The sequence below is a fragment of the Salvelinus alpinus genome, chromosome 7 (assembly GCF_045679555.1).
Source record: "Salvelinus alpinus chromosome 7, SLU_Salpinus.1, whole genome shotgun sequence".
NCBI classification, from domain to species: Eukaryota; Metazoa; Chordata; class Actinopteri; order Salmoniformes; family Salmonidae; genus Salvelinus; species Salvelinus alpinus.
In genome coordinates, this window is record NC_092092.1 from 22,593,670 (window position 1) to 22,654,617 (window position 60,948).

Consider the following 60,948-nt stretch of genomic DNA (forward strand, 5'->3'; position numbering starts at 1 on the left):
GAAATGCTTACTTTCAACCCCTGAACCAACAATGCAGTTTTAAGAAAATACCAACAAAAAAACAGTAAGCGACCAGAATAACAAATAAGAGAGCACCAGTAAATAACAATAGCGGGGCTATATACAGTGGGTACCGGTACAGAGTCAATGTGCGGGGGCACCGGTGTCAAGGTAATTAAGGTAATATGTACATGTAGGTAGAGTTATTAAAGTGACTATGCTTAGAAAATAACAGAGAGTAGTAGCAGCGTTCCAGAGGGTGGGGGGGGGGGGGTTATTAGCTGTTCATGATTCTTACGGCTTGGGGGTAGAAGCTATTTAGGAGCCTCTTGGACCTATACTTGGCGCTCGGGTACTGCTTGCAGTGCGGCAGCAGAGAGAACAGTCTATGACTAGGGTGGCTGGAGTCTTTGACAATTTTTAGGGCCTTCCTCTCACACCGCCTGGTATAGAGGTCCTGGATGGCAGGAAGCTTGGCCCCAGTGATGTACTGGACTGTACGCACTACCCTCTATAGAGCCTTGCGGTCGGAGGCCGAGCAGTTGCCTTACCAGGCAGTGATACAACCCGTCAGGATGCTCTCGATGGTGCAACTGTAAAATCTTTTGAGGATCTGAGGACCAATTCCAAATCTTTTCAGTCTCCTGAGGGGGAATAGGTTTTGCCGTGCCCTCTTCACGACTGTCTTGGTGTTCTTGGACCATGTTAGTTTATTGGTGATGTGGACGCCAAGGAACTTGAAGCTCTCAACTTGCTCCACTACAGCCCCGTCGATGATAATGGGGCGTGCTTGGTCCTCCTTTTCCTGTAGTCCACAATCATCTCCTTTGTCTTGATCACATTGAGGGAGAGGTTGTTGTCCTTGCACCACACGGTCAGGTCTCTGACCTCCTCCCTATAGGCTGTCTCATCGTTGTCGGTGATCAGGCCTACCACTGTTGTGTCATCAGCAAACTTAATGATGGTGTTGGAGTCGTGCCTGGCCGTGCAGTCATGAGTGAACAGGGAGAACAGGAGGGGGCTGAGCACGCACCCCTGAGGGGCCACCGTGTTGAGGATCAGCGTGGTGGATGTGTTGTTACCTGCCCTTACCACCTGGGGGCGGCCCGTCAGGAAGTCCAGGATCCAGTTGCAGAGGGAGGTGTTTAGTCGCAGGATCCTTAGCTTTGTGATCAGCTTTGAGGGCACTATGGTGTTGAACGCTGAGCTGTAGTCAATGAATAGCATTCTCACATAGGTGTTCCTTTTGTCCAGGTGGGAAAGGGCAGTGTAGAGTGCAATAGAGATTGCATCATCTGTGGATCTGTTGGTGCGGTATGCAAATTGGAGTGGGTCTAGGGTTTCTAGGATAATGGTGTTGATGTGAGCCATGACCAGCCTTTCAAAGCATTTCATGGCTACAGATGCGAGTGCTTCTGATAACCAGGTGGCGAATCGCATCTCTGCATGTCTGGCAGACATATCAGTGTGGATGACGGATCACCACCTCAAGCTGAACCTCGGCAAGGCGGAGCTGCTCTTCCTCCCGGGAAAGGACTGCCCGTTCCATGATCTCGCCATCACGGTTGACAACTCCATTGTGTCCTCCTCCCAGAGTGCTAAGAACCTTGGCGTGATCCTGGACAACACCCTGTCGTTCTCAACTAACATCAAGGCGGTGACCCGTTCCTGTAGGTTCATGCTCTACAACATTCGCAGAGTACGACCCTGCCTCACACAGGAAGCGGCGCAGGTCCTAATCCAGGCACTTGTCATCTCCCGTCTGGATTACTGCAACTCGCTGTTGGCTGGGCTCCCTGCCTGTGCCATTAAACCCCTACAACTCATCCAGAACGCCGCAGCCCGTCTGGTGTTCAACCTTCCCAAGTTCTCTCACGTCACCCCGCTCCTCCGCTCTCTCCACTGGCTTCCAGTTGAAGCTCGCATCCGCTACAAGACCATGGTGCTTGCCTACGGAGCTGTGAGGGGAACGGCACCTCCGTACCTTCAGGCTCTGATCAGGCCCTACACCCAAACAAGGGCACTGCGTTCATCCACCTCTGGCCTGCTCGCCTCCCTACCTCTGAGGAAGTACAGTTCCCGCTCAGCCCAGTCAAAACTGTTCGCTGCTCTGGCACCCCAATGGTGGAACAAACTCCCTCACGACGCCAGGTCAGCGGAGTCAATCACCACCTTCCGGAGACACCTGAAACCCCACCTCTTTAAGGAATACCTAGGATAGGATAAAGTAATCCTTCTAACCCCCCCCCCCCTTAAAAGAGTTAGATGCACTATTGTAAAGTGGTTGTTCCACTGGATATCATAAGGTGAATGCACCAATTTGTAAGTCGCTCTGGATAAGAGCGTCTGCTAAATGACTTAAATGTAAAATGTAAATGCTACGGGTCGGTAGTCATTTAGGCAGGTTATTTTAGTGTTCTTGGGCACAGGGACTATGGTGGTCTGCTTGAAACATGTTGGTATTACAGACTCAGACAGGGAGAGGTTGAAAATGTCAGTGAAGATACTTGCCAGTTGGTCAGCGCGTGCTTGGAATACACGTCCTGATGCTCTCATGCATATTTCAGTGTTACTTGCCTCGAAGCGAGCATGTAAGTTATTTAGCTCGTCTGGTAGGCTCGTGTCACTCGGCAGCTCTCGACTATGCTTCCCTTTGTAGTCTATAATAGTTTGCAAGCCCTGCCACATCTGACGAGCGTCGGAGCCGGTGTAGTATGATTCGATCTTAGTCCTGTATTTACGCTTTGCCTGTTTGATGGTTCATCAGAGGGCATAGCGGGATTTCTTATAAGCATCCGGGTTAGAGTCCCGCTCCTTGAAAGCGGCAGCTCTACCCTTTAGCACAGTGAGAATGTTGCCTGTAATCCATGGCTTCTGGTTGTGGTATGTACGTACCAAATGTTTTATTGTGTATTGCTTAGTGAAAATGTTATATTAACTCTATTGATTAAAATTGATTAACTGTACTCTCTCACTGATGTTCTCCCCAGGCCGGCCTATCCAATTGGTAGTAGTTACAGTCTTGTCTCATCGCTGCAACTCCCGTACGGACTCGGGAGAGGCAAAGGTTGAGAGCCATGCGTCCTCCGTAACACAACCCAAACTAGTCGCACTGCTTCTTGACACAACGCACCAATGTGTCGGAGGAAACACCGTACACCTGGCGACCTGGTCAGCGTGCACTGCGCCCGGCCCGCCACAGGAGTCGCTAGTGCGTGATGAGACAAGGATATCCCTGCCAGCCAAACCCTCCCTAACCCGGACAACTGTGCATCACCCCATGGACCTGGGCTCGATAGAGCCTGGGCTCGAACCCAGAATATCTGGTGGCACAGCTAGCACTGCGATGCAGTGCCTTAGACCACTGCGCCACCCGGGAGGCCACCAGGCCAGCCTATTACGCAGACTGACGACCAGGTCCGACAGGGCAGAGGGAGAAGAGGAGGACACAGAAACATGGATACTACCGGTAGCTTCAACCTGAGGGGGAAGAGAGAATACTAACGCCACAGTGGAATGTGATTGCTTATTAATCTAGCAAATGAGATCATGTGTCATCATTGTTTACCACATGGTAAATGTAAAGTTGTTTTCCTGTCTTTCAGAGGCATCTCCCCTGAGGAGAAGAGAGGAGGCCATGGGCCCTCAAGCTTTAGCTCTGTTTAAGACCCTATGGACATGGGGTGAGGTTAGCACCATATGGAGATAAGTTACGAAAGTAAACATAACAGTTTCATGATTTTTCATTATAAATGCTAGTGCTGTGATAAATGGTTTAGCATGGTTGCTGTCCCCTCGGTAGTGATGTAGGGATGGGCGTGATGCCTGATGCAGTAGGCATCCCACCTAAGGGCGCCCAACAGCCTGTGGAGATGGAGGTGGAGAATCAGTGAGTCACACACACACACACAGGAAATATATGTGGGGGAACCAGTGAGTACAGCACACACCACAACTGAACAACTTTTGGGGGTAATAACATTGATTGATACTGGGAAGATGCACAGTGCAACAGGTGTATAATTCACATTTTAGTGATGGTAATTTTGTATATCATATATCCCTCCCATTCATCGCAGAGCAGAGCAGTTTTATTTTTAAGTGAACATGGCTGGCAATGGTAAAAAAATAAAATAATAATAAAACAAAGTGTTATTGAACGAAATACAGACAAGACAATAACAACAATTACAAGACAACGATAAATGTACAATTTAGTGAGGTGAAGAAACCTCTCTTTCTAGAAGCATGAAATAAATCTGTATTAGAATCCTATCCTATCCTCTAACACCACTTATGTACATACAGTTGAAGTCATTAAAACTCGTTTTTCAACGACTCCACAAATGTATTGTTAACCAACTATAGTTTTGGCAAGTCGGTTAGGACATCTACTTTGTGCACGACACAAGTCATTTTTCCAACAATTGTTTACAGACAGATTATTTCACTTATAATTCACTGTATCACAGAAGTTTACATACACTAAGTTGACTTTGCCTTTAAACAGCTTGGACAATTCCAGAAAATTATGTCATGTCTTTAGAAGCTTCTGATAGGCTAATTGACATAATTTGAGTCAATTGGAGGTGTACCTGTGGATGTATTTCAAGGCTTACCTTCAAACGCAGTGCCTCTTTGCTTGACATCATGAGGAAATCAAAAGAAATCAGCCAAAACCTGAGAAAAATTATTGTAGACCTCCACAAGTCTGGTTCATCCTTGGGAGCAATTTCCAAATGCCTGAAGGTACCATGTTCATCTGTACAAACAATAGTATGAAAGTATAAACACCATGGGACCATGCAGCTGTCATACCACTCAAGAAGGAGACGCCTTCTGTCTCCTAGAGATGAACGTACTTTGGTGCGAAAAGTGCAAATCAATCCCAGAACAACAGTAAAGGTCCTTGTGAAGATGCTGGAGGAAACGGGTACAAAAGTATCTATATCCACAGTAAAACGAGTCCTATATCGACATAACCTGAAAGGCCGCTCAGCAAGGAAGAAGCCACTGCTCCAAAACCGACATAAAACAGGCAGACTACGGTTTGCAACTGCACATAGGGACAAGGATTGTACTTTTTGGAGAGATGTCCTCTAGTCTGATGAAACAAAAATAGAACTGTTTGGCCATAATGACCATCATTATATTTGGAGGATAAAGAGGGATGCTTGCAAGCCGAAAAACACCATCCCAACCGTGAAGCACAGGGGTGGCAGCATCATGTTGTTAGTGTGCTTTGCTGCAGGAGGGACTGGTGTACTTCACAAAATAGATGGCATTATGAGGTAGGAAAATTTTGTGGATATATTGAAGCAACATCTCAAGACATCAGTCCGGAAGTTAAAGCTTGGTCGCAAATGGGGCTTCCAAATGGACAATGACCCCAAGCATGCTTCCAAAATTGTGGCAAAATGGCTTAAGGACAACAAAGTAGGTATTGGAGTGGTATTGGAGTGGACATCACAAAGCCCTGACCTCAATCCTATAGAAAATTTGTGGGCAGAACTGAAAAAGCGTGTGCGAGCAAGGAGGCCTACAAACCTGACTCAGTTACACCAGCTCTGTCAGGAGGAATTGGCAAAAATTCACTCAACTTATTGTGGGAAGCTTGTAGAAGGCTACCCAAAATGTTTGACCGAAGTTAAACAATTTAAAGGCAATGCTACCAAATACTAATTGAGTGTATGTAAACTTCTGACCCACTGGGAATGTGATAAAATAAATAAAAGCTGAAATAAATAATTCTCTCTACTATTATTCTGACATTTCACATTCTTAAAATAAAGTGGTGATCCTAACTGACCTAAGAGGGAATTTTTACTAGGATTAATGTCAGGAATGGTGAAAAACTGAGTTTAAATGTATTTGGCTAAGGTGTATGCAAACTTCCGACTTCAACTGTATGTCCTGTTGTGCTTCTCTCCAGGCTTGCGTCCTAGCCCCAAACTCAGACCACCCTGAGGACTTCCCTGCCTTACCTGTGGGGACATATGCATGAGTACTCTTACCGAGACTGCAACAAGGATACCAACAAGGTTTCCCCCTTGGGTTTACATTTGCCTCCTGGTGAAATCGTTTGCACTGTAACTATTATTTAATTCATTATTTAAGCACTGTTTTGTTTTTTTGCTATTATATTCCAACACATTGGTTCTTGTGTACATTTTGGTGGTATTAATCCTCCCAGCTTGTGTTCTGATAGAAGCACTGTGGAGTCAATGTTCAATTAGACCTGTGACAATAAATGCACTGTTGAAGATGATGGCTTGTCTCGTCTTACTTTGCTTCCTGTTAAGGACCCGACAGACCAACATTAACGTCGGCCTTGCACAGCGGTTGCGCAGCCTCAGACCACAGAATATTAGCAGTAATTTTCTGATCATTTCCCAATGACTATACATGTTAAATGGCCACTGTTCGTCGACACCCAGCAGGTGATCTACTGCGCATGACTGACATTTGTGTTGGTCTGTCTTGTCCTTTACACAATTGAGTCTTACCCGTTATAGTTAGCGATGTTGTACATTATGCCACTCAATGGTGACTTCATAGATGTACAGCTACAGACTGAACATTCAGATCACTCACCACAGCAAACACGTCATGATTATTAGTCTTTTGACCAATCAAATCAGATCTTCTGCCAATAATTGGGCAAAGAATCAGTTGGACTGCCCAAGAACATGACAAATTGACTCTCCTGTTATCTGAAACCACTATCCAGCTCCTGTTCTCAGTTGCTCTAATCTAGCACAATGAACTGTACAAGATTAAAAGAACAAAGTTTGGAAAATAATGGGAAGTGAATGGTGCTAGGGAGGGGTGTCCATTAACAGAAAACTATGTTTGTTTTTGTGTAGCACATGCGCAGGATGTCGCCATGTTTTTATTAATGACAATTGTCCGAATCTGGTCCCAAAGACAATGGTGAGTTTTATTTAAAAGGGCTGGTATATTCCATGTGCTCCAAGCAGATATTTAGTGCATGATAATCATGAATGAGATGAGGGTCTCTTTAGGTCAATCTTGTGTGTAAGACTGATTTACTATCTGATGGTATGGTTCATCAAAACAAGTACAAAAATACTTACAAAGTACAAATTCATTGTTTTCCATATATCAAATAACTTGTTTACAGTTTAAGTACAGGAGAATGAAAGAAAGCTGGAGAATATTAAGTAGTTAAGTGGTATTATTAAACGCTGAAACAGTTAGACACCCTAGCTTCACTTCGACACTTCGACACTAATTGTCTTTCTGTAGGTTGTCCTTCACAGCATTTTCCCCAAAATCCTCCATGTTAACTTGAAAAGATGAGAAGAGATTCAGCATCAGTAATTTTGATAGCATACCTTTTTATAAATATTATATCCATTCATCAAAATGTAATATCAATATTCATATATCTATCAATATTGTAAAAAAGAAAGAAAAAATAATTACTTAATATATTATGCATCAGCCTATAAGGCACACCTAATTAGCATGGGGTGGCAGGTAGCATAGTAGTTAGAGCGTTGGACTCGTAACCAAAAGGTTACAAGATCAAATCCCCGAGCTGACAAGGTAAAAATAAGTTGTTCTGCCCCTGAACAAGGCAGTTAACCCACTGTTCCTAGGCTGTCATTGAAAATAAGAATTTGTTCTTAACTGACTTGCCCCCCCCAAAAAAACATTTACATGGCAGCCTCTGAGGCTGCTATTGAATCTGATCAAGCTGTGAGGCTTAAAGCGAATTTGATCATTCTGTCAGAAATTAATCTCACTGACTGTAAATGTATAGTCCACAAAAGCTAACAACCAGCATAGATACCTAGCTCGTTAAGAACACTAACTAGCCCAATACTGGACTAAAGGAGCATAATGTTACTCCTTAGTCCAATGACCTTATATTTTCTGTTTAAAGGGCAAGTTGCCTCTCGAAGTCAACACAGAAGACAAATACTCCATCTAAACGTATATTGATTCTCAATTGCAGTTCGGTTCTGGAAACATAAATCCCACACGTCAAAATAATTTCACAAATATATACTTATTGTACACTATTTTAACCGGTTGTAACAGTTGTAGCCAACAGTATTTTTCAGTGACAATATGTTACATTTACATACAGGTCTTAGAAGACGCAGATAACTAATTAGCACAGGTAGTCCACTGTCTTCCATAACAAGCGCTGTAACGTGGAAATCTGGTTGTGTGATCCCTAACCCTAGAAAGGTGTGTATCAATTTAACCTTTAGTTTTTATATAAGAAATTCTCGCCGATATGAAAGATAAGGTCCTTATACTCCAAAAACCACACCACAAGCGATGCATGTTAATGTTCAGATGGAGTGTTGCAACTCTTAATAAAACATCCCCCCCCCCACAGAAGACGCCTTCGTCCAATGACTCTTACGTGTAAATTAACGGTAGTAATAGTCATAATCAAGGGCTACCTAGTTAACTAGCTCACAAGACTAGATAGCCAAGTTAGCTTGCTAGCCCGACTAGCAAGCTTTCTAACAAACACAAAAATATTGCTAATCTACAACAAATCAGTATGATATAATATCAGTGTTATACCAGTATAAAGTTACCTTAATTAAGATGCTAGCTATAAATACAAAAAACAGTTATACTATTGAAAATCTGCCAGTCAAATGAAGCCCAAAAATATGTGAAAATGTGCCTCGTTCAATGGGTTGATTGGGGTGAAATCTGCACAGCGTTCACAATTGGCTCAGAGCAGAAGAGGGTGTGCCACAATTAGCTGCCTTCAAGGTACTGCTGAGAACAAAGTCCCTCGGTGAGATTTATGTGACATAAATGCACAATTTGAGCTACTCCAGGAAATGGACTATGCAGGTTAGCTAAGTGCTGCCCCCTCTATTAAACATCTCAAGTTGAAGACCGAGCAAGATGCTGCAGGCTGTCATTAGCTTCAAAATTAACAACGACTCAGACTCAGTAGGGGTTTCAACTGTTAGAATAGTAGAATACACAAAGTTCCATTTCGAAATTTGGTTGTGCATAAGCAGTTTTCCTCCTGTTATTTCAGTCACTGATAGTCACTCAATTAGCCATGCCAGCTAACAATTGCAGGAAATTTGTTTCAAAACTGCAAACATTTTCTTTCCACCCCATGGCAAAATGGGTGGAATTGCAGAAAATGTGCTGTCAAATGGCAAAATGTTTTCTCTTCCCCATGGCAAAATGTGTAGAATTGTAGAAAACGTGCTTTTTAAAATGTTATTAGGGCCCCCAAAAGGCTCAGGCCATCCCTGACTGTGTGCAATTTTAAAATAATCGGTTCAGAGACATACATCTGGTGTAATATAAGTAATTATTGGTACCAAGATTGTATTCGAAATGTGTAAGTATTTACACAAAGATTGACCACGAAGATCGACATTTTCACGTTTGATCTTCGATGCGTAGCTATCTGAAACTTAATCACGACGCACTGCAGCAGCATATCGCCGCACGTGACTTTTCCTATTCCTGTAAAAATGTGTAGTACGCGGGTCTGGTATTTGCGACTGGAACATTTCATTGGAATTTGTTAACTGTGTAGCCTGCCGGTTTGAGCAATATCCTGGGGGTTGGCTGCGCTGGAAATGCATTTTGTCTGTATTTTTAGTTAGACAGACAAAAGGCTCTCAAATAGGTATAGCCTATTCATATGGACATTCAGATACATTTCATATAGTTTTACATAGACTCGACAAAATGTTAAAATGGCCGGGGTAAGGATATTCCGCATTTCCCTGATCTTGGTTTTAAGCCAACAGGTCGTCTCTTACGGTAAGTCATTTTTGCCCTAAAATAGTTTGTTTTAAATGACGCTTTGATTAATCAATTGGAGCTGATGTTATTGTAAGTATTTAGTACAGTATTCCTGCTTAATTCTTTCAACAACATAATGCAGGCTGAAGGCCACCGTACAATATGCTAATGTTCTTGGAAATGATATAGATATTCCAAAAGTATACTCATATATAAATATATTGTAGGATCTCTTGGCCAAACACAGTTGTGGCTGCTTCGCGTGATGTATTGTTATCTCTACCTTCTTGCCCTTTGTGCTGTTGTCTGTGCCCAATAATGTTTGTAACGTTACCATGTTTTGAGCTGCTAACGTTACCATGTTGTGCTGCTGTCATAATGTTGTCATGTTGTGTTGCTACCATGCTGTGATTTCATGTGTCACTGCCATATGTTGTTGTCTTTAGGTCTCTCTTTATGTTGTGGTGTCGGTCTTGTCGTGATGTGTGTTTTGTCCTATATTTTTATTTTATTATTTATTTTTTAATCCTAGCCCCCGTACCCGCAGGAGGCATTTTGCCTTCTGAAAGGCTGTCATTGTAAATATGAATTTGTTCTTAACTGACTTGCTTGCCTAACAAAAACAGGTGTGTCGAAAATCCCCCCTCCCCCCGCCAGAATCCCCCCTTCTAATTTCCTTAATTTTGTGGCTGGAGCGAAATACTTTCTGTGGCACACATCAGAGTCAAATACTTTCTATAGAACAAACTTCACGTCAGGATAGGCAACCGAAATTAAAAATGAATGTATGTGTGTTATTTTTGGGATAGGGGGCGCTGTTTTCACTTTGGGAAAAAATCGTGCCCAATTTAAACGGCCTCGTACTCTATTCTAGATCGTACAATATGCATATTATTATTACTATTGGATAGAAAACACTCTCACGTTTCTAAAACCGTTTGAATTATATCTGTGAGTAAAACAGAACTAATTTTGCAGCAAACTTCCTGTCAGGAAGTGAAAAATCTGAAATCGAGGCTCTGTTCCAGGGCTTTCCTATTCATTTGCTTGAAATCTATGGATATACATGCACTTCATACGCCTTCCACTAGATGTCAATAGGCAGTGAGAGGTGGAATGGGGTGTCTAGCTTGATCTGAAATAAAAAACTAGCAAGCAAGTCGTAGCAATGAAGAACACGAATTGGGGAGAATTCTGGCAGGGGGGAGATTTTGGGCACAACACCGGAACCTCTCAGTTTTGTAATGTTTTCTTTCCCGAACCTATTTGTTCAGAGATCCTGGCGTAAAACAATTTCTTCAGTTTTTGCAATATAGAAGCGGTCAAAAACTTAAACTTGAAATCGGCCCTAATTAATCGGCCATGCAAATTAATCGGTCGACCTCTATTCTAGTGTGTTGTGCTTCACAGAACGGAGGACTTACAGTACATTGCCTTTCCCCCACTCTAAAGTAACATTAATGTTGTGGAACTAAATCCGGAAGTATATTTCCCCAAAACAGCACAGTGATGTGTGATGAAATGTTTAGTGGTGTAAAGTACTTAAGTCAAAATTCTTTAAAGTATTTTACTATTTCTACTATTGACAACTTTTACTTTACTACGTTACTAAAGAAAATTATGTACTTTTTACTCCATACATTTTCCCTGACACCCAAAAGTACTTTGAATACTTAGCAGGACAGAAATGGTACAATTCATGCACATCCCTGTCATCTCTACTGCCTCTGATTTGGCGGACTCACTAAACACAAATGCTTTGTTTCTAAGTGTTGGAGTGTGTCCCTGGCTATCCGTAGATTTTAAAAATATGAACAATTGTACCATCTGGTTAGCTTAAAATAATATTATTTACTTTTGATACTTAACTTCTTTGATATAGGGGGCAGCATTTTCACTTTTGGATGAATTGCGTGCCCATAGTGAACTGCCTCTTACTCTGTCCCAGATGCTAATATATGCATATTATTATTACTATTGGATAGAAAACACTCTGAAGTTTCTAAAACTGTTTGAATGATGTCTGTGAGTATAACAGAACTCATATGGCAGGCAAAAACCTGAGAAAAAATCCAAACAGGAAGTGAGAATTCTGAGAAGGGTCGATGTTAAAGTCATCGCCTATTCAATTCCCTGTAATATATGGATCTGTTTGCACTTCCTACGCCTTCCACTAGATGTCAACAGTCTGTAGAACGCTGAATGAAGCCTCTAGTGTGATGTGGGGACGGATGGGAGGTGTTTCAGTCACTGGTCTGGCAGTTTGCCAGTTCTTGCTCACGCGCTTTCCTCATGATATCGCCTTGCGTTCCATTATTTATACAGACACGAAGAAATGCTCCGGTTGGAACGTTATTGGATATATATGATAACAACATCCTGAAGATTGATTCTCTACTAAGTTTACGTGTACTACACATGCTAGCAAAAGTAGCTAATTGGACAAAAGTAATGGACATTATCGAACAAAACAACGATTTATTGTGGAACTAGGATTCCTGGCAGTGCATTCTGATGAACATAATCAAAGGTAAGGGAATATTTATGATGTAATTTTGTATTTCTGTTGACTCCAACATAGCGCTCAGATTTAACAGCATTAAGAACAAGTGTATCTTTAATTCTGTGTAAAACATGTATCTTTCATCAAAGTTTATGATGAGTATTTCTGTTATTTGACGTGGCTCTCTGCAATTACTCCGGATATTTTAGAGGCATTTCTGAACATGGCGCCAATGTAAACCAAGATTTGTGGATATAAATATGCACATTATCGAACAAAACATAAATGTATTGTGTAACATGATGTCCTATGAGTATCATCTGATGAAGATCATCAAAGGTTAGTGATTAATTTTATCTCTATACTTTTTGATACTACTATCTTTTGCTAGGAAAATGGCTGTGTTTTTCTGTGGCTATGTACTGAGCTAACATAATTGTTTGGTGTGCTTTCCCCATAAATCCTTTTTTAAATCAGACATGTTGGCTGGATTCACAACACGTGTAGCTTTAATTTGGTGTCTTTCATGTGTGATTTCATGAAAGATTGATTTTCATAGTAATATATTTGAATTTGGTACGCTACATTTTTTTCTGGATTTTGGCCAAGTGGGACGCTACCGTCCCACCTATCCCAGAGAAGTTAAGTACATTTTTGCAAGTACATTTACTTTTAATACTTTAGTATATTTAAAACCAAATACTTTTACTGAAGTAGTGTTTTACTGGGTGACTTTCACTTTTACTTGAGTCATTTCCTATTAAAACTTCTTTGGGATAGGGGGCAGTATTTTCACGTTCGGATGAAAAGGGTGTCCAAAGTAAACTGCCTGCTACTCAGGCCCAGAAGCTAAGATATGCATATCATTAGTAGATTTGCATAGAAAACACTCTGAAGTTTCTAAAACTGTTTGAATCATGTCTGTGAGTATAACAGAACTTATTTGGCAGGCGGAACCCCGAGGACAAACCATTCAGATTTTTTTTTTGGAGGTTACTCTCTTTTCAATGGGTTTTCATTGGGAATCCAGATTTCTAAGGGACCTTCTTGCAGTTCCTATCGCTTCCACTGGATGTCAAGTCTTTAGCAATTGGTTGAGGTTTTTCCTTTGAGAAATGAAGAAGTAGCACTGTTCAGAACGAGGGTAGAGGGAAGTGTACTCTTTGATAGAGGCGCGTGACCTGAAAAGCATGCTACACTTTGTTTTCCTCCGGTATTAAACACAGTATATCCCGTCTTAAATTTGATCGATTATTTACTTTAAAAAAATACCTAAAGTTGTATTAGGAAAGTATTTTGAAATGTTTGGACAAAGCTTACAGGTAACTTATGAGATATTTTGTAGTCATGTTGCGCGAGTTGGAACTGGTGTTTTTCTCGATCAATGGACATGGAGGATATATATTGACGGAATTAATCGAACAAAAGGACCATTTGTGATGTTTATGGGACATATTGGAGTGCCAACAGAAGAAGCTCGTCAAAGGTAAGGCATGAATTATATCTTTATTTCTGCGTTTTGTGTCGCGCCTGGAGGGTTGAAATATGATTGTCTGTGTTTGTTTGCTGGGGTGCTACCCTCAGATAATAGCATTGTTTGCTTTCGCCGTAAAGCCTTTTTGAAATCTGACACGTTGGCTGGATTCATAACAAGTGTAGCTTTAATTTGCTGTATTGCATGTGTGATTTCATGAAAATTGTATTTTTATAGTAATATATTTGAATTTGGCGTTCTGCATTTTCACTGGATTTTGGCCAGGTGGGACGCTAATGTCCCACCAGAGAGGTTTTAAGGTATCTTCACTTGTACTCCAGTATGACAATTGGGTACTTTTTCCACCACTGGAAATGTCCAATTGTTTGTAGTACCACCTCTGTATGTGCACTACATACCATACACAATGGCCCACTGGAACATGAGTAATTATTCTGTAATTATAATTTTTTTAATCCAGGCTTTGTTATGTCCAATTCCAATTATTTCCCTTGACAGTAAGGTAATTTCCTTTCTGACTTCACAGGCTGATATTTTCCCCTTCTTTAGCTAATAGTGCCAGGCTTCTACTGCAAGTGAGATGTTTTTATTTAAATTTAATTGAACCTTTATTTAACTAGGCAAGTCAGTTAAGAACAACTTATTTACAATGATGGCCTAGGAACATTGGGTTAACTGCTTTGTTCAGGGGCAGAATTACAGATATTTACATTGTCAGCTCAGGGATTTGATCTTGCAAACTTTTGTTTACTGGCCCAACGCTCTAACCACTAGGCTACCTGCTGCCCCAACATTTTAGCTTCCCTGCAATCACTTACAATAACGTCTTATGTTGTGCTGGAAGATTTATAGGTTTATTTAACTTGCACACAATGCAGCCCATATCGTGAATATTTCCCAGCAAACTTAAAGTTGCAATATGTACCAAATTCGCATAGAAATGTGAGTTATAGATTGGTCATTCTCATTGAAAACATATCTAAGAAGTGGTGTCTGTTCTATGTGCTCTATTTCTATGCTTCCAGTTAAGTTTCCTTTTTGCGTCTTTTACTTTCGGTTTTGTACACTAGCTTCAAACAGCTGAAAATACAATATTTTGGGTTGTTGAAAATATACACTGCTCAAAAAAATAAAGGGAACACTAAAATAACACATCCTAGATCTGAATGAATTAAAAATTCTTATTAAATACTTTTTTCTTTACATAGTTGAATGTGCTGACAACAAAATCACACAAAAATTATCAATGGAAATCAAATTTATCAACCCATGGAGGTCTGGATTTGGAGTCACACTCAAAATTAAAGTGGAAAACCACACTACAGGCTGATCCAACTTTGATGTAATGTCCTTAAAACAAGTCAAAATGAGGCTCAGTAGTGTGTATGGCCTCTACGTGCCTGTATGACTTCCCTACAACGCCTGGGCATGCTCCTGATGAGGTGGCAGATGGTCTCCTGAGGGATATCCTCCCAGACCTGGACTAAAGCATCCGCCAACTCCTGGACAGTCTGTGGTGCAACACAGACTGGTGGATGGAGTGAGACATGATGTCCCAGATGTGCTCAATTGGATTCAGGTCTGCGGAACGGGCGGGCCAGTCCATAGCATCAATGCCTTCCTCTTGCAGGAACTGCTGACACACTCCAGCCACATGAGGTCTAGCATTGTCTTGCATTAGGAGGAACCCAGGGCCAACCGCACCAGCATATGGTCTCACAAGGGGTCTGAGGATCTCATCTCGGTACCTAATGGCAGTCAGGCTACCTCTGGCCAGCACATAGAGGGCTGTGCGGCCCCCCCAAAGAAATGCCACCCCACACCATGACTGACCCACCGCCAAACCGGTCATGCTGGAGGATGTTGCAGGCAGCAGAACGTTCTCCACGGCGTCTCCAGACTCTGTCACGTCTGTCACATGTGCGTGTGAACCTGCTTTCATCTGTGAAGAGCACAGGGTGTAACGGATGTGAAATGGCTAGCTAGTTAGCGGGTACGCGCTACTAGCGTTTCAATCAGTTACGTCACTTGCTCTGAAACCTAGAAGTAGCGATGGGTAACGACGCTTCGTGGGCGACTGTTGTTGACGTGTGCAGAGGGTCCCTGGTTCGCGCCCATGTCGGGGCAAGGGGACGGTTTAAAGTTATACTGTTACAAGGGCGCCAGTGGCGAATTTGCCAATCTTGGTGTTCTCTGGCAAATTCCAAACGTCCTGCACGGTGTTGGGCTGTAAGCACAACCCCCACCTGTGGACGTCGGGCCCTCATACCACCCTCATGGGGTCTGTTTCTGACTGTTTGAGCAGACACATGCACATTTGTGGCCTGCTGGAGGTCATTTTGCAGGGCTCTGGCAGTGCTCCTCCTTGCACAAAGGCGGAGGTAGCGGTCCTGCTGCTGGGTTGTTGCCCTCCTACGGCCTCCTCCACGTCTCCTGATGTACTGGCCTGTCTCCTGGTAGCGCCTCCATGCTCTGGACACTAAGCTGACAGACACAGCAAACCTTCTTGCCACAGCTCGCATTGATGTGCCATCCTGGATGAGATGCACTACCTGAGCCACTTGTGTGGGTTGTAGACTCCGTCTCATGCTACCACTAGAGTGAAAGCACCGCCAGCATTCAAAAGTGACCAAAACATCAGCCAGGAAGCATAGGAACTGAGAATTGGTCTGTGGTCACCACCTGCAGAACCACTCCTTTATTGGGGGTGTCTTGCTAATTGCCTATAATTTCCACCTGTTGTCTATTCCATTTGCACAACAGCATGTGAAATTTATTGTCAATCAGTGTTGCTTCCTAAGTGGACAGTTTGATTTCACAGAAGTGTGATTGACTTGGAGTTACATTGTGTTGTTTAAGTGTTCCCTTTATTTTTTTGAGCAGTGTATTTCACAGTGGTTTAGATGGTGCAATGATTCTCTACACTATGCATTGCTTGTTTTGTCACAAACTGAAATAAGACAAACTTTTAGAATTTTAGCAACCAGCTATCATAAACCATAATTTATTGGCATGGGAATTTTTTTGATTGACATTTTTAAAAATATATTCTATAGTATACCTGCATAGAAAAGTCGACATACTGTGCATGCAGTATATTTTTATTAATTTTTTAAATGGAGTTGTGGGACTTAAAAGACAGTACCTGCTCTTGTGAAGTGCTGCTTTGTTCTGTTTAAACTTTTCAGACATAGTGTTCAACATCAGACATAATGATCCCCAGAGTCGTTCGGGGAAGTAAAAAACATTGTTTTGTGGATCTCCCTGTTACAATTTTGATCTGAATCAGTTATCTTTTTTCTTTTAATTGATAGAGACGAGCATGCTTTACCTGTGGATTGAGTTTAGCAAAATCTTTTACAAATAAATAAGAAGGTAGACCGATCATCAATCTGTATCTGCAGTTGGTCTGAAAAATAGTAAAGGCTGAACCGAGAGGACAATGTAGAACGGGCACTATTACAGTTATATTAGGTGCCAATAGATAACGTTCAGCCACCACAGGTCTGTCCGGCAAGAAGTCCAAGATATCTTCAGACAAGGTTTATTCAGATAATGGTTCGCTACACCACGCTCCTCTGTATTGATGGCTCACAGTAAAAGTGAGAGTGTATAAGTGGTTCTATGGAAAAGAATAGAAAGGAATAACCATCATTATAGGTTTACATACAATATACAGGCCCAGTAAACTGTGGAGGTATAAACTAAATATACAAAACAGACAGACTGACCAGGTGAATCCAGATGAAAGCTATGATCCCTTATTGATGTCAATTGCTAAATCCACTTCAGTCAGTGTAGATGAAGGGTAGGAGACAGGTTAAAGAAGGATTTTTAAGCCTTGAAACAATTGTGCCATTCAGAGGGTGAATGGGCAAGACAAAATATTTAAGTGCCTTTGAATGGCGTATTGACACAAACCAGGTTCACCGGTTTGTGTCAAGAACTGCAACGTTGCTGAGTTTTTACTCTCAAGTGTCCTGTGTGTATCAAGAATGGTCCACCACCCAAAGGACATCCAGCCAACTTGTCTCAACTGTGAAGCATTGGCGTCAACATGGGCTTGCATCCCCGAGGAACCTTGTAGAGTCCATGCCCTGATGAAATAAGGCTGTTCTGAAGACAAAAGGTGGGGTGCAACACAATTTGTCTGCTGCAGAGGGACAAGAGAGAGCCATTTGAAAACAAGTTTTTATTAGTCATGGAAATAAAGTTATGAAAACAAATTGGCTCCCCATTTTTAAAAAGATGGAGAACAACCTTTTAAAGGAAAAATACTGGCGTTTTGGTGCAGGTACAGCCAACTAGCACAAAAATGATGTCGTCAATACGATATATTATCAAACATAATATCCCAATATGTAACTGTATTGATTCCCCACCCTCCCTTCACTACAGTACACGGTAGCATGAGGCTACAAAAGGTTGCAAATGCACATAAACACGGCTATTAAAGCTATGTTTATAATATACAGTATATTCATTTTATTTTTAAGAACTCAGTTTTTGCCATAGCCCTCATTGGCTTCCATGCTTTTGAAACGAGATCTTGTCCAAAGACGTCAGACACGAGCTTGGTTAAAGATGGTTGCTAAGCAACGGAGTACTGCGATTGGTTGCCCAATATTCTGGGGTGAGGCTTGGTAAATTGGAATGACTGGCAGTAGAGGCTTAATCCTAATTTTACTTATGCAGGAAAATAAAATGATGGTATGATATATCAAATGTTGTCATTATTATAAATACAGTTTATACATGTTTTATACACATTTTCTGTATAAATATATTTTAGAGGCTATGTAAACAGACCATAAATGTAGTTTTTGTTTCCTTGGAAAGATGTGTGCTATTATATGATACAGTATCAGTACTTGTTGCATTTACAATTTGTCTAATCGTCAACTGATTTCAGCCAGTGTATGGCTGTGGATTGATTACATTGTTTGAATGGAATGTTGGCAAATTGTCAGTTCATCTAAATTATTAATGGAATAAAACTAAAACTGGCTGGCTAATTAGCAAACAAGCATAAAGTGCAGATAAGATATTTTACACTAAGGAATTTGAATCATTTATCACAGCACTGGCAAACCATGTTTGACCAACTCCCTGACCAAAATGGCTGACCTTTATCCCATCATAAGAAGGTTCATATCCATTCTAGTATTTTAATGCCTAATTCTATGGGCCAAACTCTCAAAATACATTGCTTCGGGACAAAACAATCAGGAAAACACCAGAAAACATGGCATCTGGGTCATTCCATGTCATTTCAGCAAGCTATGACACTCACCATCTCAAATTGTTCTGAAATTGTTTCTGCTATTAGAAACCAATAAGATTAGCATCCCAGAAACATTATTTTGTTGCTATTTAATTTGGTCTCTGAGAAATTAAGCTAATTGATTGCACGCAAATTGTCAACTTTAAATGATAGGATTCACATAATATTCATCAAACTATAGTACCCAACATCCGATTTGGACCAAACTTATTCCTGCAATTGAGTGAGACACAAGGAATCAAACAAAATTGTCAAAACCCATTCACGGACCCTCCACACCTCACTCCAATCCCAACCCAACAACCAGTATACAGTATCAGTTCTCTATGTTTGACAAGTAGTATGGTGCTGCAGCTTGGAGTATTGCTTCTTCACCATTTGTAATGTATTCCCTGTGAATCTGATGTCCCCTCCCCACCTGTTTTAGAGAAATTAGCCATCTAAGTACTTCGGAATTAAATTAGTGTGAAAGTACCAGGTTTTGCCCACTAGATGTTTCTGTTCCTGGTTCTGCCACAACATGCTTTTATCCATTCAGCTGGTTTATTAAATGTATCACAACATTTTCTTTGCAACTGGGTAGAAAACCAATAGCTTTTGCTCATGATGAAAATGAATTGTGTGTTCATGCCAGTCCTCCATGAAAGCAATTCAGTTTGTCCTGTTCTTCGCGACCTAATGCTTCAACCCAACTGACTTTGAATAGTCCAACAAATGGCAGCTCTCTGAGGGCTGTGTGGTGCAATTCTCATATGAAGATTTTGCCCAAAACTATGATGGAGAAATGGACTAGTGACTAAAATGTTGTGAAAACCCTAATAAAATAATACAATTGTAAACCATTGCATGACAGTCATATATGTTTTTCAATACAATTATTAGAAAATGTATTTATATGTGATTAGTGACATTTACCATAAAACCCAACCCAATACCATTATTACCATTGCAAAACACTATACAGTGTGTGTTTGGGACTTTTACCATTGAAGAACATTAGTGACCATAAAATTGAACCATTAGATCTGCTGTAGCCAAATGGTTTGCTTGTTCACCAGAAATGGTCTAACTAATCCATACCTTTTAGGAGAGATTAAAGCACACACAAAAGTCTGTGTCCTGGACACAAAAAAAGCCTAACAAAATGACAAACTAAATTGTTTTCATGGAGGACTGGCTTCAATTTTGAGGAGGACCATACAATCTATTTCCATCATGAGCAAAAACTATTGGTTTTCTACCCAAATTTGCAAAGAAAAGGTTGTGATTTAATTTAATAAACACAAGAGACCAGCCACATGAAGAAATGTAGTAGCAAGAACAGCAGCATCTAGTGGGCAAAACTTGGTACTTTCACACTAATTTATAGTAAATAATATGAGCGACTTCAATGGCTAATTTCTCTGAACAGGGGGGGAAAAAACATCACCAGATGAAGAAGCAATACTCCAAGCAGCAGCTCCATACTACTTGTCAAACATAGAGAACCGATACTGTATACTGGCTGTTTGGGTGGGGTGTGGAGGGTACGTGGGTGGCTTTTGATCAGTGTATTGGATTGTTGGTATAATGTATGGTTATATGAATCCTATAAATTAAAATGGCCAATTTGGGTGCAATCAATAAGCTTAATTTCTCAGAGATCAAATTATATTTCAACAAAATGTTATTTGCCCCGCACCCCAAGTTTTCTGAGCTAAAATAATGTATAATAATACAAAAATAATAATTAATAATGTTTTGTTGTTGGACAAGACTGTAAAATCTCCAATTTAGGAAATCTGTTCCCAGGTATTCCCACACATAAATAGAGAGGCATATATGATTGTATCCCAATGTAATCCAGGTTTGAATCATGGTTCTGTTTTTTTTGGATTCTTGCGGTAATTTTGAAGTGCACAAATGATTTATAACTATGTTCTGGTCCCCTTAACATCCGCTCAAGAAAACATTGGCCCACAGCTGACTAATTGGGAACCGCTTCTATACAGGTCGTTGCAACATCACTTGGATAGATTTAATTGCTAGTATGTTATGCTGTTATAGATATAGCACAGTTTTAGAAACGTAGTCATTATATGGTAAGTATAAATCTCTGCCTGGACTGAGCTTGTTGATTCGGACTGACTTTCTATTATTTTGTCCTACAGTTCCTCCTCCCGTCAACGTGAGCCTCATCTGCCACAATTTTCACAATGTGATCTATTGGAACTACAGTGAACCATCTCTGCAGCCACAGTTCAATGTGGAAATGACAAGAAAATATTCTGGGTAGGTGCTGCAGCATATTGGTTGCTTAATCTCTCACCAAATAGGGCCTATGTTATCCAATGTAGGTTATATAGCTAGTGAATATTAAGTCTTTCTTGCCACAATTTCAAGTAGAAAATGACCCATACAAATGTAAAGTCCTGTCAACAGTTCTTTGTCAGCTTCTCCATTGTAATTGTGAACTAACATTTCAGTCCAAATCAGAGGTTGCCATTAACCCACAACAATTGTTTTCCTCTATCTTTCAGTGCTGCCTTGGTTTGTTCAAACACTTCCCTCTACCACTGCGATGTCTCCTCATTTACCAAAGTAATACTAGAGGGCTACCGTTTCATATTGACTGCTGTTGTTGGACAGAATACCAATTCCTCCGAAATTTCATTCACCTACGATGATACAGTGGATCCAGACCTGTTGGATGTACAGTGTAAGTTCTCACACTGAGCTAACCAATAGGCAAATTATGGGAACAATGTTATACAGTATGTAGTCATTGACAACTAGAATTGAGGTAGTATCTTGAAAGGGTTTGTAAGTACACTGTATGCACTGCAGCACATGTAGCATTTCTTTGTTGATCTGACCACACAATGTTCAGAGCCGGGAGATTTTGAACATATTTACTGACCTCAGATTTTTTCACAAAGTAATAGTCTTTTGTGTTTTTTAGGCTCATTGGATTTCCCACCTGTCAACATCTCTGCTGTATCCGATCAAATTATCAAAGTTCAATTCATTCACCCGTTTCACATCTACAAACATGCCATCATCAAAGATGAAAGACCGGATCATAAGGAATTTAATTACATGGTTATCACAGAATATCACTTGGTAAGAACTGACAGAAAATGATGACTTCAAAATGACTGGGGAACACTTGTAGAAGCTGAGATTTTTTACATGTACAGTTGAAGTCGAAGTTTACATACATTTACGTTGGAGTCATAAAATTTGTTTTTCAACCACTCCACAAATTTCTTGTTAACAAACTATAGTTTTGGCAACACCATGGGACCACGCAGCCGTCATACCGCTCAGGAAGGAGACACGTTCTGTCTCCTAGAGATTAACATACTTTGGTGCGAAAAGTGCAAATCAATCCCAGAACAACAGTAAAGGACCTTGTGAAGATGCAGGAGGAAACAGGTACAAAAGTATCTATATCCACAGTAAAACGAGTCCTATATCGACATAACCTGAAAGGCCGCTCAGCAAGGAAGAAGCCACTGCTCCAAAACCGACATATAAAAGCCAGACTACGGTTTTCAACTGCACATGGGGACAAAGATTGTACTTTTTGGAGAAATTATGAAACAAAAATAGAACTGTTTGGCCATCATTATGTTTGGAGGAAAAAGGGGGATGCTTGCAAGCCGAAGAACACCATCCCAACCGTGAAGCACGGGGGTGGAAGCATAATGTTGTGGGGGTGCTTTGCTGCAGGAGGGACTGGTGCACTTCACAAAATAGATGGCATCATGAGGTAGGAAAATTATGTGGATATATTGAAGCAACAGCTCAAGACATCAGTCAGGAAGTTAAAGCTTGGTCGCAAATGGGTCTTCCAAATGGACAATGATCCCAAGCATACTTCCAAAATTGTGGAAAAAATGGCTTAAGGACAACAAAGTCAAGGTATTGGAGTGGCCATCACAAAGCCCTGACCTCAATCCTATAGAAAATTTGTGGGCAGAACTGAAAAAGCGTGTGCGAGCAAGGAGGCCTACAAACCTGACTCAGTTACACCAGCTCTGTCAGGTGAATTTTGGCCCATTCCTCCTAACTTATTGTGGGAAGCTTGTGGAAGGCTACCCAAAACATTTGACCCAAGTTAAACAATTTAAAGGCAATACTATGTGTATGTGTATGTAAACTTCTGACCCACTGGGAATGTGATGAAAGAAATAAAACCTGAAAGAAATCATTCTCTCTGCTATTATTTTGACATTTCACATTCTTAAAATAGGTGGTGATCCTAACTGACCTTAGACAGGGAATTTTTACTAGGATTAAATGTCAGGAATTGTGAAAAACTGAATTTAAATGTATTTGGTTAAGGTGTATGTAAACTTCCAACTTCAACTGTATCTACCTGCTGTGAATTGTTTTCACTTGCAAGCAAAGCAAGTTTTTCAAAAGGAAAAACATTTATAACCTTCAAATATAAACGTTTGCATATTTCTTTTTTATGAACATTGTTGTAATATAGCCTAAATATATTCCTTTTTTTATTTCCCCAGAAACAACACAGCTTTGACTGCTCCTACAAGCAACACCATGTGTGTGAGGCTGAAATACTAGTCGATGGAGAGATGGATAGGCACTGCATCAAGATCAAAGGAAAAATGAACAATGTTCATGTCTCAGCTCACCAGAACATATGCATTGAGGGGAAGCATGGGGATTCCGGTAAGACTCTTAATTTCTCACATGATTGATACGTCAAAGTCATATTAGCTCTCAGTACGTCTGTTATCGTTTAGTATACATTGTAATCTTTTTATTTATTTCACCTTTATTTAACCAGGTAGGCAAGTTGAGAACAAGTTCTCATTTACAATTGCGACCTGGCCAAGATAAAGCAAAGCAGTTCGACACATACAACAACAGAGTTACACATGGAATAAACAAACATACAGTCAATAATACAGTAGAAAAATAAGTCTATATACAAAGTGAGCAAATGAGGTGAGATAAGGGAGGTCAAGGCAAAAAAAAAGGCCATGGTGATGAAGTAAATACAATATAGCAAGTAAAACACTGGAATGGTAGATAAACCACATCTGCTAATATCTGATACGTGCTTTGAAAGTTATACGTGTCTGTATTGTCATATTATGGCAGATTTGATCAGCAAATGCTCAATTAGGACGCTGTACAGTTTTGAATGTGAAATCAGTTTGACTGTCAGTCTAACTGCTGGACTTGTTCCCTGTAGGTCCTAACTACACTGCCATCTACATTGTGATCCCTATCGTTGCCATGGTGGTGATTGCGTTCATCGTGTGGCTTATATACAGTAAACTGAGAAGTGGCTCATTCCCTCAACCAAAGATTTTGGTGTGTTCAGCCTTTCAACTATTTAGCCTGCACTGCAGTGGATTTAGTCATAAAGCTACTACATATACAGTCCTGGCCAAACGTTTTGAGAATGACACAAATATTAATTTCCACAAAGTTTGCTGCTTCAGTGTCTTTAGATATTTTTTGTCTGATGTTACTATGGAATACTGAAGTATAATTACAAGCATTTCATAAGTGTCAAAGGCTTTTATTGACAATTACATGAAGTTGTTGCAAAGAGTCAATATTTGCAGTGTTGACCCTTCTTTTTCAAGACCTCTGCAATCCGCCCTGGCATGCTGTCAATTAACTTCTGGGCCACATCCTGACTGATGGCAGCCCATTCTTGCATAATCAATGCTTGGAGTTTGTCAGAATTTGTGGGTTTTTGTTTGTCCACCCACCTCTTGAGGATTGACCACAAGTTCTCAATGGGATTAAGGTCTGGGGAGTGTCCTGGCCATGGACCCAAAATATCGATGTTTTGTTCCCCGAGCCACTTCGTCACCAAACTGTTCCTGGATGGTTGGGAGAAGTTGCTCTCAGAGGATGTGTTGGTACCATTCTTTATTCATGGCTGTGTTCTTGGGGGAAATTGTGGGTGAGCCCACTCCCTTGGCTGAGAAGCAACCCCACACATGAATGGTCTCGGGATGCTTTACTGTTGGCATGACACAGGACTGATGGCAGCGCTCACCTTGTCTTCTCCGGACAAGCTTTTTTCTTGATGCCCCAAACAATCGGAAAGGGGATTCATCAGAGAAAATGACTTTACCCCAGTCCTCAGCAGTCCAATCCCTGTACCTTTTGCAGAATATCAGTCTGTCCCTGATGTTTTTCTTGGAGAGAAGGGGCTTCTTTGCTGCCCTTCTTGACACTAGGCCATCCTCCAAAAGTCTTCATCTCACTGTGCGTGCAGATGCACTCACACCTGCCTGCTGCCATTCCTGAGCAAGTTCTGTACTGGTGGTGCCCCGATCCCGCAGCTGAATCAAATTTGGGAGACGGTCCTGGCGCTTGCTGGACTTTCTTGGGCGCCCTGAAGCCTTCTTCACAACAATTTAACCGCTCTCCTTGAAGTTGTTGATGATCCAATAAATTGTTGATTTAGGTGCAATGCTACTGGCATCAATATCCTTGCCAGTGAAGCCCTTTTTGTGCAAAGCAATGATGACGGCACGTGTTTCCTTGCAGGTAACCATGTTTGACAGACTATGAACAATAATTTCGAGCACCACCCTCCTTTTGAAGCTTCCAGTCTGTTATTCGAACTCAATCAGCATGACAGAGTGATCTCCAGCCTTGTCCTCGTCAACACTCACACCTGTGTTAACGAGAGAATCACTCACATGTCAGCCGGTACTTTTGTGGCAGGGCTGAAATGCAGTGGAAAAGTTTTGTGGATTCAGTTCATTTGCATGGCAAAGAGGGACTTTGCAATTCATCTGATCACTCTTCATAACATTCTGGAGTATATGCAAATTGCCATCATACAAACTGAGGCAGCAGACTGTGAAAATGTATTAATATTTGTGTCATTCTCAAAACTTTTGGCCACGACTGTAGACTAGATTATAGTAATACAGAGAATTTCTACAATGTACCAACCTACATCCTGAAACGGTGTCATGTTCCTGTTGGAGTTATCAAACTATTGATATGCTACTTCCTGTAAACACTGTCAAAACAATAGCACATGAAAAACATATTTCACCCACAGAATGTTTGACTGTCTATTCTCCTCTGGTAGGCTTCCATACTGTCACATATGGGTTCAGTTAGGTCACTTATGCTCCCTGAGAGAGCCATCCTGAGTGAGGTACAAACAGGTGGCTCCCCCCTGCTGCAGACCCCCATGGAATCTTTGCCAGATGAGACCCTCACAGTCATCAATACCCCCCAGGAAGAGGTCCTCCATCTCCCCATTGGACTGAAGGACCAGGAGTGGAGCGATGGGGAGGTCATGTTGCCTAACGAGGGGTCAGGCTCTTCACTGCAGGTAACGAGAGAGTTGGGACTGGAGGTGAAGAGTGACTTCTCTGAGCTGTCGGACTATGACTGCCCCCATAGACCTGTGATTATTCCTGTGATAGAGGAGATGAGTCCTGGGGACACTGTTACAGGATACAAAATCTGAGTTTCTCAAGAGAAAGGATGATAATATTTTATACATGTATTTAAACAGGGAAATCCCATTGGGACCATTGTGCCATTTACAAGGGCGCCCTCCACGCAATCATACAAATGTACAATTCCAACGCTATAAAAACACTTATTTACAAGCAATTTTAAGAAAAGTAACTTACAAAACACAATCATGAAAAACAAACACATTTGTCTTTGCACATGCTCAGATACCAGTCATTTCCCTGTTCCTCTCAATATTTGGGTAGTCTGGTGGAGATAAAGAGGATAATCAAAGGGATAGCCTTCATTATGGTTTTTACAATTCATCACTTGGGACTGTTGCCTAATCAGGGGAACCAGGGATAGACAATGTGAAACCCAAGTGGTACACAGTGGTATTGCATGCTAGGAACTAGTCGAAAAGAAATGTCCTCATTCCTGACCTGCATGCCCCATTGTAATGTTGAATTTCATTAGGCCAAATTAAGACATTTCCTATAGCATCTTTGTACAAAAAAAGCAAGTTCCTCTTATCCAGATATTATTTTACTGTGCCTTCTTGAGTGACATTAATGTTTTCTAAGGTAGCAAGGAAATAAGGGTTGGGAGTGCAGAATGAATATATTCATTGTCTTTTGTCTTGTGCTGTGTATATCTGATCTATTTGCACTTTTTACATGGCTCTCATGCATGTACAACGTTCAAAAATATTATTAGGAACATGTCCTATTATATTCAGATGAACACGTTATACCAATGCAAGGGGATTGCTATGGTGATGATTTTCTGTTGCTGTAATTTCTGGTGCCCAAAGGATGGCAGATGACGATATTGAATTCATCTTACTATCCAAATGCATTGTATGCAGCCATGGTTAGAGCGTTGGGCTGGTAATCGAAAGGTTGCTGGATCGAATCTCCGAGCTGACAAGGTAAAAACCTGTCGTTCTGCCCCTGAGTAAGGCAGTTAACCCACCTTTCCCCGGGCGCCGAAGACGTGAATGTCGATTATGGCAGTCCCCTGCACCTCTCTGATTCAGAGGGTTTGGGTTAAATGCTGAAGACACATTTCAGATGAATGCATTCAGTTGTACATTTGACTAGATATCTCCCTTTCCCTCTACAGTTGTATCCCATTTAACGGCGAGAAGGCGGAAGAAAACGTGGACAATATGCATACTTTCTTCATGAAACACCATTTTCCACCTCCATGCTCGAGTGGCAAATGCCTAGGAATGCTACTTCCTGATGTTGCACCCCGCGTTCAGCCTGGGGTAAACAACAGACTGCTGCAACCTGATTGGCTGAACGTGATACGCAACATCCGGGACTAACATTTAGCCACTATCATGGTGGTGAAAATTTGTGTTTCATGAGGAAAGCATGCATAGTTTGCCTGTTTTTATCCGCCTTCTCGCCAGTAAATTTAAGGAGGAAATCGAAGCCTTTGCAGCCTGAATGGAGAATGTTTTAGGTACGAACCTGTCCACAGCGTATACAAGTATATTGCCAGCTGCGTTTGGACGGTAAGATTAACTCAATATTGCCATCTGCGGCCTTTAGGTTACCCTATACCTAATAATTTTGGTTTTTATTGTGCGCATCTGTATATTGTATTTTTCATATAGCTGCAATTATCTTTTTTTATGAATGATAAGGCTGTTTCTATTTTGTAAACTCATTCTATTGTATTTAAAATATACTTTTATTTTCCCTTATCATTTCCCAATATACAATAAATAAACTCAGCAAAAAAAGAAACGTCCCTTTTTCAGGACCCTGTCTTTCAAAGATAATTCGTAAAAATCCAAATAACTTCACAGATCTTCATTGTAAAGGGTTTAAACACTGTTTCCCATGCTTGTTCAATGAACCATAAACAATTCATGAACATGCACCTGTGGAACGGTCGTTAAGACACTAACAACTTACAGACTGTAGGCAATTAAGGTCACAGTTATGAAAACTTAGGACACTAAAGTGGCCTTTCTACTGACTCTGAAAAACACCAAAAGAAAGATGCCCAGGGTCCCTGCTCATTTGCGTGAACGTGCCTTAGGCATGCTGCAAGGAGGCATGAGGACTGCAGATGTGGCCAGGGCATTAAATTGCAATGTCCATACTAGAGGTCGACCGATTTAATCGGAATGGCCGATTTTAATTAGGGGCGATTTCAAGTTTTCATAACAATCGGTAATCGGCATTTTTGGACACCGATTGTGGCCGATTACATTGCACTCCACGAGGAGACTGCATGGCAGGCTGACTACCTGTTACGCGAGTGCAGCAAGAAGCCAAGGTAAGTTGCTAGCTAGCATTAAACTTATCTTATAAAAAACAATCAATCTTAACGTAATCACTAGTTAACTACACATGGTTGATGATATTACTAGTTTATCTAGCTTGTCCTGCGTTGCATATAATCGATGCGGTGCCTGTTAATTTATCATTGGATCACAGCCTACTTCGCCAAACGGGTGATGATTTTTGGTAGGCAGCAGAAGGCTCGTAAGCATTCATTCAAACATCACTTTTGTGCATTTGCCAGCAGCTCTTCGCTGTGCTTCAAGCATTGAGCTGTTTATGACTTCAAGCCTATCAACTCCCGAGATTAGGCTGGTGTAACCGATGTGAAAAGGCTAGCTAGTTAGCGGGGTGCGCGCTAATAGCGTTTCAATCGATGACGTCACTCGCTCTGAGACCTTGAAGTAGTTGTTCCCCTTGCTCTGCAAGGGCCACGACTTTTGTGGAGCAATAGGTAACGATGCTTCGAGGGTGGGTGTTGTCGATGTGTCCCTGGTTCGAGCCCAGGTAGGGGCGAGGAGAGGGACAGAAGCTACACTGTTACACTGGCAATACTATAGTGCCTATAAGAACATCCAATAGTCAAAGGTATATGAAATACAAATGGTATAGAGAGAAATAGTCCTATAATAACTACAACCTAAAACTTCTTACCTGGGAATATTGAAGACTCGTGTTAAAAGGAACCACCAGCTTTCATATGTTCTCATGTTCTGAGCAAGGAACTTAAACGTTAGCTTTTTTACATGGCACATATTGCACTTTTACTTTCTTCTCCAACACTTTGTTTTTGCATTATTTAAACCAAATTGAACAGGTTTCATTATTTATTTGAGGCTAAATTGATTTTATTGATGTATTATATTTAACTTAAAATAAGTGTTCATTCAGTATTGTTGTAATTGTCATTATTACAAATAAATAAATGTAAAAAATAATCGGCCGATTAATCTGTATCTGCTTTTTTGGTCCTCCAATAATCGGTATTGCCGTTGAAAAATCGTAATCGGTCGACCTCTAGTTCGTACTGTGACACGCCTAAGACGGCGCTAAAGTGAGACAGGATGGACAGCTGATCGTCCTCGACGTGGCAGACCGCGTGTAACAACACCTGCACAGGATCGGTACATCTGAACATCACACCAGCGGGACAGGTACAGGATGGCAACAACTGCCCGAGCTACACCAGGAACGCACAATCCCTCCATCAGTGCTCAGACTGTCCGCAATAGGCTGAGCGAGGCTGGACTGAGGGCTTGTTGTAGGCCTGTTGTAAGGCAGGTACTCACCAGACATCACCGGCAACAACGTCGCCTATGGGCACAAACCTACCGTCGCTGGACCAGACAGGACTGGCAAAAAGTGCTCTTCACTGACGAGCTGCGGTTATGTCTCACCAGGGATGATGGTCGGATTCGCATTTATCGTTGAAGGAATGAGCGTTACACCGAGGCCTGTACTCTGGATCGGGATCGATTTGGAGGTGGAGGGTCCGTCATGGTCTGGGGCGGTGTGTCACAGCATCATCGGACTGAGCTTGTTGTCATTGCAGGCAATCTCAACGCTGTGCGTTACATGGAAGGCATCCTCCTCCCTCATGTGGTACCCTTCCTGCAGGCTCATCCTGACATGACCCTCCAGCATGACAATGCCACCAGCCATACTGCTCGTTCTATGCGTGATTTCCCGGAAGACAGGAATGTCAGTGTTCTGCCATGGCCAGCGAAGAGCCTGGATCTCAATCCCATTGAGCACGTCTGGGACCTGTTGGATCGGAGGGTGAGGGCTAGGGCCATTTCCCCCCCCCAGAAATGTCCAGGTGCCTTGGTGGAAGAGTGAGGTAACATCTCATAGCTGGAACTGGCAAATCTGGTGTAATACTTAATGCATCTGGTGGCCACACCAGATACTGACTGTTACTTTGATTTTGACCTCCCCCCTTTGTTCAGGGACACATTTATTCAATTTCTGTTAGTCACATGTCTGTGGAACTTGTTCAGTTTATGTCTCAGTTGTTGACTCTTATGTTCATACAAATATTTACGCATATTTGCTGAAAATAAATGCAGTTGACAGTGACAGGATGTTTCTTTTTTTGCTGAGTTAACAATAATAAATATACAGTGTGTAACCGATGTGAAATGGCTAGCTAGGTAGCGGTGGTGCGCGCTAGCAGCGTTTCAGTCGGTGACGTCGCTTGCTCTGAGACTTGAAGTAGTGGTTCCCCTTGCTCTGCAAGGGCCGCGGCTTTTGTGGAGCGATGGGTAACGATGCTTCGTGGGTGACTGTTGTTGATGTGTGCAGAGGGTCCCTGGTTTGCGCCCGAGGTCGGGGCGAGGGGACGCCATAAAGTTATACTGTTACAAGTGCATTCGGAAAGTATTCAGACCCCTTGATTTTTCACACATTTTGTTACATTACAGCCTTTCTCTAAAATTAAATAGTTCCCCCCATCAATCTACACACAATACCCCATAATGACAAAGGAAAAACAAGATTTTAGACATTTTTGTAATTTGATAAAAAAAAAAAAAATGAAGTAATACATTTGCATAAGTACTCAGTTCTTTGTTGAAGCACCTTTTGCAGCGATTAAGCCTCGAGACTTCTTGGGTATGACGCTACAAGCTTGGAACACCTGTATTTGGGGAGTTTCTCCCTTCTCTGCAGATCCTCCAAAGCTCTGTCAGGTTGGATGGGGAGCATCGCTGCACAGCTATTTTCAGGTCTCAACAGAGATGTTCGATAGGGTTCAAGTTTGGGCTCTGGCATTCAAAGACTTGTCCCTAATCCATTCCTGCGTTGTCTTGGCTGTGTGCTTAGGGTCATTAGTCTGAGGTCCTGAGTGCTCTGGAGCAGGTTTTCATCAAGGATCTCTCTGTACTTTGCTCCCTTCATCTTTCCTTCGATCCTGACTAGTCTCCCAGTCCCTGCCACTGAAAAACATCCCCACAGCATGATGCTGCCACCACCATGCTTCACCGTAGGGATGGTGCCAGGTTTCCTCCAGACGTGACGCTTGGCATTCAGGCCAAAGAGTTCAATCTGGGTTTCATCAGACCAGAGAGTCTTGTTTCTCATGGCCTGATAGTACTTTAGGTGCCTTTTGGCAAACTCCAAGCGGGCTGTCATGTGCCTTTTACTGAGGAGAGGCTTCCGTCTGGCCACTCTACCATAAAGGCCTGATTGGGGGAGTGCTGCAGAGATGGTTGTCCTTTTGGAAGGTTCTCCTGTCTCCACAGAGGAACTCTGAAGCTCTGTCAGAGTGACCATCGGGTTCTTGGTCACCTCCCTGACCAAGGCCCTTCTTCCCCAATTACTCAGTTTGGCCGGGCGGCCAGCTCTAGGAAGAGTATTTGGTGGTTCCAAACTTCTTCCATTTAAGAATGATGGAGGCCATTGTGTTCTTGGGGATCTTCAATGCTACAGAATTTTTTTTGTACCCTTCCCCAGATCTGTGCCTCAACACAATCATTATAGGGTATTGTGTGTAGATTGATGAGGGGGAAAAATAATTGAATCCATTTTAGAAAAAGGCTGTACCGTAACAAAATGTGGAGAAAATTGAAGGGGTCTGAATAGTTTCTGAATGCACTGTATAGTATATACAGTGGGGAGAACAAGTATTTGATACATTGCCGATTTCGCAGGTTTTCCTACTTACAAAGCATGTAGAGGTCTGTAATTTTTATCATAGGTACACTTCAACTGTAGTGTATGATTAAGTAATTAAATTGCATTTTATTGCATGACATAAGTATTTGATACATCAGAAAAGCAGAACTTAATATTTGGTACAGAAACCTTTGTTTGCAATTACAGAGATCATACGTTTCCTGTAGTTCTTGACCAGGTTTGCACACACTGCAGCAGGGATTTTGGCCCACTCCTCCATACAGACCTTCTCCAGATCCTTCAGGTTTCGGGGCTGTCGCTGGGCAATACGGACTTTCAGCTCCCTCCAAAGATTTTCTATTGGATTCAGGTCTGGAGACTGGCTAGGCCACTCTAGGACCTTGAGATGCTTCTTACGGAGCCACTCCTTAGTTGCCCTGGCTGTGTGTTTCGGGTCGTTGTCATGCTGGAAGACCCAGCCACGACCCATCTTCAATGCTCTTACTGAGGGAAGGAGGTTGTTGGCCAAGATCTCGCGATACATGGCCCCATCCATCCTCCCCTGAATACGGTGCAGTCGTTCTGTCGCCTTTGCAGAAAAGCATCCCCAAAGAATGATGTTTCCACCTCCATGCTTCACGGTTGGGATGGTGTTCTTGGGGTTGTACTCATCCTTCTTCTTCCTCCAAACACGGCGAGTGGAGTTTAGACCAAAAAAGCTCTATTTTTGTCTCATCAGACCACATGACCTTCTCCCATTCCTCCTCTGGATCATCCAGATGGTCATTGGCAAACTTCAGGCAGGCCTGGACATGCGCTGGCTTGAGCAGGGGGACCTTGCGATTTTAATCCATGACGGCGTAGTGTGTTACTAATGGTTTTCTTTGAGACTGTAGTCCCAGCTCTCTTCAGGTCATTGACCAGGTCCTGCCGTGTAGTTCTGGGCTGATCCCTCACCTTCCTCATGATCATTGATGCCCCACGAGGTGAGATCTTGCATGGAGCCCCAGACCATGGGTGATTGACCGTCATCTTGAACTTCTTCCATTTTCTAATAATTGCGCCAACAGTTGTTGCCTTCTCACCAAGCTGCTTGCCTATTGTCCTGTAGCCCATCCCAGCCTTGTGCAGGTCTACAATTATATCCCTGATGTCCTTACACAGCTCTCTGGTCTTGGCCATTGTGGAGAGGTTGGAGTCTGTTTGATTGAGTGTGTGGACAGGTGCAGTTAATACAGGTAATGAGTGGAGAACAGGAGGGCTTCTTAAAGAAAAACTAACAGGTCTGTGAGAGCTGGAATTCTTACTGGTTGGTAGGTGATCAAATACTTATGTCATGCAATAAAATGCAAATGAATTACTTAAAAATCATACAATGTGATTTTCTGGATTTTTGTTTTAGATTCCGTCTCTCACAGTTGAAGTGTACCTATGATAAAAAATGACAGACCTCTACATGCTTTGTAAGTAGGAAAACCTGCGAAATCAAATACTTGTTCTCCCCACTGTATATACTGTGTGTGTGTGTATATAATAAAAGCAAATTAAATTGATTATTGTAATTACTACGATATTAAATACAGATTTGAAAGAGTAAACATTGTTATGCTTGCAGGGATGTCTGAAGGACATTTTCATGTCAATGAAATTCTATTTAATGTCAATGAAATTCTACCATAGAGGAAGGGAAGTAGATATTTCAGCAAAGCCAAACAAATAGTATTGAATGAATAGTGGAGCAGGAAACAGGAAAGAGCTCAACTGCTGTTATTGAAATGCTACCTCACAAAGGTACTACTACTACTAAATAAGGAAGAAACGCCGGATGTCTGTTTGCCTTCGGTTGACATTTTAAGTAATCACTACCCGCTCGTTCCTCTAAATGGCATGGGCAGACTGTGCATCAGGAAGAGGCCCCTAGACTAGTTTCCAGTAAGAGGAGACAATTCCTCTGCTTTTAATTACTACCAGTGAAAAGTAAATCAGATATTCCCATTGTTCTAGCTCTGAGAATGTATGTGAAGTGGGAGCCTCAGGGCCATTACAAAAGCCTGGCTCTCACGGGGAGCAGGTGTAAATCAATAGGAGGAGAAAGGAGGGCCGCCGTGAAACAGTGATGGGATAGAACAGCTGGGGATGCCCCAAAATGGCTCCAAGGCAACCACGTCAAAGGTTGTCAGGATACTTTAACAAAAACACTCTTCTTAACTCTTTTGTATGCCTGCACATGATTTGCTTCTTCTTGAGAAAACTTCTAAATTACTGTTGTTTTCACACAAGGATATTCATAAAATATACTGAACAAAAATATAAACGTAATATGTAAAGTGTTGGTTTCTTGAGCTAAAATAAAATATCCCAGAAATGTTCCATATGTTGTGCACAAATGTGTTTACATCCCTGTTAGTGAGCATTTCTCCTTTGCCAACATAATCCATCCATCTGACAGGTGTGGCTTATCAAGAAGCTGATTAAATAGCATGATCATTACACAGGTGCACCTTGTACTGGACACAATAAAAGGTCACTCTAAAATGTGTAGTTTTGTCACACAACACAATGCCACGGTCTCAAGTTTGAGGGGGCATGCAATTGGCATGCTGACTGCAGGAATGTCCACCAAGCTCTTGCTATAGAATTGAATGTCCATTTCTCTACCATAAGCCGCCGTCGTTTTAGAGAATTTGGCACTATGTCCAACCGGCCTGACAACCTCAGACCATGTGTAACCACGCCAGCCAAGGACCTCCACATCTGACTTCTTCACCTGCGGGATCGTCTGAGACCAACCTCCCGGACAGCTGATGAAGCTGGGTTTGCACAACCAAATAATTTTTACACAAACTGTCCGAAACCGTCTCAGGGAAGCTTATCTGCATGCTCGTTGTCCTCACCAGGGTCTTGACCTGACTTCAGTTTGGCGTCGTAACCGACTTCAGTGGGCAAATGCTCACCTTCGATGGCCTCAGGCACTCTGGAGAAGTGCACTCTTCACGGATGAATCCCGGTTTCAACTGTACCGGGCAGATTGCAGACAACATGTATGGCTTTGTGTGGGCGAGCAGTTTTCTGATGTCAACATGGTGACGGTGGGGTTATGGTATGGGCAGTTATACGCTACGGACAACAAACACAATTGCATTTTATCTATGGCAGTTTGAATGCATAGAAATACCGTGATGAGATCCTGAGGCACGTTGTCGTGCCATTCATCCACCACCATCACCTCATGTTTCAACATGATAATACACAGCCCCATGTCACAAGGATCTGTATACAATTCCTGGAAGCTGAAAATGTCCTAGTTCTTCCATGGCCTGCATACTCACCAGACATGTCACCCATTGAGCCTGTTTGGAATGCTCTGGATCGATGTGTACGACAGCGTGTTCCAGTTCCCTGCAAAAATCCAGCAACTTCGTATAGCCATTGAAGAGGAGTGGGACAACATTCGACAGGCCACTATCAACAGCCTGATCAACTCAAAGTGTTGCGCTGCATGAGGCAAATGGTGGTCACACCAGATACTGACTGGTTTTCTGATCCACCCCCTTACCTTTATTTTTAAGCAATCTGTGACCAACAGATCCATATCTGTATTACCAGTCATGTGAAATCCATAGATTAGGGCCTAATGAATTTATTTAAATTGACGGATTTCCTTCTATGAACATGTAACTCAGTAAAATCTTTGAAATTATTGCATGTTGTGTTTATTTTTGTTTAGTATAGAACAAAATGGCATAGAATATACTGTACTTTTATTTATATAAAGTGAATCATACGATATTCTACGTAGGATCATTTGTATTGCTTACGATAATGCACTTTCTAAATGCAATAGGTAGTACGTTTTGATCAACTGCAAAGCCTAATTTGACTCTTAAGGTCATTGGGGTTTATTCATTTATGCTTTGTCACAGGTATGAACAAATTGCCATAAATGGCCATTACTACAAAGTTGAAGTAAGTTTGAATTGAGGAAGTATGGTAAAGGTCAGCTTTTTATCTGTTCCAGACCCTGTGTTCCAGATGCCTATTCATACAATACCCCACACACACCTCAAGCCAACATCCACCCACACACCTGAACCCATGACACTGCTTTACACCTCTACACTAGCACATGTTAGTATTCATGCCAGCATAATATTATCTTGTTTTCGTGCAAAGGTGTGATTTGCCCACACACATTGGTCCTAATAAATATCATAACTAACTTCACATATACCTTTATGCCACCATTTGCATAATTCAATTAATTTATTATCTGACAGTGCAGTTGTGTGTGTGTGTGTGTGTGTGTGTGTGTGTGTATATATAGTCCAGTAGCAGGTACAGATGTTAATATTGCACATTTGATATTGGCACAAAGTTTTTTTTCTCTATCCATCTTCACAAGTGTTAAACCAAAATATTATCTACAAAGTAAATGTACGTTTGTTGCCTTTACAATTTTCTGCTTGTTTATCTATATTACCATATGTGCCGTGTCGTCACAAACCTTTGTTCCCTCTTTTAACTTCCATGAGAGGTATAGTTAAAAATGGCACTGAGTTGAGCCAGATCTCTGTCATAATACCTTCATATCACCTATATTACATGGAAAATGTCACAGACAAGTTAAAAAAAGGGAACTATGGTTGGTTAAAAAGGGCACAGAGCTGAACCAGATCTATGTCATAATACCGCGCTACAGCTAACATGGCATCCCTCCTGATCCCCACTCTACTGCTGTGCTACAGCTCCCTCAGTCGCTGCTCAGAGAGTAAGTCCCGTCTTAATATTCAACATGATGCATGTGCATGGTTATAATATCGAATGCCTGCAATGTGTATCTCTTCCAGTTAGGAGAAAATGTCTTGCTTTATGATACTGGTCTCCATTTCAGGCAAAGAATATCCTCTAGATGTCTTCGCCCCACAGGAGGTGAAATTCCACTCCCTAGACTACAGAAATGTCTTGCATTGGAAGCAACATGCCAACTCCACCAACGACCAACAATACTTTGTCCAGTGGAAAGTGTGAGTATCAAAACTGTTTGAGTCAAAGCTTTGTGAATCTGACACAGGCTACTATATGAACACATATGTTTACTATATCATCCTATAGCTCAAAATCATGTAGGACAATGAGCTAGGCATGTGGTGATTGCAATTCAGGAGTTGTTTAATTTTCTGTTCAAACAAATTAGAAATACTTTTCAGTATATTTTCTTATAAAAACTGTACATTTTACAACAAGTTAAACACAGGTGAAAAAATGTACATATATCAAGAAGAGACATGCACCTATCCTACTTTGTTTATATTTCTGGGCCTGTATTTGTAAAGCGTGTCAGAGTAGGGGTGCTGATCTAGGATACGTTTTGTTTTATGGATCATAACTAATAAGATTATATGGACCGGGGGGGTTGCTACTCTGAGACGCTTTATGAATACAGGCTCAGATTATTCCTTTAATTTCTCCCCACCTCAGATATGGGGAGAAGCAGTGGACCAATGCAAAGGAGTGCCATGGCATCAGCCGGCTGCTCTGTGACCTGAGCAAGGAGACATCCGACCCCAGAGAATGGTACTACGCCAGGGTCCATGCAGCCCACTCAGGGACCCAATCACCATGGGTCCTATCCGCCAGATTCAACCCCAAGTGGGAGAGTAAGTGCTTCTCATTACTATCAATGGTAAATGGGTAATCAGAAGTGTTTTATGCAAACAAGGATTTACAATTTCAGAGCTGTCGTTACTAGACAGCGTGGTTTGGCCTCTGTATCTTGCAGCCTCTGTCAGCCCACCGACTATGAAACTTCATGTGACGGAGAAAGGCATTGTGGTCCGGCTCAAGCCTCCACGCTCTCCAAACAGGAGACCTAATGGCAGCTGGATCAGTGTGAGGAGGCTGCAAAGAATGTCATTTACTATACACCTCATGCAGAGTGATGTTGATGAGGTAACTAGCTTATATTATTTATAATTAGTAAATTGTCCTTAATTAACAATGGAATTTTCCAACTAACTCAAACGCCCAGTTTATACCTTGCGCTAACGTGTTTTTGGGGATCTGATTGAGATGATCCAATCACTTTCTTATCAAGGTTTGTTGCGTCTACACTTGGTAATTTAAAGGTGTCTCTTATCTGTCCACTGTCTGCATTGTAACCAGATGTCATTGTCCCTCTGTGTCTGCAAATTATTTCACAGATATTATTCCAAAAGTAATATGAATTCACAAGTCAGTGGTGCCACCTGTCAATTATTTTACAGGGCGGTATAATGATGATTTAAATAGTTTGACCATCCAGATCTATTTACACTCTTAAGATATCCAGATACAAATAACTTCCTCCAGAGGTGGTCAGAAAGATCTGATCACAATGTCTTTTAATCGTCTATACCTGTCTAAAAATGTGGGCACGATCAGAATGTGGACATGATCAGGACAACGGTTGCATGTTAACATCAGGTATAAAGGGAGCTTAAGACTTGAGACAAAATGGTCACAGAATAGTTATAAACTACTGAAATAGTTGAGGTTCACAGAATCCTTCAAGCTTTTTACTTGATGAGTGCTGCCAAGTGATTCAGAAGTCTTCTGTCTAAGCCTATTCTCTGACTAATCCTTGTGAAGGAAACATTTGAAATGGAGGGCTGTGTCAAACAGCTCCTGATCTCAGATCTAAGCCCCGGGACCACCTACTGCCTGACGGCCGAGAGTCGCTTGCACCTGCTGGACCGTAGAAGCACCCGGAGCCCTAGGGCCTGCATCACCACACTGAGGGCCAGGATCTAATGTCTTCCCCCAGGTATGCCTTACGTTACCCAGCACTTTGCGCCTTGGGAGCAGGCAACACCTGAGACAGCCAGCTTAGGCTAGCATCCGAGTCTGGCCTTTGTTGGTAGCCTAAAGTGTAGACCTGTTGTACACTCTCAGTGTTGACCCCAGGGAGTCAGGGGAGAAAGGCTGTTCAAAACAGGCTGTCGGCCAGGACAAAAGATGACAAAATGAGGGGATATGTATTACCGTCATCTGGGAGAGAGAAATCTCTCCCTAGAGAGATATTCATATGGGGCGAGTAGTGACTTGTGCCTTGGGATTACATTTGCTTTGTCAAATCTTCCCTTTGAGTAAAAAACGTCCTTGTTCTGTATTTTTAGATTATTGGCATGTGCAAAGTTACTCAGATTTGTTTTTGGTTTTAGCTTTGAGAGACTTAAGTTTCTCTCCTCTTTTTATTTCCTCCTGCAGGGGAAAATGTAGCCCTGGATTTCTCTGCCAAACCGGAAACTCAACATGATACTGTGACAATCAAACCTCACTGGAAGTATACACTGATTTATCCACTATTACCTCAGGTACTGCACAGGGATGCACAGGGATGATCCTTCACATTTCTTTCATCGATAACTTTGTTGACAAATGTTGTACGTAAAACAATGAGTAGACACCAAACAATTAAACATTGTGATATGTCATCAATAATTAAATTACCACACATATAGCAGGGGTAGGTAACTAGAGTGTCAGAGTGGATGGTTGGAGGGGTTGGAACACAATTATAATAATTTGTACGCTGCAAATTGACCACAACTAAGCCCAAAATTAGATTTCCTAAATCAAACTCATTTTTAGATGAATTCTTGGTGATTTTGAAAGTATTATTTTTTTTTACCAAAAACTTTAAACTTTGGGAGGACAAAATATCCCACTTGCCTGTTGCATATTAAGTGGAAAGGGGATACCTAGTCAGTTGCACAACTGAATGCATTCAGCCAAAATGTGTCTTACGCATTTAACCCAGCCCCTCTGAATCAGAGAGGTGCGGGGGGCTGCCTTAATCAATGTCCACGGGAGCAGTTGTTGTTGGGGGTTAACTGCCTTGCTCAAGGGCAGAATGGCAGATTTGTCCACCTTGCTGGCTCTGGAATTTGAATCAGCAACCTGGCCCAACGCTCTTAACCGCTAGGCTACTTGCCGCCACACTATGCTAATGGGTGATATTGATAAAGCACAATCATTCCTATCCTTGTGTAGTTGTGGTGGGGTTGCACTGTAAGATAGATGTGAAGGAGCTCTGCTGTTGCTCTGCAGTCTGTGTTGACGAGGAACAAAATAACCTACCGTCTCCTATAGAATTGCTAAGGCTGCATTTACACAGGCAGCCCAATTCTGATATTTTTTTCACTAATTGGTCTTTTGACCAATCAGATCAGCTCAGAAAAATATCTGACGTGACTGGTCAAAAGACCAATAATGGGGAACAAAGATCAGAATTGGGCTGCCTGTAAACAGCCATAGAATCCCAGTAAATTACAGTCTCCAGATTACATTGACATGTAATCAATGAATGAAATGAATCAATAATTCAAATAATGAATCAGTTTTACTAGCACTGGTTTTGCAGAAAGCTGCTTTATTTGCAATGACTGTGATATGTGGTTGTCTTACCTACTTTACTTGAATGCACTGACTGTAAGTTGCTCTGGATAAGTGTCTGCTAAATGACTCATTACACTGTCTGTATTCAAATGCAAATAAAACCTACTCATTTTGCTTTGACAAACATATCCTTGCGGATATCTTTATTGAGGTTGATTTACACAAGGGACACTAATAATTCAAAACAAATATGAACAATAATTGCTTATCTTATACTACAGTCATCTCAGACAACAATTCAAATCTACAATTCATAAATTGCAATTTCAGATCGTACAACAAATCCTTTTGTGTAAGATCGACAGTCCATTTGATCGCTCTTTATGAATGCATCCTACCTCATACTGTATCTTTAACATCATATCACTATAGATTTGTTCTGTTTCCACCAACCTGTATGGAGCATGACATGGGACAGAATCATATATTTCACATTTCATTATTCAGTCTTACGCATGCAGCAACAGTTTTAACCCTGAATAAAATTACTCTCACTATTATGCTCTGACTTTGTTTTGAATTGTAACAGAATGGCAATATGTTTTCAGACTGGTTTTTGATAACCATATAACCATCAAATGTGTGTATAATACATGTATAATAGGATTTTTTGTTTTTACAAATCATACATTTTCATATTTTACAGATTTAACCTTATCTATGAAGGAAAAAAATCTATTACAATGTATTCAATTTCTTGGGATAAACTTCTTTAAAACACAATAGATGATTCATTCTGGAAATAACTAGAATACATACACTAGGTCACAAATAAAAGTATGTACATGGATACTACATAACAAATCAACTTTCTTTTTTAATAAAATACATTTGTCAATTTTACTTTTACATAATTTCACAAACCAAACGGCTGATTTAAAAATACAGTATCAAAAATCTGTCTCATGGAGTGTGAGCGACTTTGAGCTTTGGTGAAAGTGTTGGGAACATAGGAGACGGTAGGTTGTTTTCTCCCTCGTCAACACAGAGTCTGCGGATCAACAGCAGAGCTCATTCACCTCTATCTCAGGGTTTCCCAAAGTCGCCCCCCCCCCCCCCCCCACCAGCACTACACAGCTGATCCTCAGGACCGAGTTTGGGAAACCCTGCTATAGAGTACCACAGTATGAGTCATAGATACCCATAAAACCTAGCGGTTAAACAGGGAAATGGTTTCAATCGTTTTTCCACCATTCATTTTTCCCATAGGGGATTTTAGAAACACTTCAAATAAGGGCTGTGTAGGCTTACCCTGGTGTGACGTTTTGATAACAGTCACACATTTACACACAATACCTTATACAGAAATATCTGATTTACATAAGTATTCACACCCCTGACTTATCACCTTTTGGCAGAGATTACAGCTGTGAGTCTTCCTGGGTAAGTCTTTAAGCGCTTTTCACACCTGGATTGTACAATATTTGCACATTATTATTATTAAAACAATTATTTAAGCTCTTGTCAAGTTGATTGTTGATCATTGCTTGATAGTCATGTTCAAGTTTTGCCAAGCATATTCATAACATGATGCAGCCACCACCGTTTGAAAATATGAAGAGTAGTACTCAGCGATGTTGGATTTTCCCAAAAACAACGCTTTGTATTCAGGACAAAGTTTAATTCCTTTGCCACATTTTTTGCAGTTTTACTTTAGTGCCTTATTGCAAACAGGATGCATGTTTTCTATTTTTTTTTCTCTCTTTCTGTACATGCTTTCTTTTCACTTTGTCATTTAGGTTACTAATGTGGAGTAACTACAATGTTGTTGATCCATCCTGTTTTCTCCTATCATGGTGAAATCCCTGAGCGGTTTCCTTCCTCACCAGCAACTTGAGTTAGGAAGGATGCCTGTATCTTTGTAGTGATTGTGTGTTTTGATACACCATCCAAAGTGTAATAACTTCACCATGCTCAAACAGATATTTAATGTATTTTTAAAATATTTTTAACCTGTCTACCAATAAGTGCCCTTCTTTGCAAGGCATTGGAAAACCTCTGGTCTTTGTGGTTGAATCTGTGTTTGAAATTCACTGCTCGACTGAGGGACCTTACAATTATCTGTATGTGTGGGGTACAGAGATGAGGTAGTCATTCAAAAATCTTGTTAAATACTATTGCACACATGCAACTTACTCCTGAACTTATTTAGGCTTGCCATAAAAGGGGTTGAATCAAGATATTTCAGCATTTCCTTTTAAATTTGTAAACATTTCTAAAAAAACATGGTATTGGGTGTAGTGACACAATCTCAATTGAACCCATTTTAAATTGACTAAACATTTTGAAAAAGTCGAGGGGTGTAAATACTTTCTGAAGGTATGCATTCAGATTTGTTTAGTATGGTCGTCTTGCATTGATTTACATTTCCAGAAAGAACGTGGGGGGTTTCTGAGGATTCATGCTGGTTGAAAGACCTATCATGCTAAACAGCCATTCTTGAAGTGGTTCAAGTATAAAAGAAGGTTGAGGTCAACTGATGTATTACTTAAAGCCTGTGATTGTTAACATGGGGATAAAACAGCACTGCGATTCTGTGAACAAAATGTGATAAAACAGGTTTCAAAAAAATTAAATAACTAAAGATCTGTAAATGTCTGTCGTCTCAAACTCTTGTAGTGTTCTTCTCCCAAGCACAGCAAACACCATGCTAATAAAAAGTATGAAAAAGAAAGCCTTATCAAAGTTGTTGTATTAATGGCAGGCATAACATGTCAGGATATAGCAAGGACCCCATAAATGCTCTAGCTATGACAATGTGATCTCAAAGGCAGTGTTTACATTTTGTTTTTTAAATAAGGTATTCTTCCAGTTCTACTGACTTCAACAGCTGACTGGGATGTTCCATTAGGAATGTTGATTTAAAACAGTACTACAAAAGGAGATTAACTTTCAGTATTCTTTGAAAACAGTATAACGGGACGAACAAAAATACTGTACATTGGCTATTTACAGGACAGTTTTACATGTTGCTCGGTACTGATGACGTGCATGGGACTGAATATTTAGACGATAACAACTTGTATAGTCTAGGTGCATCAAAAAGAAGGCAGTTCCTATCAGCAATCATTTTCATATTAACAAAAAGCTAAGGAATACTGCATCTGTTACTCAAACAAGTATTGGAATATGTTTTTTCAAAATGTCATTCCATCTTTAGGCATTATCTTTATGAACAAAGGTGTGAAATAATCAATACTGTAATGATAACCATTCATACAAAATATACATTTATGATAAGCCAAATAAAACACCTTCATACTTTCCCCCCATCCAATCACCATTTCTTTGATCTTCAAAATAGTGTTTGCACAGGAAGCTAGGTAGACTAAGCCCCCATGTGAATTGGTTTCGAGCCAAATGGTCATATTCCACAAAAAACATAGCAGCGAATAATGCTGAATAGTCTGTACAGTAGTGGTACTGGTTCAGTTGTTTGTAACGCTTGTCTAGTCGTATAGTGGTAAGGTAGTGGCTGACCAGGCCTTGTTTAGTGTTTCAGTGTTGAGACTAGGATCTCCAGTGTTGTTGGTTGCACGGTTACTCTACATCTGTCAGTTGAGCCACATGTTGACTTCCAGGCAGAAGTCAAAGATAAGCCTAAGACATTCAATATTACCTCTGACATTGGACAGAACTTGTCCTAAAATAAACACTGTGGTATCTATAAAATAGAATCGATGAACAAAATCAATAGAAAAAAAATAACCAGCATTAAATCAAATTGGAGAAAAATATATTTATAGACAAAAGCAGATGAACATTGTTTGACATTTTAAAGTACGCATCATTTTCTAACTTGATGCCACGATCCAAACCAGTGTGTGTGCAGAAATGGCGCCATTTTTGCAAGAACAAAAAATGGAACGTGTTCCTTCGTTGTTCAATCAACCTGATGCTATTGAAATATGTTTTTCCCCCCAATATTAAATTACCTAGCAAAATATTACAGATATAAATAAAGAAAAAGCACAGGTATCATCAAGCAGCAGTGGCCCACATTCAGTTTAAAAAAACATGAGGGCAGTGGAATGCCCTGGAATGTCAAATAAGAGTTGTTGATCCAACTCAAACGTTAAAGATTGTGCTCTGGTACCCTGGTAATAAGGCAGCTTATTTCTGCTATGACAAGAACTTTTTCTCTAGTTCGAAGACGGTAGGGCGACTGGGGCTGCTCTGAATTCGGCAGAGGGGCACGGTGCAGTCACGTTTCTGCCCCTCTGTGTCCATATCCAGCAGAGAGCAGTCCATCTTGACCTCAGTGGAAGAGAGGACGATGTTGAGGCTCCTGGCGCTCTTCTCGCCAGAGTAGTGGCCCAGGGAGTAGCTCTTGTTTTGGCCCCTCAAGAGACCCCAGGAGTGGGGTTTGCCCCGGAGGGACAGAGGCCGGGGTCTGGAAGCAACAGTCTCCCCACTGGCTGCTTTCTCAGGGGTCTCCTCCCTGTCAGACTTCTTCTGAGAGGTCGTGGTGGAAGACTGTCCCGACGAGGTCGTGTGACAGCCAGATGTACCATTAGCTGTGGAAATAAATTAAGTCAGTTTCATTGCAACAGTTCAGGGCGCAGTTGTACAGTGGTGTCACCGAACAGCATTAAAGAACACTACTGCATTATACAGTCCTGACTGTCACTTTCACTCACTGTCCTGAACGACGGACGAGTTCTTCCTTCGGAGGCTAGAGCCCATGCTCTGAGGCGGAGTCTGCTCTGAGGCTGCAGGCTGGGGGAGGGGCTCGACCTCAGCTTGAGTCCTGCTGCCCGGCCCCTGTGGACCCTGTGGCTGGGAGCCGCTGTTGGGCTGTGCTCTGGGGTCTACCTCCTTCACAGGGATGGGCTCAGGCCCCTCCACGTCCGACTGCAGGAGGCACTTGGTGGAGTTGCACTCTGAGATGGAGGACATGGAGATGAGGTTGACAGGGCCTTGGGAGCCCGCCGACAAGGATAAGGCTGCTTCCTCCTTGCGGGAGGAACGTCCACCAGGGGGGCTGGTGCTGCGGCGGAAGCGTGTGGCGCGCTGGAACAGACCCTCTTTCTTCTTCTTCTCCACGCTGGGCTGGGGCTCAGGGTCGTCTCCCGGTGGGGCCTTGAGCGTGTCACGCAGGTCGAAGCCCAGCCCCACCGAGGCCAGCATCGAGGCACAGACGTAGAGCACGGTATCTGTCCGGCGGCGAGCTGAGGCCCTCTTCAGACTGTTGGTGGGGGTGTGCTGGGGGGTGGTGCTGGTGGAGCTGGCTGAGGTGGTGCTGGGATCCTCCAGGCCTTCCCCAGGGCAGCCTCCTGCCGTCCCCTCACCCCCCTGCTGCTGCTCATCCTTCCACAGAGGTAGATCGATGTACACCTGATTGGGGAACTTCAGTTGCTTTGGTTTGCTGTTGTCCGAGCTATCTGGTGAGCATATCTCATCTTTATTGGTCCCTAAACATGAAGGACGAGGACAGAGACAAATAGTCATTGATAAGCTTTTGACAAGGACTAAGAAATGGTATTGTTGTATCTGATTATATTAGAAAACAGATTTTCCTCACCTTGCTGCTCTGCAAACAACGCAGCCAATGGAACTGACTTCTGGGACTTCACCAGACTGGTGGACCAGGGGTTGTTTCCATCAGACAGTGGCCTCACTCTGCCAGGACAAGTCAATTTCATCAAACAACCCACACAGACACCATGAAGATGACAGAAGAAATACTGAATGGAGATGGAAAGAAACACTAATGTCCTGTACCTTTCAGCACAGTTTCCCCGCTCCTTGGTCTGAACGGAGCTCGGTCCCCACGTTCGCCCCTTCTTCTTAATCCCCTTCTTGACATCATCAAACTCCTCCGGCTTGTAGATGGTGCTTCGTCCCCATGTCCTGTTGCTCTCGTCCAGAGTCACTGTGATGAAGCAGCAAACATCAGTCAACAACTGGCAGAGTACTCCAATGCCCCAGTGACAAATCTCTGTCCAGGCCACCAGAGTGAGAGTCCAGGCCACCAGCAGATATATTAGTCTTCAAACACCTGAGTAGCTAAGCAATTAGAGGACTGGATTATTTGAGAAGACAACCTTCACCGCAATAAGAAATATAATCCCTGCAGCTAAACACGGGTTAGGAAATCAAAAAGACCCAGTATTTGATGTCAATATTTCAAGAACAGGTTGGGTTGCAAACAACAACAAAAACTTCTGTGATAAACATTACAGGTTACAAACAGCCTCTGACGCATCCCAACGTGTTCTTCATTTCAAAGCAAACCCATATTATTATCAGTAGTAGTAAAAACCCTGAAACACCCTGGGCTTTTCAGAGGATAAACCCCAAGTTCATTTTCTGAAATCAGCGATGATGATAGTCCATCAAGTTGTCTTAGTAGCCAGAAGCACACAGGCAGCAGCTGGTAGTTGGTTGTTAGAACCTTAGCAGTTGAGAAACACGTTAGCCAGTGCACACACACAGCAGACAGTGGCCACATCCCAACAATGCCACAGTTGCTTGCCTTTCTTCCTAAACCCAGTAGAGGGCTGGCACTCGCTGGTGATATCCACATCCTGGTGATACACATACATACTGCCCCTTCGGATACTGTCAATGCGGGCACACACTAGAGGGAGAAAACATTCACGCAGAACCACATCAGCATTTGGAGAGGGAAGCTTACCCAGTCATAACAGCTATGCCACAATGAAGCACACATAAAAATACTTTATTTGATAGTTACATTGTTTTGTTATGCATTTGACCCAGGTCTGTCGTGTTCCTGTGTTAATGCAGTATGTGGATTGATTGTCTGAGGTGCACTTACACTGGATGGCCCGGAGGCGGGGTATGAGTGTGGGGCTGCTGGGGGGGCTGGAGCTGTTCAGACTCCTCCTCTTGTCCATGGAGGGTGACGCCTGCACCGTGATCTTGTGCTGGAAATCTAGAAAACAGAGACACAGGCCAGGGTGGTTGGTCACTTGTTTAGCTTTTACCATTTGTGTAATCTCTAGTGGACAGACTACGCAACATAAATGGTATCGTAATGTCTGTCAAAAGACTGGGATGCGATGACTAACGAGCAACCGTAGTTCCGGTGCTTTGGTTTTCCATCACTGGTTATTTTGAGATTATTTGGGTGAAGGTGGTCCTTAAAGTGGGGGCGGGATTTCAAGCTTTGATTTTAAGTGGAATGTTTTTTTGGCTGAGAGTTTCCGTTTAGGGGGGTGGAGACTTTTTTAGTCTCGTTAATATCTTACCTCATACATCTATGAGAAAGAGAGAACCTAATTGAGCATTTGACCAAATAACGCAACATTTTTGTTCTGGGTGTCCGAGATTACCATTGGTGTAAAATTTGTTGAACTTTTTTTCTCAACTCGAAGATAACATTGACTTAAAGACAGACTATCTCGACAAGACAGAAAGACAGTCAGAAACACCCACCTGACGGCAGGCTGATGCGGTTGCCGTCCTTGAGTTTGAGGCGGCTACGTTTGAACTTGCCCTTCCTCTTCTTGACGTTGGGCTTGTCCTTGTTGAGCTGGAAGATGAGGATGTTGAGTTCCCTCTCCAGCACATTGATCTCCCGCTCCGCCAGCTGCTGCTCCCTCCTCTTCAGCAGCTCCTCGTGGGACTTCTGCTGCAGCGCCGCACGCGTCAGCTCCTCCTCACGCGAACGCAGCTCCTACAGGAAGGAAGGAACACATGTAGGAGGGTCAGATGACAGACAACTCTGTATAATATATTTTGTCCCCCTACATTTTGCATTCGGTGGGGTGCACGACTTGCCCAAAGTAACAAAATTATAAATTGAGACCAATCGAAGCCAAGGAGGGGGAGGGAGGGACAGCGATAGGCAGGTGTGCCCGCCTCTGCAATACAATGATAGGGGAAACACTGGAAAAATGATCCACAGCGACAAGTTCTAGACAGGGCATTATATCCTTATCCCTTCTGTCATTTGTGCTAAAAATAATTCACAAATACCTTCCTTGTTTACAGATTTACCTTTGCAAATAACTCCAAACACCATCCAGCAGAGCAGTGATCAGTGCCCTGGAGCAGAGCCCTGAGTGAAGGAGAGCTCTTTTAAGAGAGGCTGGCCAGCACTCACAGGTTGTAAATCCTAACTGGCTTCATGGAGCTATGCAGACCTTGTGGTGTGTGGGGAAGCGATGACTAAGCCAAAGACCACAAGCTAAAGGGGGCCTCTCAGTTGCTGAGGCACAGCTACAGAGTGGTAGAGAGGCCTTGGACTGCCTGGCTAAGAGGCTGCCAACTCTTGATTGTCAACTAGGTTGCAAATGTAGGGTTAACAAAATCAGTTGATCTACTCTGCAGGGCAGCACTTGGATTTCATGTTCTTGATTTTGTTTAGGTTCCTCTCATAAAACGGAATAATCCTTAATGAATGACTTCTGCAAAGCAGCTTTACAAACCCACTGAAGTGAAAATTTGAGTTATGTTGTGTAACAACGTTGCAACTTGTGATGTTGAAAAACTATATAATAATATGTGTTAAAAATAACTGAAAAACAATAGCCCTATATACTTCCGGCAAAAAACGTCACTGAAGTTTTAGAAGAAAGCTGAACCTCATTATACCTACAGTAGGTTTAGACTTATGGTCCCTCAGAAATATAGATGGATAAGCGTTTTAGATCATATGCAACTTTTAACAATGGAATGTAGAAACTCACACTCTGGAGGAACAATGTATGACTGTCTGTGCTTCTGTTACCTTTTAGAGGTAATGAAATGAAACGTATGGGGAAATAACATGAAGAATTGACATGCTAGACAATCCCTGGGAGAGATTTGACATATTTCGCAATTTGCCAAGTTTGCTGCTTAACAATTCAGCTGAATTTACATGAGAGTGCATTTGATATAAGAGGGACTAAGGGGAAATACTTAAAACCATTAACACTAATACCTTATTTTGTTAGACACGATTAGCTCGCTCGCAGAAATTAACCATTCAAATCAAAGCATTTCCTTAACTACAGGTTTATTGCACAGCTGCCTTCCAATCGCTTCTAACCTTATACTTCTCAGTTTATACTTGAGCTATACACCTTACCTACTTAATGAAGCAACAAAGGATGAGTAAATTATAAAACAGGTCAAATTCTAAATACATTGCACAACATCTCTCACTGTTTCCTGAGTGCTGACATAATGCCTCTCACCATTCACATCACTGCATTATGTTTGAGAATACATGCCCCTACACTGATCAAATGAACGAAGGCATACGGGGAGGGATGTGACACTTGCTATTATTACAGATGTATGGTCTTAATTTGACCGACATTGTCACAGCAAAATAATCCTGTAGCACAGGATCTGAACGTATAATCCATAATGTTGCTACATGCAAAGTACAATACTGTTAATATAATTGTGTGTTAGTGTGGGTTTTTAGTGAATTTATGTAAATCATGAAACTCTTATGCATTTCCTGCGATGAAGGAAAATTCTCAGCAACAAAAGAGTGATCAAATTAAGCTCCTACACCTGTACCTTCTCTTTTGTCCTGAGCTCGTCAAACATCTCCTGGATCTCCACCCTCCAGTCCTCCTGCATGGAGTGGAAGGAGTCTTGGGGCATAGTGGCCATCACCGCCTCCTCTATGGCTGTCAGCTGCTCCAGGATGGAGGCAAACGACGGCCGGATGTGGGGGTCCTGTTCCCAGCACTCTGAGATAAACAACAATGTGGAACCAAGATTGGGATCAATGTTCTGGAACTAAATCAATACCAATATCTAGTTGTGTGATGCAAATTATTATTTAAAAGAAAATATATATATATGATTTATTGTCACATAAACCGTATAGGTGCAGTGAAATGGGTTGTTTTACAGGGTCAGCCATAGTAGTACGGCGCCCTGGAGCAAATTAGGGTTAAGTGCCTTGCTCAAGGGCCCATCTGCAGATTTATCACCAGTGTCGGCTTGGGCATTTGAACCAGCGACCAAATACACACACAAATGTCCTGGAATGAGAGTGTATTATCCTATGAATGTACTTCAGGCAACATGAGTTCTTCAAAAATGGGTTGAGGAACGGTAACAGCAGATGGATGGTCAGACTTGGTGAGAGCACCTTCCATGAGCTTGGCGAAGGGTTCTGGGCAGGTGGATGGAATAGGGAGGGTTAACTTGTTGACAGCCACACCATAGGCCACAGCCAGCCCATCAATCCCACGGTAAGGCACCTCTCCTGTCAGCAACTCCCATAACAGGACCCCATAACTAGTAGAGAAAACACAGATACAGTGAGTACAATGTCCTAATATTATAACACTATTTTAACACTCAAATTCACATTGCCTAAACCTTTCTTGATGTGCTTAGACCTGCTGTTTAGAGGAACTTGTTCTTGAATAATGGACATGTTGAATACTAAATAATGGCAGTAAAATGTTGTTTACCTGTACAGTGCAAACACAAATGATCCTGTTGAGATTAAGCACCAAGCCTACAGTAATCATCTTTCATGAAATTAATGTTAGCTCCTGATGCATCAGATTGTATTAACCAGTGGAGGGTGTTCAGGGCTACTGTAGGCTATACTGCACATAGTAGTAGTACAGAATGTACATAAAGTTATCTGATAAAAAAGTTTTGGTTTAAACAAAATAACAAATCAAATCAATTTATATATATATATTACATCAGCTGATATCTCAAAGTGCTGTACAGAAACCCAGCCTAAAACCCCAAACAGCAAGCAATGCAGGTGTAGAAACACGGGAGAGCACTTATCAGAAATAGGCCAGGACAAATGTCTCTAAATGTCTTAAAATTAAAGGAGTATCATGGTGCCACCTTTCCAAATCATAATTTCCTAAAAACCCTATTGATTCCAGTCTGACTGTGTTTGGAACAGAGAGAAGGAGCGTGCTGTTATTTTTTTTACCTCCAGACATCGCTGCCTTTGGAGAAGAGGGAGGACTTGATGACTTCGGGGGCCATCCATGAGTACGTGCCAGCAGCACTCATCTTGGTGGTGTTGTGCCACTCTCTGGCTAGGCCAAAGTCTGTGATCTTCAAAGTCTTCCTTCCAATGTCATCGTTCTCTATTTTTTCAAGCAACAAAACTAGGTAAAAAGTAGAGGACAGAGGAGAGGGTTGGTTTGGCGACATACAATGGGATATCTTCTAGGTGTAAAAACAAATTTTAAAAAGCAGCTTTTTCATTATGATCAACGGGGAAGATGACAGGATTATAATAAATCTGTCCCCAGGTCTTAAACATTCTTTATACTGATACTTACAGAACCTGTCTGTAAGGCAAAACCGAACACACCACCCTTTAACTGAATGAATAGGCTAGAAACAGTATGAAGTGTTCTCAGAGGACTGCAGTTTTTGCTTTATTTAAAGACGATGTGAATATGAAGAACTTTGTGCGATTCAAACAATATAAATATGCAGTGAAACCCGATTACTACTCCTCTAATTTAGAAGTCATTCTTCCTCGTGGACATATAGACAATATGGATATTACATACTGTACCCAAACTATAGGCCTAGCTAAAGAAAGGAGGCCATTGTTTACTTTGGCAGGTGTGCCGCCCTCTACTTATTAAGAACCTATTAACATTGGCATTCACCCCAGGTTTGGACACCTGTTGATTAAAGAGAATGTGTAACAGTCTCTAAGACTGGGGGTGGTTGCCTGAAAGTCAGATATCAGCTCATTCTGTCCTTGACTCCTACATATCAATACCATATCCAACTTGGCCAAGCTAACAAAACACCATTATCTAAAAACTACAACACATATTTAATTTTACAAGGGAGCATTTTTAACTTTCCCATGCCCGGAATGTTAATAATCATCTACTCCAGAATAGAGCATACAGTAGATAAGGACAGCCAGAAGAGACCTTGACTCTACTGCCAGCTCACAGTCACTGACTTGCCAAATGAGAGGGTGACAAAGCACACAACATAGGCTACATCTGGAGGAGGGTAATGTAACAAAATCACAGTGGACAAGGACAGCAACAATATTGTGGAGAGCTATGGCAGTGTAAGATTATTTGTGTCTGTTATTTGTAGAAGATAAATATACTGTAACTGACATAGCATCTACCTTCATTTAGATTTAAACAAATATGTTCTTTAGAGTGGCACAATATTCAAGTAGGCTTATAGGAAGAAACTAGGCCTATTCCTAAATGTGACAATTGGCATTCCATTTCAAAATAGGTTTTTCTGGCTTAACGAGAGCCTATAAAATACAGCGGTTTCATCTAATTGTCCATGATTCTATAAATTCTGATTAGGCTAGTTACCCGACATAACTCTATATTTTTCCAGAACAGGATACAGAAAAGTGGTATGTTCATTGATAACAGACTCCCTGATTACATGATATACTAATGCTAACCTTACCCTGAATGCTGGTCCAAACCTCTGAATACAAGTCGGGTTGACATAGGCTGTATTTCAGTGAGACGCCCATGGCACATTTCAGGCCTTTAAAGGAGTTTCCTCATATGTGGATATCGGAACATGAGCTCTGCCATAGTAATTAACATGATTCAGTAGCAGGGAGGGGAGCAAACCACAGCCTAAAGGACTATCTTTAAAAACCAATTTGTTGAGTATTTCTAACATAGACAACTATAGGTCTAGTCTATTAGGCCGTAGGCCTGGGTGGCACTGAGAAAAATGTCTTTCCCCCTGTTATTTTTCAGACCATTTCCCTTGTGTTTCTACCACACTATATAAACAAAAAAGTTAGCCTTAAAAGGTACCAGCTCATGGTGATAATTTGTAGACAGAACACTGGGTTGAGTCAGTCAGGTTTTCTCCAGCTGTTGGACTATTCAAGATGCCGGATAATAGGCAGTTCTTTGGTGGCAATAATAAAAAAAAATACTCAAAGCTTTTCCAGTTTTCCTTTCAGAAAAAAACTACAGTAAGCGAACTACTCATTGTGGTTAACTGCAGGGAAGTTTTAAAAAAGTTGCCTTGCAATCTATAGTAATGCTTAGCTTACTTAAGCCCTCCTCTGTAAGGGCATTTATATTTACAGTAACAATTTTATAGGTTAGGGTGTAAACTTGAGCGCTAGACACAACAATAGCCATGACTTGGATACACAAAATAACACTGTGTGCACTTCAACAGGGCACTATTGTTACCTCCATTCTGGAGCGAGATTCTTGACATTCTTTAACCTTTGCATCTCTGTGCCCGAAACTACAAAATTAAAGTGTTATGAGGGCTGGCAAGAGGCCAAGTTTCAGTGTGCTCTGCACTGCCTGCCAATGAACATTTCGTCCATCTACAGTACCTCTCTGCTCTCCAACTCCAATCAGCAAGAAGAAATAACCTCTTGTAAAAAAATGTGAAGAATTTAAAAGTTGCAGCTGTTGTGGAGATTAAATATAATGAAAATAAGCCTTTCAGACCCAGGAGTCTGGGCATTCTTGTGGCTGCTGTCACCTAGCAACTAGTGCTTGACCACTCCATTGTGCAAACTTATGTTAAGCTTTTGCCCCTCATTAGCGGCATTCCTCCTTCGACCGAGGTATTAAAAGATTAAGACACACAAAGACACACAATTTCACTGACTTTTTGATATTCCCTTCAAATAATCATTGATCAAATCAGTGTCTAGTACTACACTAAGTAAATTGTGGGTTGATCAGTTCTGAAGGTGAAGGTAGTTGGGTCGCGAAAGTTTGTGCACTGCATTTTGCCTCATCTTACAATGCATGCTCAAGACAAACATTCACAACAATATCCCACAGATGAATTGCCCTCTGGGCTCCCTTATTTGTGGCTGGTGTCCTAAGTAACTGGTTTAAACAGAAAGTGTATAGTTCCCAGTGGGGGTCAGTGGGTAAATTCAGTGAGCCCCCTAAACAAACACATTTCCCCCCAATTAAATTCAGCAGGCTACCAGTGCTGTGTCACAATAATGTGGAAAGATACACACTAACTTGTGTTAGCAGTGCAGTGCTGCTTGGGGGTGGGGTGTGAGCCAGTGTCTATTGTCCATTTAACATGTGCTACCCGAATAGCTGTTCAATAGAAGAGGTTGGGTTTGCCCACACCGTGAAAGTTTGTACTATGTACTATCTGACAGTACTATGTAGACACGTGTATGATTCCCCAGTGAAAACAAAAATACAGTAAAATTGATGAACAAGGTTCACCTTCTGAGAAATCTGAGCCTGATAAGACGAGCCACTATCGGTATACCGCAAAACAGACACTGTGCCAGAATCATGTTTCACACAACACAGCGGTGATGTCTCACTCTGAAGTACATAGCCACAGTCAACTCAAAAATGTTCATGCATTATTTAGAGGGACGACTGAGAGGCCTCAAAATCCCCACCAAGGTTTGAGTCTAAATATTCTCACCAACTGAAAAACATGCCTAAAACCTAACTGTAGCAAGGGTCAGTTCTAGAATCATGTTTTCTAGTGGCTCAGTTTGGGTTTGGTTCTTGCAACACCGGGATTGTGGGTTTGATTTCCACATGGGCCATATAAGCCTAATATGAGAAGTTTAGGAAAATGACCATATTATCATTACAATTGTGAGCTCCAACATTGTAACAGCACTCGTGATTTAGGAGCACATACACTGATGACATGGTTTGAAGTTGAGTGTTTAGTAAATCAGGGGCTTAATTTGAGACAATATTTCTGGGGGGTTGGGGTTAGGGACCCCAGCTGAGCAAAGGTTGATCTTACTTCACATCCTCTTGAGGGTCCCCCCCCTGCATACAAAGATCCTTCTTTAGGGCCCTGCCTGGTTCTCACATGCCCTGAAGAGGATCTGGGTTTCTGAGGATCAGCCACATGCCTAACAGAACGACAAGCAGATGGAGAGCTCTCAGCTGCTTGTACAGGCCTCTGAAGTCCATAGGGGTGACCGAAAAGGACAGAGTTGGGAGAGGGAAAGTTGCCTGTGTACTGTGGAAATTAATGGAATGCGGAGATGGTGCAATTTCATAGCAGCAATGATTCTGCACTTCCCAAAGGCAGACTGACGTATTTGGGTCAGAATGTAAAACATTACTGCTTTGGCCAATTTAAATTAAATCTGTAATATGTAACTTTTTGGGCAACCTGATCAAATTAGCATAGATATGTGTTATAGGTCTGTCATTCGCAATGAAAGCAAGTCTAAGAAGGGGTAAATCTGTTCTATGTGCACTATTTCTATGCTTCCCGTTCAGTTTCGTATTTGCGTCTTAATTTTGGTTTTGTACACCAGCTTCACAGCTGAAAATACAATAGTTTTGTTTAGTGAAAAGATATTGCACAGCGGTTTAGAAGGTACAATGATTCTCTGCACTTGCTTGTTGTCACAAACTGAAATTAGGCAAACTACTACAATTTTAGCAACCCGGAAATGGCGGAGCGATTTCTGCATTTTGCACCTTTAACTTAAATGTATTGTCACAGAGTTCCCGTTCAATTACTTGTCACGCAATATGGGACAGATAATGTACCAATACTTTTGGAGCGCACATTTTTTGTTGTTTCGGCTCCGTACTCTGTACTTGGATTTGAAATTATACAATGACTATGGAGGTTAACGTGTAGATTGTCAGCTTTAATTTTAGGGTATTTACAACCATATCGGGTGAACACTTCTACATTAATATGGATGCTACCATGATTACGGATAGTCCTGAATCAATCGTGAATAATAATATATTATACCCTCAAAACATGCTAATGTCTCACCATTACAATATCAGGGGAGGTGAGCATTTTGGGGGGGGGGGTATGATATTTGTACGTGTAACTTTCTAGCTCATCATTATTCACGATTCATTCAGGACTATCCATAATCATGGTCGCATACACATTAATGTAGTGTTTAAAAACATACTATTTTCTTATTTACAATAAAAGTGACTCTAACATGACAATACATTACTTACCATTCATTTCTATTGGGCACCAAATAATCTGAAACAACCAAACAGTTTGTCAAGTCACAAGCTTGATGCAATCATTGCTTGCTATTAATGTGGTATCAAATAGTCAACTTTTGACTACTTTAATACACTTAAGTAAATTTGACCCAATACTTTTCGTCCTCTAAAATGGGAGGGCCTATGTTCAAAAAGTGCTATAATTTATAAAAGGTTCACCCGATATGGATGAAAATACCCTCAAATTAAAGCTGATTGTCTGCACTTTAACATAATTGTAATTGTATGATTTCAAATCTAAAGTGCTGGAGTACAGAGGCAAAACATGTTTCACTGTCCTAATACTTTTGGAGCTCACTGTGTGTCAACAATACCTAGGTCTATAGATATAGGAAGTAGTATGACAGTAGTTATCTTTCAACATGCCACTGTGGCCAGGTGTTTGGTTGATTAGTGAATTAATATGATCATCCTCATCATGTTCTAGCATATCATTAATGTGGGATTAGCATAAGAGGGTTTCAGAGAGTTTGTGTGATAGTTTGAACAGGGAAAGTCATGGCGGAGAAGACCTTGCTCTGGGTTCCACAAATCATTCCTTCAAATGCCAACCCTCAACTCTCAGTTGCAGGCCTATCTACAACGTGCATGCAGTGTCACCTGAAGTTTAAGTACAGCAGCTGAGCTTACATTACAATAGCATTCTAGGCAGCTTTCCTAATCAGACAAAGTGCAAAACCCAACATTTCTTGGTGCTAGGAGATATATTGTTTGTCAGTTTTACAGTGATAGTAAAAGTGTATTCATGAGCTTTAGGGTAATGTTTTAGTTGGTAGAGGAGATTGTTGACCATTCCTGTGGCCATGTTCAGATTTTAATCTGTTCTGAAAAGTGATGGATGGTTATTTTGAGCAGATGGTAATATTGATATGTTGCTTACTGTTGCAGGATTTCAGGTCACGGTGAATAATGGGCACAACAGCCTCCTCGTGTAAGTAGTGCATGCCCCTGGCGATTTGAACAGCCCAGTTGACAAGAATGTGTGGGGGTATCCTCCGACCTGTCAAAGCCCGGTTAAGAGTCCCTCCGCGAGCATATTCCATCACCAAGCACAGGTTCGGCTCCTCAAGACAGACACCTTCAAGTTTTATTATATTGGGATGTTGTAGCATGGAGAAGAGCTTGGCCTCTTGTTTAACACCGTCCGAAGTTGCAGTAATGTCTTCGTCAGGATCCTGTCGGGCTGCCTTTACAGCGACCTCTTGGTCCTTCCATGCCCCTCGGTAAACTTTACCGAATCCCCCGACACCGATTATTTCCTCTAAAACCAGTTCACTAAAATCTATTTGCACGGGAGTACTCGGACGCTCCCGCACCCCTACCGTGCTACCGTCGGGAAGTCTGTAAATTGCAGGTTGATACGTTACATAATTTGCAGGGAAAATCCCAACTCGGTGGTTAATTTTACCCGTCCACCATCCTTCATCTCCCGAGATCGCAGCATCCTTCGAGAGGACCTCAACCACGTCCCCCCGCCGCAGACTAAGTTCGTCTTCTCCAGTACTTCCATAGTCAAACACAGCCGTCCACAGCGACCGGGAAAGAGGAGCAGAATGAGCCCAAGCTCTTGCGGTGGGGGAATCTGTCCAGTCATGCTCTCCAGTGTCTTTCGGTCGCCCCTCACCGTTTGGGAAACCAGCCTTGGAAACATCCATTTCTCGGTGTCTGTAGCAGAACCATAGGGTGCAAAGCTACTGCAAAATCAAACGACCTCTACACTCATTGGAATGCTCGTGAATCGTTCAGAACGATTTCACAAATGGGCAAGACGGTCCCAACATGGTATTCCAATGTCCTGGTAAGACACGTTTGCTACTTTCTTCCACGTCGCCACTCTGGTCAAGTTTATTTGTGGATCAACTTCTGAAACGTAACTATTCAATAAGTTAGCTAGTAACTTTACCTAGTTAGAGTGCTAAGACTAGCTAGCTAGTCACCTATAAAGTTACGCTAGTTTGAATGAACAAAGCACATTTATGTAGCTAACTACTTATCAGGGTGTACGTGGAAGTTGACCCAGTCCCACTACGGACAGTGACAAATAAGCCCCAATTACTGCTAGCTAGCTTAGTAGCTAGAAAAAACTCATACCTACAGTAGCTGTGCTAACGTTAGCTCCTGAATTATCTATCAGGCTATGAAGTTTAAGTGCCAAAATAGTAACGTTACCTGCACATTGTCGAAATAAACTTGGGTTTAACACCAGAAACATGCGCCAACAGTAGTAGCTATATCATTGTTGGTAACCGAGCTACGTTTTCATCTAACTTTTAGCTGGCAAGTTTAGCTAACGTTAGTTTAATCGCTCTCCAAACCTTTAGTTAGCTAGCCCATTCGTTACGCTAGCTAGCTTAGGTCGTCAGCCCATTGACTGCACTGACACTTTAAAAAGTTTGAATATAAATGCAGCTAATTTCTTGTCAGTATGAATCCTCGTGTAGCCAACAATATGAAGTTTTAATGATTCGCTAGGATCCGAAAGATAACCAAACGTTCCATCAACTTTCCTCAGAACAATCTGTACGGCCACCGAAATCGCTCTTACTACATACACTGGGCTGCCTGAGCAGCGGGCTGGTCCTGTTAGGAAGTTTGCTCGCTCGCTCGAGCTGAGCTCTTCAACACGCAGATTGGTGGATTTCCCCTCACGTGACATGCATGTCTCTACAGGAAAACAAGAAGAGGAGCAGTGGGGAGGAGCCTTCGTGTGCAGAAAAGTGCGCGCGGTGATGGCATATTATGCCATATTATTGATGATGGCAGTAATAATGAATTACATTGCTGCCATGTGTAAACCCATTATCTCATGAGCACCAACACGACAATTACAACTTCAACCAAACAGATATAACTGTTTATTAATTATACATAAACTAGCCTACATCCATTTTGCCTATAATTTAGGCATATAATTAACTGTAAATACTGTCAGGATGTAATGGCAGAATTGAGGGGAGCTGTTGTAACTTCTCAAGGGTTATCTTATTGTTTTGTGTTGGACTGTGATGTTATGCATTTCATAGAATTCTGTTATCACTGCACCCTAACAATAATACTGTGTTCTTGAACTGTTGCTTGTATAAACTGACTGTTGTGTAAACAATATGATAGTATTATCACCTTCCACTATATAAGGGACATGAAACCATTTATTCTTCAAGCTCTTTCCCTGACTGCGATCAGAGTGGGTTCTACCTTCCAGCTGCTCATATGTATTAAAGATTCACTATTATCATTTTAAATTTGTCTCTACCTAATCTTTGGATCGAGTTTTCCACAACATTTGGTGCCATGACCCGGATGAGAGCAACTTGACTTTTTGACCTGTTTGGCGCAACTTGGACCCAGACATCCCTCTGGCCACAACTTAAAAAGGTAAGAGACCTTATTCAAAAATCTTTGTGAGGGACTGTCTGTTTTCCAGCCAAACCTTAATGGTGAAAAATATCTTGTCCTCTTCATTAACAAAATTTTGGGGTTCAATTTGGCAGAACAATTTTATAATACTGAATCTGTCTGGTGTCTCCACTAGTGGGAATCGGTTTGCCGACATGTAGGGATTGTTTTACCTTCAATCACGTGATGCAGGAATTGGATCACCTGCCAGTAGGAATCAGTTTGCCTACATCTAGGAAAAGTACTTTATAGCAGGAATCGGGTTGCCTGCAAGCAGGAATTGGATATCCTGCAAGTAGTAATAGGATAGCCTGCAAGTAGGAATCGGATAGCCTACAACTAGGAATTGGATAGCCTACAACTAGATTATAGTTATAATATATATAATGGGTTTGCACACATGAGAGGGTTAATGAAGGTGGTTAAAGCATTTGACTATAATTGTTTGGTTGGTATTAGGATGTGTTGAGTATAGTGAGGAAGTGATAGACCAGTGGTCAGGTAGAATTGTGTCGGTTGATAGACGTAGTTGGAAATCAAATCCAATTTTATTTGTCACATACACGTGGTTAGCAGATGTTAATGCGAGTGTAGCGAAATGCTTGTGTTTCTAGTTACGAACATGCAGTAATATCTAACAAGTAATCTAACAATTTCACAACAACTACCTTATACACACAAGTGTAAAGGAAGGAATAAGAATATGTACATACAAATATATATGGATGAGCGAT

General features: G+C 41.7%; 3 protein-coding genes and 1 long non-coding RNA gene across 6 annotated transcripts; 3 read left to right on the plus strand and 1 right to left on the minus strand.

Annotated features, from left to right (window-relative positions):
- Positions 1–9,342: 9,342 nt before the first annotated feature.
- On the plus strand, positions 9,343–28,277 carry LOC139580598 (interferon gamma receptor 1-like). 2 transcript variants are annotated; one of them, XM_071409447.1, is made up of 7 exons: positions 9,343–9,361; positions 21,207–21,327; positions 21,576–21,754; positions 21,998–22,158; positions 23,568–23,736; positions 24,266–24,387; positions 26,141–28,277. In XM_071409447.1, exons 1-7 carry the CDS (start codon positions 9,358–9,360, stop codon positions 26,525–26,527), a joined length of 1,143 nt encoding a protein of 380 aa, XP_071265548.1. In that variant the 5' UTR covers positions 9,343–9,357; the 3' UTR covers positions 26,528–28,277. The 2 variants fall into 2 exon arrangements, with proteins under 2 accessions (XP_071265548.1, XP_071265547.1); XM_071409446.1 differs by lacking the exon at positions 9,343–9,361 and adding an exon at positions 9,467–9,792.
- Positions 28,278–28,397: 120 nt separating this feature from the next.
- il22ra2 (interleukin 22 receptor, alpha 2) lies at positions 28,398–40,999 on the plus strand. The gene is made up of 6 exons (XM_071409448.1): positions 28,398–37,203; positions 37,327–37,459; positions 37,914–38,092; positions 38,215–38,384; positions 39,063–39,237; positions 39,681–40,999. The coding sequence occupies exons 1-5, from the start codon at positions 37,140–37,142 to the stop codon at positions 39,222–39,224; spliced, it is 708 nt and encodes a 235-aa protein (XP_071265549.1). The 5' UTR covers positions 28,398–37,139; the 3' UTR covers positions 39,225–39,237; positions 39,681–40,999.
- map3k21 (mitogen-activated protein kinase kinase kinase 21) lies at positions 40,981–59,364 on the minus strand. Of its 2 annotated transcripts, XM_071409444.1 has the most exons (11): positions 57,699–59,364; positions 51,757–51,937; positions 50,941–51,089; positions 50,358–50,533; positions 48,276–48,516; positions 47,656–47,772; positions 47,350–47,454; positions 46,596–46,746; positions 46,396–46,493; positions 45,512–46,285; positions 40,981–45,388 (listed from the first exon to the last, which is right to left on the minus strand). In XM_071409444.1, exons 1-11 carry the CDS (start codon positions 58,471–58,473, stop codon positions 44,994–44,996), a joined length of 3,162 nt encoding a protein of 1,053 aa, XP_071265545.1. In that variant the 5' UTR covers positions 58,474–59,364; the 3' UTR covers positions 40,981–44,993. The 2 variants fall into 2 exon arrangements, with proteins under 2 accessions (XP_071265545.1, XP_071265546.1); XM_071409445.1 differs by lacking the exon at positions 47,350–47,454 and having other exon boundaries at positions 57,699–59,363.
- On the plus strand, positions 58,513–60,060 carry LOC139580601 (uncharacterized). The gene is made up of 2 exons (XR_011676072.1): positions 58,513–58,616; positions 59,331–60,060. It is a non-coding gene; the product is annotated as an uncharacterized lncRNA (long non-coding RNA).
- The last annotated feature ends 888 nt before the right edge of the window (positions 60,061–60,948 follow it).

Bases quoted from the DNA above. Each gene is read 5' to 3' on its own strand.
- map3k21 (XM_071409444.1), bottom strand. From the start codon at position 58,473: ATGGATGTTTCCAAGGCTGGTTTCCCAAACGGTGAGGGGCGACCGAAA. The intron at 48,517-50,357 runs GTACAGGTGTAG...TCCTTCCTGTAG, and splicing joins AGCTCAGGACAAAAGAGAAG to GAGCTGCGTTCGCGTGAGGA. The intron at 46,747-47,349 runs GCAAGCAACTGT...GCTTCATCACAG, and splicing joins TACTGGGTTTAGGAAGAAAG to TGACTCTGGACGAGAGCAAC.
- il22ra2 (XM_071409448.1), top strand. From the start codon at position 37,140: ATGGCATCCCTCCTGATCCCCACTCTACTGCTGTGCTACAGCTCCCTC. The intron at 37,460-37,913 runs GTGAGTATCAAA...TCCCCACCTCAG, and splicing joins TACTTTGTCCAGTGGAAAGT to ATATGGGGAGAAGCAGTGGA. The intron at 38,385-39,062 runs GTAACTAGCTTA...ATCCTTGTGAAG, and splicing joins TGCAGAGTGATGTTGATGAG to GAAACATTTGAAATGGAGGG.
- LOC139580598 (XM_071409446.1), top strand. From the start codon at position 9,726: ATGGCCGGGGTAAGGATATTCCGCATTTCCCTGATCTTGGTTTTAAGC. The intron at 21,755-21,997 runs GTAAGTTCTCAC...TGTGTTTTTTAG, and splicing joins AGACCTGTTGGATGTACAGT to GCTCATTGGATTTCCCACCT. The intron at 22,159-23,567 runs GTAAGAACTGAC...TTATTTCCCCAG, and splicing joins TTATCACAGAATATCACTTG to AAACAACACAGCTTTGACTG.